This window comes from Poromitra crassiceps (assembly GCF_964638095.1).
Source record: "Poromitra crassiceps genome assembly, chromosome: 9".
NCBI lineage: Eukaryota > Metazoa > Chordata > Actinopteri > Beryciformes > Melamphaidae > Poromitra > Poromitra crassiceps.
The window spans coordinates 36,598,072-36,653,836 of record NC_139630.1 but is presented as its reverse complement, the minus strand read 5'-3'; the positions used below and the strand labels follow the sequence as shown (position 1 = coordinate 36,653,836).

General features: G+C 42.2%; 4 protein-coding genes across 5 annotated transcripts; all 4 read left to right on the top strand.

Moving 5' to 3' along the window:
* The first annotated feature begins 11,588 nt into the window (after positions 1-11,588).
* LOC310781964 (alpha-1,6-mannosyl-glycoprotein 2-beta-N-acetylglucosaminyltransferase) lies at positions 11,589-15,284 on the top strand. The gene is made up of 2 exons (XM_083642615.1): positions 11,589-11,710; positions 11,828-15,284. The coding sequence occupies exon 2, from the start codon at positions 12,084-12,086 to the stop codon at positions 13,332-13,334; it is 1,251 nt and encodes a 416-aa protein (XP_083498741.1). The 5' UTR covers positions 11,589-11,710; positions 11,828-12,083; the 3' UTR covers positions 13,335-15,284.
* A 697-nt stretch (positions 15,285-15,981) lies between these two features.
* On the top strand, positions 15,982-29,668 carry brox (BRO1 domain and CAAX motif containing). Its single transcript, XM_083642780.1, has 13 exons — positions 15,982-16,066; positions 16,536-16,666; positions 16,966-17,072; positions 17,359-17,455; positions 19,338-19,433; positions 19,619-19,691; positions 22,384-22,489; positions 23,361-23,450; positions 23,675-23,760; positions 24,522-24,603; positions 24,867-25,017; positions 26,053-26,212; positions 27,243-29,668. Exons 2-13 carry the CDS (start codon positions 16,566-16,568, stop codon positions 27,327-27,329), a joined length of 1,236 nt encoding a protein of 411 aa, XP_083498906.1. The 5' UTR covers positions 15,982-16,066; positions 16,536-16,565; the 3' UTR covers positions 27,330-29,668.
* Positions 29,669-29,876: 208 nt separating this feature from the next.
* Positions 29,877-32,174, top strand: LOC310782027 (protein FAM177A1). 2 transcript variants are annotated; one of them, XM_083642677.1, is made up of 5 exons: positions 29,877-30,092; positions 30,391-30,564; positions 30,667-30,721; positions 30,822-30,916; positions 31,366-32,174. In XM_083642677.1, exons 1-5 carry the CDS (start codon positions 30,072-30,074, stop codon positions 31,564-31,566), a joined length of 546 nt encoding a protein of 181 aa, XP_083498803.1. In that variant the 5' UTR covers positions 29,877-30,071; the 3' UTR covers positions 31,567-32,174. The 2 variants fall into 2 exon arrangements, with proteins under 2 accessions (XP_083498803.1, XP_083498804.1); XM_083642678.1 differs by lacking the exon at positions 30,822-30,916.
* A 1,850-nt stretch (positions 32,175-34,024) lies between these two features.
* LOC310782989 (meprin A subunit alpha-like) lies at positions 34,025-54,862 on the top strand (the record flags this gene model as incomplete). The annotated part of the gene is made up of 14 exons (XM_083643762.1): positions 34,025-34,076; positions 39,686-39,803; positions 41,844-41,868; positions 41,959-42,003; positions 42,505-42,545; positions 42,829-42,904; positions 43,925-44,042; positions 44,443-44,618; positions 48,832-49,053; positions 50,689-50,835; positions 51,056-51,271; positions 52,069-52,533; positions 53,634-53,807; positions 54,813-54,862. Exons 2-14 carry the CDS (start codon positions 39,768-39,770, stop codon positions 54,860-54,862), a joined length of 1,791 nt encoding a protein of 596 aa, XP_083499888.1. The 5' UTR covers positions 34,025-34,076; positions 39,686-39,767.
* Between the last annotated feature and the right edge of the window lie 903 nt (positions 54,863-55,765).

The window sequence follows — 55,765 nt, the reverse complement described above, 5'->3', positions numbered from 1 at the left end:
ACAAACCTGCTCATAGTCACACCTATGGGCAAACAGTCTCCAGTCCACCTGAGTTTGGTGTGGAGCAAACTGCAGCCCCCAACACCCACACATACATGGGAGAACATGCAAGCTCTACACAGAATGGACCAGGGCCGAGATTCAAACTACAACCTTCTCGCTTTGAGGCAACAGTGCTATGACTCACTGTGCCGCCCTCTCTTAAGCTCAGTTAGGGCTAACTAGGTAAATCAGATTGTTTCCATTTCCACTTTCCAGTTGTTTCTCTGCACAGACAATGGGCCTCAAGCAATATGTTTGGAAAACATTTTCATATGAAATTAACAACATTTTAGCTTGATTATTAGAAAGCTACAAGTCTGTGATTCAGGCCCGGTTTTACAGGGGTGCAAAAGCACGCATTGCACCCTTATTTTAATTGTCTGCATGCTCAGTTGAAAAGTTTTTTATTTTTATTTTTTTTATAAATGCTGCAGCTGCACACTTACTGTTTAAACGTGAATTATAATTGTTGTTTTTCTTTGTTCTTTGATGTGAATTTATGGCTTTTTGGCACCTATATGTAACCTTGGTTGAGATAATTGTATTATCATTCAAATCCAAATATTTCAGTAAAGCACTTGAAACACTTGAAATATTCTTGCTTGGCTGGTATCATTGTACTTGAAATGATGGTAAAATGCATTATTTTTTAGTAAAATAACATGTCAAATTTTTCGGGCGGCCCATGCATGTGCACCCCTTCCTATCTAGGATGCATCCCTAGTCATCTTGTTCTGGAACCGGCCCTGCTGTGATTTCTAGTTATTAATCAATGTTTGGCAGTGTAGTGTCCAAGCCATTTCGACTGGGTGACCCTCAGACCCAGGTGTAGCCTGGGTAAACCCAGCCCCCACGTGACCTGCTCTCAGACCTGCTCTCAGTCACCTTGTGACTCGTGAGCAGGGTTAAGCCTGAGAGCAGGTCACTGGGGGCTGGTTTACCCAGGCTAACCCAGGTGGGGCACAGATTCAAGCAAGGGTACCACTGAGTGCTGCATTTACACTGTAGAAAGGATGTAGACAGGTTTTCCCTCACCAACATTTAGCCTAACTTTGGAGTGTTATTTAGCCCCCTTCCCAACCAGCTAGCATGACTTGGTTGGTAGCAATGGATGCCTTAGGAGGTCTTCTAGTATGATATGCTGGTGCTGCCAGCCTTCACTAGATTTAAAAATGAGCCTGGTACAGCATCTGAAAGACAGTAATGTCACCCCCAGGATTTTGGGGTGGCCAATCAGATTTCAAGAGGGGAGAGTGCCACCCCTGGCCACTCCCTAGAAACACCCCTGATGTATAAGCCCAGTATTTCTGCAACATCATTATGGTGTTTTCTGGTGTCGTATGCTGTGTTCTATCGTTGTGTCTGTTTTTTCTTGTGTTTCTTGTCTTCTGCCATCTCGATATTTTGGCAAGTGTTCTAAATCGAGCTGTAAAACAAAAGGCAGATTGTACAGTGGGGCCGCAGGGACATAAATAAATCCATGACCGCAATCCCGATGAGCATTGGCTGACATGCTGGAGTTTTCAGTGCTCTGTTCAACATTTTGCACATGTGGGAATATTTAAGTATTAGCTACAGTAAGCATAAAAGAGAAGATATTAGAATGCAACAATGCTTCTGCAAGAACTGCATGAGATTTACTTTTGCATGCTTTGTAATGCCCTTGAAAGACATGGAAGACAGTGAACATTTTCTTTCTACCGGCCAGAAAACAGTAGGCTACAGCTACACTGCATTTTTTTTATCCACTTGAACATAAAATAAAATAGCTTAATTGACATGATGCAGAGTTTCACTGTAGATATGGGAAGAGTAAGTAACATGAGTTGTGACCATTTATCACTGTTTGGTTGTGGCCTAAGGGCCTCCAAACTTACAGTATGTGTATTTTAAAATACTAGTGCCCGTTCCCCTTCCTCCCCTTCCCCCCATTCACGCATAATCATCTTCCACTCTTAACCCCCCTGATTGGTTGAATTGCACACAATTTGGCACTGCACTTTCTCGGGTCCCCAGCAGCGCACCAGCTAAGTGGGAACTTGATTGGATGAACGGTTCTTGAGATAAACTGCTTTTTGTGTTGTCAGAAGGTGGCGCTATGACTATACTCATGTCCAAATTGCACGAAATTCAGCACTGCACTCCGTCAGGTCTCCGTAAGCGCCAGGTCCCCCTAAGCGCACTCCCCAAGTTTGAAGTCGATCCGACGAATGGTTCTCGAGATACACGAAGGACAGACACAGACAGTCCTTTATACTATAGTATAGATGTCAAAATCAATCAATCACCTTCAGTTCTTGCCCCCTTATTGTTTATGCATGTGACATTATCAAACATGAGAAGCATATTCCTCGGATCATTTGTTTTGGAAAGGAAGTCTGCTGGTGCCAAAGGAGGAAAAGAAACATTTAGAAATTTGGCCGCACACTCAGTGAGTAAAACAATGTCCTTTGTACCAATGTGCACAGACAGCAACACGATTACATAATCCAGAAATGATTTCCAGACCGATATTGGTTTCTTTAACTTGATTTTGAAGTTGGAAAAAAAAGAGGAAAAAACATACTCCAGCAGAAGGAAGCATGTGCATAATAGTGCTGTGGGTTCATTGTTCTTTTGTGCTTGTGGGCATATATCCAGTAGTCACCAACTGAGTGTTTAATGTGCACTGATGTGTTTTTAACAACGTAGAATGGATTGCCAAATAATGAACCATGGTCTGGATATACTTATGCTGATAATTTGTTGTTTTGTTTTCTCTTCTGATCTTCTGGAAAAACTCCAAACTTTGTATCACTGTGCCATATTGTAAATTAAAGATGCCTTGTATGATGCATATGAGTACGGTATATAAGTACTGTAGATACAGAACATTTGATAATAAACTAGATGGGACATAAACCATCAACTGAATGAATGGAGTCCTGCTGAAGTGTGCTTGAAATAGACTGAACCCATATGCTCTTTTAGTGAAACCTGTCAGCTACATGCTGCACATGTAGAATGTCAAATGTTAGTTTGAGTCAGGGGGGCTGCTTGGTATTCAGGATCCCCAATAAAATGTGACACTGGTGGTCACATGACATGGCCATAAGAAAGACTGTGGGGCCTCGTCCTTACAGAGGAGTGCTGTTTGTACTGAGCAAGTTCTCTCTGTTCAAAGTGTTTAGATACAGCGATGGTACAGTGTAATATGTATATACATACAGCCAAGGCTGTGGAACAACATTTCTAACGTTTCCTAGGAGAAATAAAACAACGTGTCCAAGGAGAGTCTTTTCAGCTGGTTCCTTTTTGAACGGGAATGTTTTTTTGGCCAAACTTTCACACCAAACTGTAAACAGTCGTGAATTTGAATCTAATCCACTACCTCCCAGTATTGTAAAAGATGCATAGGTTGAGATTGCCCACAGAGATACAATGGCTACAGTATATCAGAAACTGTACGAAGATGATGAAACAACTCGACTCAAAAGGTTGGCAGAGGGATCCCGTGTTTAGAGAGGCTATCATGTAACCAAAAGGTCAAAGGTTGAATTCCAGCCATCCATCCTACTGAAGTGTCCTTTAGCAAGACACCGAACCTCTGCCTGCTGACACACTGTAAATCACTCTTGATACAAGCATCATCTAAATGTGCTTAATGTATCCAATGCATTGTTGTATTGAATCATCTTTGAATTTGAAGATTGAAATGGATTTCACTGAAATATTTAAATCCATTTCAAATGTAATTACAGTAGTGATGTCAAATCACTATGTTTAGCTGTCACAAATGTTCAGTCTTAGCATACAATTGTTGATATTGGGGGTGTCCACAGGGAAAATGTCCAACAACCCATTTTGAGCCCCCTGACTAAACCCTATACGTTAAAACCCTCGTGTGGTCTTCGTCTTTTAGTCACACCGAGGGCGTTCGGGTCAATTTGACCCGGCTCATGTTCAACCATTCTAAAGTCGTTATAAACCCCAAAAATCCTACTAATCATAGTTTGTTCTTCATTTTAATAAAGAGCTACTCAAGTTTATTTATTATCTCCGCGAGGAGATTATGAGATTGTCGCTGTCAGTGAGTCTGTCTGTCTGTGCGTCTGTGTGTGCATGTGTTCCTGTGCGTGCGTGTGTTCCTTGTGTGTTCCTCCCGGATCTCGAGAACCGTTGGTCGGATCTACTTCAAACTCTAGGAGTGCACTAAGGAGTACGTGATGGAGAACAGTGACCTGTTTTCGTGCAATTCGGCATAGCGCCACCTACTGGCAACACAACAAGTGGTTTATCTTGAGAACCCCTCGTCCGATCAACTTCAAACTCGGGGAGTGCGCTTAGGGGGACCCAACGGAGTGCAGGGAGCTGAATTCCAGGCAATTCGGCATAGCGCCACCTACTGGCAACAAATAAAACATCTTGCAATTGCTTATCTCAACAACTCTTTCCCGGGGTTTCTCCGAGAAAATTCCGCCCACACAGATGCAAGAGAGGTGACCTGTAGCTAAAAATAGCAAAAAAGTATCAAAACATACTGTCAACTCTGAGTGAACTTTCATTGTGTGTGTGTGGGTGGGTGTGTGTGTGTGTGTGTGTGTGTGTGTGTGTGTGTGTGTGTGTGTGTGTGTGTGTGTGTGTGTGTGTGTGTGTGTGTGTGTCAGAATGCAATGTTTACTAGAAAATACCAATATGTCTAACATTTTCAAAGAAAGAAATTGTCTAAATTTCACTTCTGACCCCTTTTAGCCTCCACTTTCAATGGCCGGGTCAAATTGACCCGAAGACCATGGGTGTTAAAGGTTGATGCAGGGGGGGGGTAGCAAATGCATGAAATGTACCATTTTCATATCACATGTTTAGTACAGTAAATTATACTTTTCCTTGATGTTGAAATTCTAAAACGGGTCAGATTGACCCGAAGACCATGCGAGGGTTAAGGAGTGTAAAAAGTTTATCAGACTCACATTATATCTGTGTGTCTTTTCAAATAGAGTCAAGGCTTGAGGAGAAAAATGGGAAAAACCTCTCTCCCTGACTTTGCCTGAGAGAGTTGATAGCATCCATTGATTGGTTCCACATTCCTTCTGTTTAGAGGATGAGGACATTCTGTACTACTCAACATGCAGCGTGCAGATGGATGTCCGACCCTGTAACGTGGACAACCGACTCAGGGAAAATGATCTCAGAGACCGGGTGTTAAATCTGTCATGAGTGGTGACATTATTGTTTATGTTTGATGATATATATTCATGCTGCTGCTTGTGTCTCTGTACCACTGTATTATCTTATGTAACCAATGTTCTGTGTAGTGTCGGGCAGTAACTTAGTTACAGGAACTTGGTTACTGCAATTTGATTACTTCCCCCAGTGACTAGTAATGTAAGGGATTACAATTTCCAAAAAGTAATTATTAGAGATACTAATCCATACTCATCCAAGTATAACTTCAAGTGATTGCATTACTTTCTCCAGCGCTGGCACAGGGCTAAAACCAAGTGTGGAGATCTGGCTAATGTGAGACTTCTGCGTTGCCAGAACGCAATTCGTTTTTTGTCCTATAGGCAAATAAATAGAAAGTATGCAGTTTGGCTGGTTCTTGACTCCTCCTAGCTGTAATGTTAATTATTGTTCCAATAAAGTGGATTTCGTTCTAGGAGCTCGTTAGGTTGTACGTCAGTTTACGGAAGGGGGGTAGCTAAACTAATAGTAAAGTAACAAGTAACGCAACTAATTATTTTGGATAACAAGTAATAAATAAAGTAATTGTATTACTTTTTCCAGGAGTAATCAGTAATAAGTAACTAATTACACTTCCCGAGTAACTTTCCCAACACTGGCTATAATGAGAAAGCACATCTGGTAAAGTCCACATGCACCTCATATCTAGCTGTCTGAAAGAAATACACAGTGTTGCTTGAAATGCTGCCACGCCAGTTACAATTCACACAGAGCAATGTGTGTAGAGGGGCTGGATGTGATCCAGCCCTGTGAGACTGGGTCATTTCATCTACGCATCCAAACCTTTCAACCGCTGAATGCCCACAGCCTGTCTGATGAGCTCCTGCTCCAACTTTCAGATTGGAAACAGCAGCTTTGTGTCATGTAGCTTGTTACACGTGTACAGGCACTAGGCTTATGAGTCATAAGTGAAACCGCCTTGCCTGTGCACCAGCCTTGAGCTTCACAGTATCCAAACGTGTAGACAGACTATACAACCATAACATTCAATTGCATTTATATGGATTATCCACTTCTCCAATTAAATGCATGCACATTTGATGCATGTGATTTGCAGTCTGTAATGGATTTTCCCTTTTTGTTTGTGATTTCCCTCGGATTTCCGTGAGACCAAGACAGACTTACAACAAGGTGTTGTTTGTGTATAATCAAACTAACACTTTTTAAATGTCAGAGTCAGAGATTATAGCAGAAGACAACAAGAACTCCAGTGTATAAAGTGGGAATTGCCATTCAAACCTATTTGAATGGTAATGATTTATGTTGTCATGATGTCATAGAAATGAGCCCTGGTTATTCTTGTTTACAGCGTTATTGATACTGCCTGAGCTTCTATCTTTGGTGCACTGTATGCATGGCTGAGTGTATCAAGATGCACCACCAGGGGTTCCTACTATTCAATCTATTTCCATGGTCAACTCTTGTGAAGAAGAGCTCATCAAGTCTTTTGTGGTTTACTGCTGCCATCCAGTGACCAAAACAAAAAAGTGCACTATACTGAGCATAGGCCTATGACTCAGAGGTTTGGAGCGTCTGACTCATGTTAAGGCTGTGGAGTTTATCTTGCCTGGCCTCTGCTGACAAGCCAGCGAGATACGAAGATCAACAGTGTTTCCTTTTCAAGACAAATGTATACGCTGTTGGGTGTCACATCCTATGCAATTCCTGTTTCCTGGACAACCCTAAAGAGAATTAGAAATCTGTTGTGTCAGAACATGAGAATACAATAGTACAGTAACGTGAAGTTTGCAGTATGAACTTATAAAGACTTAAACTGTAACTGGAAACTGCAAAAAAAGAAAAGAAATAGCATAAGAGTAACTCTGAATCAAACGGGTTTGCAGAAGAAGAGTTCCTTAACGACTCTAACCCTCTCTCCACCAGCAATTACCACTCGTGTTTCAGTTTTATCTTGTCTCCTCATCTGTGTCAGGACTGACTCCGCCTCCTGTGCCATAAAAGCTTCACTTCCTTTGGCACAAGGCCCGATGCCAACAACAGGCGGTGACACATTTTCCACACTTCAGCTGAGATAGACCTCTCTAAATGCAGCACCTGCTGCTCAGGGCAGGAAAAACAAAGTGTTTTCAGTTATGCTGTTTACAAGGTTTTAGTTATGCATGAACTCAGTGTTTGTCAACACATTTTACAAAGCTTGTCCCTTGACCAACACAGCAGACATTGCACCATCTGAAGCAAAACCAGTATACCTTGTCCAACATTATAATGTCTCTATCATGTCTCGAACTGAGAGAGAATCAAAAAGCAGCAGCACATACCCTTGGATGGTGTGGAGAGTTACTACGTTTCTCAAGAGTCCCTATAAGGACATTTCTGCGACCCATCTGTTTGCCATCGTGAGTTTCAGTGTCTCTCAACTGTGACATAACCTCCACACTGCCCCCGTCACATGGACCACAGACAAGGACTCAAACTCCCTCCTTGCAAGCAGGACAGAAGCAAAGTCTCATTTCAAGCTGTATTTCGTTTCAATTTGAGTTTATGAAGAAAAGCCTCGGAAGGGGAAATTCTATCCACCTTCCTCGTAGCTACATACTACAATTATCTCTGAGAACTGGTTCTTCAGTTTAGTCATGCTGTCTCTCTGACAGCATGGTTGAGAGTTAATATATGTCTTTGCTCAATCTTGGCAGGATTGTGAGTTACTAGATGGCAGATTAGAGACTCTAAATTGATGCTAAACAATGGGCCTGCAAGAGAATAGGAGTAGGACATCCTGTGAGGCTCCCCCCCCCCCACCCCCTCTCTCCATCAGAAACCTTGGCCCAGTCAAACTGCCTCGGGACCGGCCCGCCTGGGGAATGCAGGATGGTGATAAGAACTTTACTGCCTCATTTTAAAAGCCTCGTCCCATTCCTTGAGCCAATATTTCCCCACTTAGATGGGTCACAGAACTGATGATACCGAACGTAATAATTGTTTTTGATCATTTAAAGCGTAACTAGGTCAGATTCGTATGTCCTAATACACCCATCTTATCTGTCTAAATCACAAACTCAAGTGGAGCTGCATGGAACAGGGAAGATTGCCCTTCCCTGGAGATTTGTCCTGTTTACTCAAATGAAATTCTGGTATCGGGTACAGACACCTGACACTCCACCCACAGGATGCGACAAATCCTAAATCAAACACAGGCAAATTTCAATGTTTTTCTTCTTTCATAAAGTGTGTGCATTCATCATGCAGTCAAACCGGTGGCTGCAGCCAAGTCAATAGTCTTCCCATGAGAGAATGATTTAGAATAGCCTATAGTAGGGGTTTTCAAAGTCTGAGACTGTGGGCCCCCATGCAGAAAGGAGCCCCTTCACTCAAATCCTGGATGCCTATTGGATCATGATTGTTATTTGATCCCATATACACTCAACAATTGAGCCCAGATAGCCGGATATTGCTGTTACATACATAAAAAGGTCTGTCTGAAGGCCTTTATTAGTTTCTGGCTCTTGGAAAGTGGGAAAAACTGTCAAATTCCCCCAAACTACTGTATCTCTGAACTATCTCTTTAATCAAATCACACACATTTAGGCTATTCTATGATCTCCTGCAATCACTGAGCCTCCCCTGAAACTGTGTGAAGCCCCCCTGGGGAGGCACGCCTCCCACTTTGAAAACCCTGGCCTATAGAATTGCAGTGAAATTTGCAAACTAACTAAACTGTCATACTTTGACTGTCTTTTATGTAAGCAATACACGCTTGTAACACAGGACAACAACGCCTTACTTTTGTAAGTGTGTTTACGGTTTTGTGCAGTTTACTTACATGGTTTCTGGTTATTGAAGTTAAAACATTCCAACCTTAATTTTTCAAATAACCTCCCACTCATTTTGAGTAGCCACTGTACTACATTAGCCTAGGTAAACCCAGCCCCCACGTGACCTGCTCTCTCAGTTCCCAGTCACTAGCACTACCTTGTGACTGTAAGCAGGGTGAGCCTGAGAGCAGGTCACTGGGGGCTGGGTTTACCCAGGCTAGTACTACATTGCCTAGTAGTGCAACTTTACATTGGGATTATTCTTGAAGACGTTTACCAGAGACGATGGATTAAAGAGACACTGAAACATCCAGTCACTTCCTGTATCTGTTTCTGCCACTGCCACGCCTCCTTAGGAGACTTAGGAGCCAATGAAGTTAACATGGAGAGACAGCCAATCACAAGCTGCCATTTAGGTAGTCTCGTTTCCAGAAGTTTGGTGAGCGGCGCCACCTAACCACCAAAGGTAAGGTAGTGAAACGGATTAAGACTGAAAGCTGAGTCTACCATTTAGGAGACCGGAATAATACTATTTCATACTATTGGTGGAGGCTGGAATGCACTGTCTCTATAATCCATCGTCTCTGGGTTTACTTATAGATGGAAAATAAGCATTTGAAACTTTCTTAACACAACATATAAAAATACATGTCTGTTAAATACTGCAGTACGTGTTTAAAAACACATGCATAGAAATGATTTACACCCATACACATGTAAAATCCCTGTTCAGCTGTCACATATACTGCCACCAGTCCCCAAACTTCTTATGACAAATCCACAAACTAATAGATTTCCAAATGTTTATGTTCAGAATGGCTAATACAGCGCTGTATCCAGAGTCTGTCTGATAAAGTCTCCGAAAACAAAACAGGTTCTGGGAAACGCCACTAGACCACATGATTTAAATGTTAAATTATTCCAGGCAGTGTGACAGCTTCCTTCAATGAGGTCGTCCACCCTGTGATATCTAGAGGAAGCGGGCAAACTGCCTCAGCAACAACCATTAAAATCCCAGCTTGTGTCATTCCCATTGCTCATATGAAGGCAATTATGAATGTAATTAAGTTCAAGACCTGTAATCACACCTGACAGTAGACTCTCTCATAAAAAAATAAAAAATATAAACTCATATAGCACATTTTATACAACAATGTAACCTAAAGTGCTTTACAAACGTGGTTAAAATAGTTTAGGCTGTCAAGAAGTTTCCAACTCCTATTTGTCTAATGTCTACTAATCTAAATCCATTTTGATTTACTCGGTATGCTTAGACATAATAAAATCAATAGGGAAAAAGTGGATGCACAGATACTAGTTGATTTAATTTAAACATAAACCATTCATTTGGGTTCATAGGCCAAAAATTATTGGAACCGTATCATGAATTGGAGACATTGCACACCGATGTCTTATAAATTACATATAAAAAAGAAAAGAAAAGTAGAACCCCAAGGAAATCTGACATTTGACAGACATGTTACCAGTGATGTGTGACGCCCTATTTAGGCCTATTATCAGCCCAATATCTGATAACAGTCTTAGCATGCATCTCCAGTTGCATCTCTTGTTATGACAGCCTCTTGAAGTGTATCAAGTTTTCCAGCTTTGTAGTTTCAGGTCATTCTGTAGACCCTGAATCCCTGCTGCGTGTTTGGGGCGAGACTCTCATAACAACAGAAGTGCAACCAGTCAAACCTGAACTGGTAACCCAAAGTTCAGGAGAAGATTTGGCCCTCAAAGCCTATGTCCTGTAGGCCTACACAAAGTCCAGGCTGATTCTTACAATATATACTGTAGGCCTATTGCATAAGCATGTATGCTAAACAAGTAGGCCTATACCAAACATCTATCCCCAGCATAAATGTGATGTCATAAATCCCACTGTGACATCATCCATGATGTCATAAATGCATAAATCCCACTGTGACATCATCAGTGATGTCATAAATCCCTGATCCCACTGTGACATCATCAGTGATGTCATAAATCCCACTGATGACATAATCATTAATGTCATAAATCTGACATCATCGGTATCATCGGTCTCATTGGCCACACAGCAACCGAGTTGTGGGCAAGGCCGCGCAGCGGACGAGCTGCGAATGCGAGCTGCAGGGCCAGCTTGGCGAGCTGCAGGACGGGGCGAGGCCACGAAGGGGCCGAGCCTAGGAATCGAGCGCACATAGCGTGCGAGATTCCTAGTCTTCTTAAAATTGGCTAAGTGGTGTCTGTCTGTGGCGGCAATGTGTGTCACGATTGTGATGTCATCAGTGATGTCACTTGAGCAATTGTGATGTCATCATCAGTGATGTCACTCGTGGTGGGGGTATACATAGGTCACTATAAACTCACCATTATACCACAGGCACATTCCCTGGAATAATTGGGAAAAGGTCAGCTTGATTAAGTAACACATGGAGTGAGCCTACTATTCACTATTCAAACTCAGCTTGGGCTTCAGGACAAACTAGCACACTGCAATTGATTTACAGCCCCTTCTCATATTACACTATACGTGATTCGTTCAGCAGGAGCCCAGTCTTCCCCCTCGTTGGCTGGATTGTACACGTCAGCAGTCAATAAGTCACTGCCTGTAGTACGCAAGATGGTTCAGAGTCCCATCATCCGCTTCCTGGTATGAGCGTACTGATACATTGCACCTACTTTCGGTAAGTCAGCTTCATTTGACGTTGGTAAATTATCGTATTTTTGACAGAAAATCACCATATCGCGTCTAGCTCGCACACCAACCTTGCGCACTTTGTTCTGCCTTTGTTTCCCTACAGGTGCCAAAAACGATGTTTGAAGCGGGTGTAAGTTGTCGACGCGGAAGACACGGTTTTGAAGTTTAGGAGACAAAAACACAAGAAGAGTTTTGACACTTCATCGGAGACGCGTGTCAACCGACGCTGGAGTTTCACAGCAAGCCATCCAGGAGAAACAATGTTGCGATCAAGTTTACAATGAAGACGCTCGCAACCTTGAGGTGATTCCAAGCCATTGTTGTTGTATCCGAGAGGTTTTGTAGGCTGCTTCGCGAAAATGAGGTTTCGGCTGCTCAAACGGAATCTGCTCGCTCTGTTGGGTGTTTCCTTTGTAGTTGTGACTCTCTTGATTGTATTAATCGTTTCCGATAATGACACCGGCAAGCCTAATAACGTTGTTCAGGAAAACCAAGGCATGCAGTCTGGCGACACATTGAAATTTAACTTTGGTTCAGTGCCAGAATTGACTAAATCAGTTTACAGTGCCAATTACAAGCAATGCATTCTCAACGCGGATAAGTTTCCAGGGGAGCCTCTACTGGTGCTAGTTGTGCAGGTCCACAACAGGCCTGAATACCTCCGATTGCTCATCAAGTCATTGGAGAATGCTGCAGAGGTCCACAGCTTCCTCCTGATCTTCAGCCACGACTACTTTTCAGAGGAAATCAATGCTATTGTGCAAGGGATAACTTTCTGCAAAGTACTGCAAATCTATTTCCCTTTCAGCACTCAGCTGTATCCCAGTGAGTTTCCTGGGCAGGATCCACGGGACTGCCCTCGGGACATATCCAAGGCCGACGCTCTCAAAACAGGATGTGTGAACGCAGAGCACCCTGACTCGTACGGACACTACAGGGAAGCCACCATCACTCAAACCAAACACCACTGGTGGTGGAAAATTCACTTTGTGTGGGAGCGGGTGCAGGTGATGCAGGGCTACAGCGGCTTTGTAATCTTTCTGGAGGAGGACAACTACATCTTGCCTGACTTCTACCATCTCTACAAATCAATGATTGAGTTCAGGAAGAGCAACTGCATGGACTGCGACATGCTGGCTTTGGGAAACCACAATGGGCTGACGGATTTTACCCAACTCTCCAACAAGGTGTTGACCACTGGGTGGATGTCCACTAAGCACAACATAGGCATGGCCATCTCCAAGGAGGTGTACTACAAGCTGATGGGCTGCAGCGACGCCTATTGCACCTATGATGACTACAACTGGGACTGGACCCTGCAGCGCCTGTCGGGCACCTGCATATCGAAGGCCATCAAGGTGCTGGTGGCACAGGGCTCCAGGGTTCTCCATACCGGAGACTGTGGTCTTCACCAGAAGGTGAACTGCAGGCCAGAATGGGCCTCGCAGAAGGTTGACGAATCCCTCAAAATGGCCAAGGATGGCCTGTTCCCTCCATCTCTCGTCCTTAACGGTGCCGAGTCAGTGGAGCACAAGGCACACATGAAGAACGGGGGATGGGGAGACGTACGAGACCATATTCTATGCAAAAACTATTCCAAACGTCTTTGAGCTATGCATTTTCTCAAAGAAATATCATGGGTAAACTCCTTCAGTGATGTGCTGCAGAATATGTGCCATTCATACACAGCTTTTCAGGGTTTCAGAGGCCACAGCGGGCTGAATTATCACTTATGTTTATGTTTTCTTTCAGTGAGGTCTTCCAAGGTTTAGAACCACAATTGAGGTCCAAGGATGTTGCATGTGTGTTTATGCAGCTAGATATCAACTTACTTTTACTCTTCATCACCAAAGCTGCACATTTGCCAAAGACTTCCTTAATGTGTGTTATGAATAATGCATGCAAGCACAATAGTTTTGTTCAGTTTCATGTCATCAGGTTTGTTCTTCTCTGGATGTCTTATACATTAAGACAAATTAATTGTGACAGTGATGGAAAGTGAGAGAAAGTATATCATAGTTGGCATATTCACATAATTTGCATTTTGAATTGCAATGTTAAAATGAAATGGGAGAGAATTCAGTTGCATTTTTCTTTTTCTTTTTTTACATGTGCTTTTTACGGTACTGTTTTTTTTTGTGCAACTACAAAAATGCACATGCAATGTACAAACCTACATGTAGGTTATTAAAGATATGACAATCTTCAATATAATGCAAAAGTTTTACATTTAGTTTGCTATTGAGCCAGCGCTGCCTTTGAAGTTGACTGACGTTACTTTCAAAATGCACATCATGGAAATTTTGTTGGCGAGTGTAAGTTAGTGAGTATAACCATTCTTTCTGTTATAACCAGGGCTTGTTTGAGGTGTATAAGGGATTGACACAAATTACTAAATGCATCGTCTCCCACCTACTTGTTAAATTTGTACACATTATACTCTCTGGTTGCAACAACAAGAACTGGCTTATTGATTCATGGTTGTCTGTATTTGCTTTCTGATAGGTGGGAGTTGACCTTTTGGAGTCTTGTTCAAGATTTGGGGTTTTGCAAACGTCATCAGGGTGATCTGTGACTCCGCTTTCTATATTTGCACGTTCAATGATAAAAGGTGTATTGCTGGGATATAACATGAGAACAGAATAAATTACATTGTTTAAATGCGTGGGAAAGAGTGATTGTGAGCTTTGCCAGGCACTCATTCAGTTTAGATACTGTATGTCCCAATTTGACATCATATTCCTGAAGTTGCCTTTTGTTTTTGGGAAAATACTTTTAACATGAACATTGTGACGTAATCTTTACCTGAAAACTGACCAAATGTGCCTTTTGATTGTTCATTCATATGTGCCTAAACCTGTTTTTAATAGACATTTTTAGATATGCCCTAGATGCATTTCTGTTGACCAAGTACTTAAGACTACTTGCCAATATTGAGAATGTCATTATACTAAATGCCATTGTCTTTATTCGTTTGTAAATTGTGGAGGGGAAATTGAGTTTGTGCAAAATGAATGTGTGTCAATCTCACAAAAAAGTTTCATCCCACCTAATTTGTTAATGTATGTGTTTAATAGGTAAATGTCATGGCATTGTGCTAATAACCTATTGTGTTCTCGGTGGGCCCCAATAATAAGTAGTTTAACCTGGTATAAGTGCACCACTTCAGAGTTTGTGTGTTCCTATAATGGTCAACATGACATGCCTTATGGAGATTGCTGGTCAAGACTGATACAAGTGAATGTGAAAATTGAACAAATTGTATTTTTTAGTGCAAAGCACAATCTATTTCTTAGGAGCATTATTTGGTTATATTTCTCCTGATATGCAGATCTTTGTATAAATGACTTTCTGTGATATGTTTGTGTGTTTGGGAGAGGTTCCTGACTCAGTTGATTTAGTTGGCGAGATGTACATAGTTGTTCATAGCAAGACCAACATTTATTTTTGCCTGCAATTTTTTGTTTCTTTGTCCTTTGATCATCACTTGAAATAGCTGTTTGTTGCTGTGTTCACTCAATGTTTGCCAAAATGGGAAAATAAAAGAGGTTGAATTTTGATTTTGTCTCATTATTAATAAAATAAGGTAGAATGCGAGCTCAGTCTGACTGCTTTGACAGCCTGTTAAAGACCTTGGACACTGTAGGCAAGGCCTTTTGGACTCACATTTGGGCATAAGCTATTTTTTTCTTTTTTCACCTTTATTTATTCAGGGGAGTCTCACTGAGAGCAGTGCTCTCTTTTTCAGGATCACCCTGTTCACATTCACACATACATACCTGGAAGCTGACCAGACTAATCTGCTGGCCACGAGTAGCTCCACTGAAGCGGTTGGGGTGGTTAAGGGCCTTGCTCAGGGGCACCTCGGTGGTGGTAATGAGGGCGGGGCAAGCGCTGCCTTTTCACTTTCTCCACCCAGATCTATCCTGCCGGTCCCGGGGATTGAAAGGACAACCTTTCAGGTAAACAAGCTCACTCTTCTAACCATTGGGCCAACACTGCCCATGTTTAAAATGGGTTATACAGTACTTTACAATAAGGGTACAGTATGGGTTAGTTCATGCTTATTAAGAATTATTAAGCATCAACAAGCCGTTCATTAATATACTCTCTTGTAAGTGTTACTATTACCAAAAGAAAACGCTCATCCCATCCCAGATGCAAGGTATTTCAATTGACTATAAAAATAGGCAGAGGTCATGTGACTGAATCCAGTGCTCCCATTGGTCAGAGTCTACCCCCTGTTTATTTCCGGAAGTGAATTGTTGTCAGTGTCAGACCTGTCAGACTTTCCTAAAGGGCTTTCTTTCACATCCCAAACCCACAGCGCCGCAAGGACACGGTGAGCAGCACGGCTTGTTTTCTGTTCAACTGTTTACAGGCAGAACGTAAGAAGTCAGATGTCAATGGCTTCAGTGTATCTTGTTGTTTACGTTTCTAGATAAGGCCAGGGTTAGCTCTCCAGAGCTAATCGTTACGTAACGATAATGGACTTTTACGTCTACATAAGGCAGATAAATAAAGCATTATCATTGCTCTACCAAGCGACAGTGGAAGATTTGCATCGATTAGTCAACAATATAACACTAGAAAGGGAGCCAAACAGCTGCTTATACGTGTGCTAGGCTAGCTAGCACGCTAGTAGCGAGCTACAGCGACCGTATCGGTTAGCTGAAGCTGCCTACTGAGTGTAAACTTATCAATAAAATGCAGTATTCGTGAGATTGCCTACTCTATTATGTCAAATATGTGTTCATAGCAGTCATTTCGAGTGACTTCGTTGATTCACTGCTCCATCTGTCCTCCAACAGATTTAGGTGTGTCCTCATCCAAGCCACAGGATGGCACATTGGTTTCACAGAAACCCACTGAAGGCAACAGCGCCTGTTTCCTTTAATTTCTATGGAGTAGCCGGGAGTCCTGCTGCCAACAAGATATGCAAGTATGTCTTATCTCACTTTACACAGGCTGGGCAGGGTAATGTTATCAGAATGGACTGTGATTATGATATGATTGCAGACAGGCATGGTGTGTGTAGTATTTTCATCTTTATAAAGAATCAGCTATTCTAGTTTCTCATGATGCTGTAATGGTGCCTGCCTCGGTGACTGTCACCTGATCATGGTCATCTGTCAATATGAACATGTATGGATGTAATCAATGAATGAATAATGTAGCAGTCAACGTGATTGTGAATATCAACTGTCTGATTACTGTTTTCATTTATTTCAACACATTCAGTGACCTGAGGACAACCAGAGCGAGACTCCTGGAGATGTTCACCGATCTCACCTGCAACCCTGAGATCATGAAAAATGCCACAGATGCTTACTTCTCCCTCCTACAAGGTCAGTTTAATACCGCAGCAAACGTGTGGCAGTTTAGATTTCTTCTATGTCTCGCAGGGTTATAAAAAAAGAAAGCCAAGTTGCAGTTATTTTATATGCTAATTTGCATTCATACAGTAAATAACTTGATGTTGTGAGTGTTTTCCAACAAAGACAACTCACTCAATTAAATCCTCTATAATGTAAACTACCTGTCCCTTCTAACATTTCCTTCTATTTTGATCATTTTTTGTTGCCACTAACAAGCTGCTGCTGGTTTTTTCATTGGTTTATAATACATTAATAGGCTTCATCACATCCTTGGATGGAACCACACAGGAGAACAAGATGAGGTTCATCCAGAACTTCAAGTGGATCGACACCTTACAAGGAAACACACCAAGGTAAACACACACACACACACACACACTCCCTTTCCACCTCCGTTCGGTTTCTTTTCACACAGAGAACAATCCAAGCGAGCCAAAATGCATTACTACTACAAACCATGTGAGAACGTTCAGTCTGCTTAGTTATTATTACTCAGATGTGTTCCTGACTAGTGCACATTGTTATGCAAGTTAACATGGAGCAATAGCAGGATTGACATTTAGAGAGCCCCTAAAGTCACGAAAGGTGATGTTTTTTTACCTTGTGCGCAGAAGATAAGTACAGGTTATTATCTTGTGATATATTATTATTACAGTGGAATCTGCTTATAGTGATCACGGTTGTAGTGATCAACCGCTTATATTGATCCAAAAGCTTTTTCCTGAATCATTCCTATACACGTGCTGTTTAAATAATTTGCTTTTAGTGATCAGTACTCCGTTTACAGTGATCATTTTGCGCCTTGTCCCACCTGAGAACGATGGATTTTTTTTAAGCCACAGTCATTTTATTATTATTTTACTTACAAACTGCCAAAAATGAGATACAGCCGTGATACTCGCCGCATGTCTGTCTATCTGTGGAGAGGTGGTGGCATCTCTGTCTACGCAAGACCGCTGTGTTTGAAACAGCTGGAGGCCTAACTTACTGTATGGATTTTTAAAGTCAATAACATTCCTTTACTTTATATGTACTGTATTCATGTAATACATAATACAAATATCAATCAGATGGCAATCTGCATGAGAAATAAAGAAAAAGAAAAACATCTGTTTTAATGATCATCTGCTTTAGTGATCAATTTGACATGTCCCAAGGTGATCACTATAAGGAGTGCACAGTATAAAAATATCACCTTTGAGGACTTTAGGGGCTCTGTAGGCATTTGCTCATAACCTTCATGATTCGGCAAAACTGTACCAGCAGAATGCCGAATGCACTTTGAGGAAACGTCTTGAAAATACTATACTCCTATAGTTGTAATTCTATAGTAGTACAGTGATACTATACTGCGGTAGTTGGGACGGATCAAGGTCGGATCACGTTCCCACCACAAACTAACCTCTCCAGGGGTCGTTTAGGACCGGACCGAGACCACCTCCTCTAAAGGGTCTCTGTGCGGTTGTTTTGTTCCGCACCTGAGTGTGATTAGTGTGCTCACACACCTGCCCAAATAAATCACACCAAGGGGCAAAACGAACCAGAGTTTGATTTGACCAGACTAAAAGCACAAATGTGCAAATGCCCTAACGCACTACTTTACTCCAGTATTTCAGTATATTTTGCAATTTATCGTTCTAGTCTCTTCTACCACCATACCGTGCATAGGCACAAGAAGCATTCACTGTCGATCTTGGCACTACGTTGCAACCACAAAAGCTGAATATACTGATCCATTGCTTGAAATGTATCCATCACAGTGGATGAGGCGAGAGAATTCTACGTTTTGGCCAAATTTTGAATAACATCAGGGCTAAAAGAACACGGATGCTATAATTTACATTCCATCTGCTTTGGCACTTGTCTTTTACAAATAAAATGCCACCATTGCTCTTTAGGTCCTCGAGGGGTATGCATGACTAGAATGGCAACAGTAGATGTACACATACTGTACTTGCACATCCAACAACAAACCATCGGGGACTGATGAACACATGGAACCGCAACTCTTCAGGTGCTTCATCCAGCACCACAAATTAGTTTAAGATTGTATATTTTAACCTGCCGATCATTGTTTTTAACATGCAAAAGTGGTTTGTAGATTGTAGGGGAGACAAAATTGTCAGTCACAGCCAAAATGAACCAGGTGCAAATTTTCCATCCTGGTATTGTTGAGCAATGTGCTTGTACCAATGTTTATTATCTCTCTGCCTCTCTCTCCTGCTTTCCTTCCAGTGCCCAGCAGGATGCAGTGTTTGAACTGGTCTCCATGGCCTTCAACGTGGCCGTCTGGTACACCAAGTTTGCCTCAAGGCTAGCAGGGAAGGAAAAGTACGTTTCTCTTATGTGCTTTAGTTGTGTATATTTGCATTCATTCATGCTAATCAATTACAGGTTTTGGCATTTGTGGTATAGATTCTTGCTAGGTCATAATAATTGTATACTGCATTTTTACTGTAAACAATTTGTGCTGTACTGTTACTGATGATCTAATCCTACGTTGACCTATTTCATAGCGTAACAGAGCCGGAGGCGAAAGAAGTTCACCGGAGCCTGAAGGTTGCTGCTGGGTTATTCAAAAACCTCAAGGTGAGGAAGCTCTGCAGTACAGATGTGTTCCCCCTAAGAATTCACTCCCAGTATCAGTATTGGTGTCCTGTACATGGATATTTTCTATCTGTATCTGTTATGGGATCTCATTTCACAGTGATTGTCCTATATCTATTTCGGCTGAGTAATCAGGCCAGTCATTTTTATTACAACTGCTGACGGAATTCAAGGAAACCAGTGGTGGCAGTTCCTTAACATTAACACTTGGACCTTTACTATTATCTGTATATTCTACATGGCTCTCTTAATGTATGGTTTTACTGAGCTGTGGAACAATATTTAACATTTACATTGTGTTTCCTTTCTTAAAATAAATTAAGGGCAGTGAATTGAACTGTCCTCCAAGTAGCGACCTCATCAGCAATGTGCCATTTAAAAATAATAATGTTTTTCCAAATGACCCTGGAACAAGAGCCCATTCTGTTCTCTTATTTCACCTCTTGCACACTTGAACCTTGGCCTAACTGTAGTTGTGACTCATGAATCTCATCACAACTTGAATAGTTTTGCTGAGGACTACCCAATAGTCATGATGAGGTCATAGATAATGATGCTCTCCTCTAATGTTTAGGGAACTACGGCACAGCGCCCACGGGATCGCCACACCCCTGAGCACACCTTAACATCTACTTGTTTAAATGGAAGCTGAGTCTCTGCTGTGTTTCCTACAGGAGGTCCACACCCCTGAGCACACCTTAACATCTACTTGTTTAAATGGAAGCTGAGTCTCTGCTGTGTTTCCTACAGGAGGTCCACACCCCTGAGCACACCTTAACATCTACTTGTTTAAATGGAAGCTGAGTCTCTGCTGTGTTTCCTACAGGAGGTCCACACCCCTGAGCACACCTTAACATCTACTTGTTTAAATGGAAGCTGAGTCTCTGCTGTGTTTCCTACAGGAGGTCCACACCCCTGAGCACACCTTAACATCTACTTGTTTAAATGGAAGCTGAGTCTCTGCTGTGTTTCCTACAGGAGGTCCACACCCCTGAGCACACCTTAACATCTACTTGTTTAAATGGAAGCTGAGTCTCTGCTGTGTTTCCTACAGGAGGTCCACACCCCTGAGCACACCTTAACATCTACTTGTTTAAATGGAAGCTGAGTCTCTGCTGTGTTTCCTACAGGAGGTCCACACCCCTGAGCACACCTTAACATCTACTTGTTTAAATGGAAGCTGAGTCTCTGCTGTGTTTCCTACAGGAGGTCCACACCCCTGAGCACACCTTAACATCTACTTGTTTAAATGGAAGCTGAGTCTCTGCTGTGTTTCCTACAGGAGGTCCACACCCCTGAGCACACCTTAACATCTACTTGTTTAAATGGAAGCTGAGTCTCTGCTGTGTTTCCTACAGGAGGTCCACACCCCTGAGCACACCTTAACATCTACTTGTTTAAATGGAAGCTGAGTCTCTGCTGTGTTTCCTACAGGAGGTCCACACCCCTGAGCACACCTTAACATCTACTTGTTTAAATGGAAGCTGAGTCTCTGCTGTGTTTCCTACAGGAGGTCCACACCCCTGAGCACACCTTAACATCTACTTGTTTAAATGGAAGCTGAGTCTCTGCTGTGTTTCCTACAGGAGGTCCACACCCCTGAGCACACCTTAACATCTACTTGTTTAAATGGAAGCTGAGTCTCTGCTGTGTTTCCTACAGGAGGTCCACACCCCTGAGCACACCTTAACATCTACTTGTTTAAATGTGTCGAAATGGGTACGGTGCGCCCACGGAAAGGATTGACAGATTGATAGCTCTTTCTCGATTCTGTGGGTGGTGGTGCATGGCCGTTCTTAGTTGGTGGAGCGATTTGTCTGGTTAATTCCGATAACGAACGAGAGTCCGGCATGCTAACTAGTTACGCGGCCCCGTGCGGTCGGCGTCCAACTTCTTAGAGGGACAAGTGGCGTTCAGCCACACGAGATTGAGCAATAACAGGTCTGTGATGCCCTTATCTTTCCATGGGGACATTTCCACACATCTTCAGACAACCACTGTAGCATGCATGGATGCGTGCCGGATGCGTGCACATTGCCACACACAGCATGGTTACCCATGGCCCTGTGTTGTGAAACTCATGTTTTAATTCTACTGTACTGTAACCTTAGTTTCAAACGTATCCACCAGACACATTTAGAACACATCGATTACCACTTGTACTCTATTAAACACATAAACAAAACCTGATCATAAACCTTATAATTACTGAATTATAACATCATAATGCAATAACCTCTAACTTCTTCTTTTCTTCATGCCATTCGGCTACTGCTCTCTGAGCAACACCAAGCCATGGTGTCCCAGATGACATCACTCCTCCGCTGAATGTGCACGTTGGCTTGTAGGATATATGACCCAAAGTCACTGTGGGGTTCGAGGGGATGTGGGCGCACCGTACCCATTTCGACAAATGGAAGCTGAGTCTCTGCTGTGTTTCCTACAGGAGGTCCACACCCCTGAGCACACCTTAACATCTACTTGTTTAAATGGAAGCTGAGTCTCTGCTGTGTTTCCTACAGGAGGTCCACACCCCTGAGCACACCTTAACATCTGCTTGTTTAAATGGAAGCTGAGTCTCTGCTGTGTTTCCTACAGGAGGTCCACACCCCTGAGCACACCTTAACATCTACTTGTTTAAATGGAAGCTGAGTCTCTGCTGTGTTTCCTACAGGAGGTCCACATCCCTCGCCTCATCACCCCAGCTGAGAAGGGCCGAGACCTGGAGCCCAGAGTGATTGATGCATATATCATCCAGTGCCAAGCAGAGGCACAAGAAGGTAGCTGCACTTTGAGACTTGAACATTCCACTAGCCATTTAGCATTAGAAATTTGGAGCAAATTCTTAGCCGAAGCCAGCGTATGGCTGACCTACGCATTGTATTTAAGGCACAAACATGAGTAGCTGTGGTAAAAGTGAGCCTTGACTTGGATCATTTTGTAGGTAACCATAATATTGAGTCTGGCTTTCATTCTGACCCAATGGTGGCTAAGCCGCAGGCCTTAAATGCCCATAGTAATACGGAAAAGAGGCTTTGGATAAAATCCAAAAGTACTGTAGCACACGGATCAAGTGTAAATAGAAACTTTTATTGAACTAACGTTTCGACACAGGATGCGTCTTCATCAGAGTCTTCATGCCCATAGTAATACCTTACTGTGGATGACTGGCTGCACATTGTACTGTCTGTATATTTTACACTGATGTTATTAGTTTGTTGTCTTATATTGTAACATTTCTCTGTTTCTTAAAGCCTGTTTTGATGTTTCCTTTAACAGCAGCAGTACTGAGGGCAAGACAAATTCCCGCTTGAGGGACAATACATTTGAACTTTTATATGATCCTAATTTGAAATAATATGATCAAAATTGTAATTGTAATTTTGCAGTATGTAGTAATACATTTACTCATGCATTATTCTTTTCTGTAACAAAATGTGTTTAACTTGGGGATTAAGGTGGGCAGAATAGGAGAGTTAGCCTAAGAGCAGTTTTCCCTTCAAGCATAGTTAATTAAGTTCAGATTGACATGTGACCATACTGGTGCACACCAGGTGCTCAGATGTGAATGATACATATCCTATCAGTGGTAATGCATTATTATATCCATATTTTAGGTGTCCTGGCTTTCTCTCTTTCTCCTTTTTACAGTGACAATTGCCAGAGCGATTGAACTGAAGCATAATGCCACACTCATCGCAGCTTTGGCCTTTGAGACGGCAAACTTCTATCAAAAAGCTGGTCAGTGTTTTTGCACTTTGAAAAGTTCTACTAAACAACTGATTAGTTTACAACAGTTACAGTGCCTGTTACCTGTAGGAAATCATTTGTCCTTCTTGTTTTCTCGTGTAAAACATGAATCGCATACAGTGTAACAGATCAGGCACCAAGACAGCGTAATGATGAGGAAGTTTCCATTACATTGTCATAATAGGCCATTGAAGGTGAATATTTGTGTCTTCCAGACCATACGCTGAACACTTTGGAGCCAGAGTGCAGTAGCAAGTGGAGGAAGTATCTTCAGCTGAAGCAGCACTTTTACATGGCCTATGTAAGTCCTTGCATATCGATGTAGTTCACAGTCTTCCTTGTGGACCAGAGCTTTTTCAGCAGCACCCTCGGTCACAGATCCACACACTCACAAATGGGAACATTTGAGATGTACTGTAAGTGCCTTGCTTAAGATCAACTTGACTGTAGTTGAGAGTAGCCGTCAAGGGAGGGAAGAGTATTTCACATTCACTTCCCCTGCTTCGATTTTCCCAACCTTCCAGTCACAAGGCTGCATCTCCTACCTGCAACAAGACAACATCAAACTGCTTGATATCGCTGTGTGGAGTTTGACTCTCCCTCACAAGAGAGACGAGTCAGGCTTACGGCTGTGGTTCTTCAGCAAACCACTAGGGCTGGGTATCAATACTCGATAACTTTAAGGTGTTGACCGAAATAACCCTGTCCCAAGTAGTATTGAAACATCTCTAGTCAAACAACGATACCTGGATTCGATCCTTTTTGTACACGGATCTAGATGTTTTGCTCTCAGCCAATCACCGCAAGCATTATAATAACCTATACAGTCTCCCGATGTTGGCACTTCAGCATGCCAAGATGCCACCAAGACATTCAAATTCACATAATGGATATCGATTGAAGTGGGGGGGGGGGGGGGGATTATCGAATGAAGCACTCTATTGGAATTGGTATCGCTTTAGGGGTACTCGTACAGTATTGGTACTGGTATAATCTTTTAAACGATACCCAGCCCGAGCAAACACTAAATCTCCTGATCACACTCTGTAATTCTGCTTGAAGGCATACTGCTATCATGGACAGACGCTGCTGGCGAGTGACAAGTGCGGCGAGGCTATAAGATCTCTCCAGGAAGCGGAAAAGTGTACGTATTTCTTGAACTTGACAGTTGTTTTTATTCCCAGTTGCAAGAAAAATAAAATAAACTACAGGTCCAAGTTGTTGTACCTTACTTTTTTTTGCTGTTGCTTGTCCTCACCATAGCTTTCTGGCTTGAGGATTTTGTATTAATCTGATAGCATCTGTGTTAAGGTTACTATTAATCTGATAGCATCTGTGTTAAGGTTACTATTAATCTGATAGCATCTGTGTTTAGGTTACTATTCATCTGATAGCATCTGTGTTTAGGTTACTCGCGCGCCGAGGCCCTGTGTAAAGAGTATCGTCAGACAAAAGGGCCGGGCAGCACAGCCAAACCTTCAGAGCAGCTGTTCTTCCTCAAGCTGGGCGGCCTCATCAAAAACACCCTGGAGAAGTGCCAGAGAGAGAACGGCTTCATGTGAGTCATACAGACACAGACACACACACACACACACACACCCACAGTCACACATAGTGACACACGCACAGTGACACACGCACGCACACAAACACACTTGGGTACATACATCCCTAAGCATGCACAAACAATTGTCCATACGTGGACACACTCATCTTTTGTTACACACAAACACACACAGTCATATGTTAGTGGAAACACACATACCGGTGTATTATACTTGCACAGATGCAGATATGCAAGTAAATCCATATACAGTCACATTCATTTAGATTAGAAGCATGTATTTGTGCCTAATTGGGGAGAAAAGACATATAATGTAGAATGTCTATAGTGGCTTTCAGATGACATATTGTGCCCTCTGGTGGCCATATTGGAGGTGCTCACCTTGTGACAAAATGTCTGCCCAAAGCTGGGTGCATTTCTAAACTTATCATGTAGCCAGACGTATGGAATGGTTATTTCTGTGCTGTTTTTGACTGGGATCTGATCTTTCCAACATGGTTACATCTGATCAGGTTTTGTGTTTTAAGTAATGTCACCTTGTTAGATGGAAAATCATAGTGTCGGATGGGCTGTCTTGTTAGTAGCACATCTGATTTGCACTATGGATAATGTTATGTATCTAGTGCTAATAGTGTCGGGTTTTGTGCCAACATTTACAACAGTTGCTTTAATAAATTATCTTGCTGGCTTGCCAGGTGACAATGCTCTAAAACCAACTACAGTACTTGTTCAGACTAACTGAGCTGACACATCTCATGCTGGGGACAAATCTATTGTACCTGACAGTCCACTTACTTTTACTTAAAATGCTATTTTTTCCCACATATCTCCTCCAGTTGTAATATATTTGCCATTATTTGTAGTTGCTAGGAGATTTGGACGCAACTGCAAAACCTCAACATTTGCATGAAAATGCCCCCAGAAGCACAGATTGGCATGATCAGAACTCACACATACAAATGTTTTTTTTTTTTTTTTTTTTTTTTTTATGTTTCTCACTTTAATTGCAATTTGGGGCATATCCTGCAGATACTTTCACAAGGTCCCAGCGGAGCCGCCCCAGCTGGAGCTGAAGGCAAGCTATGGTCTGGCTGAGCCAGTATCCTTTGAGCTGCCGGCCCTGAGTGAGCAGTGCACGCCTGAAGTCTATGCCACCTTTGACCTGACCAAGGGGGCCAAAAATGACAAGGTACTGCAACTCACCTGAACGTTTCACCTGAAGCCATGCTGAATGATGAGATGTATACAGGTGGAACAGAACCTTTATGCCAAACAAAAGTGACTTTGTCAGTTGGTATTGTCTATATAAGTTCAGCCTACTTCACTTTACTTAAAGGAGAATTTCGTTTTTTTACACCACGGTCCTCATTTCCAGTTTAGAATATGATGTTTTACTCACCGAAATAGTTCCGCGTCATTCGGATGCCCAGGGAAGATTTTGAGCTCCGAGTACACTCTTCAAACAGGCTAGAACCGCTAGAACGGGAGCCCACGGGGCATTCTGCACGGCAGTGCACGCGCTCTCTAAATGACACTTTTTCTGTCAGATCACGGTTCATTATGGTTGTAAATATAATTATTTAGGTAACAGCTAGAAGCTAGGCTAACAACAACACCGGAGTCAGCGTTGATCTGACCCGGATGGGGTTACAGTGCGTATCGTCCCCCTTCTGTGGTTTCTCTGAAGAAGTGGTTTCACAGAGGGGGGAGATGGGCACTGTAACCCCATCCGGGTCAGATCAACGCTGACTCCGGTGTTGTTGTTAGCCTAGCTTCTAGCTGTTACCTAAATAATTATATTTACAACCATAATGAACCGTGATCTGACAGAAAAAGTGTCATTTAGAGAGCGCGTGCACTGCCGTGCAGAATGCCCCGTGGACTCCCGTTCTAGCGGTTCTAGCCTGTTTGAAGAGTGTACTCGGAGCTCAAAATCTTCCCTGGGCATCCGAATGACGCAAAACTATTTCGGTGAGTAAAACATCATATTCTAAACTGGAAATGAGGACCGTGGTGTAAAAAACCGAAATTCTCCTTTAAGTTTATTTTATTTCCCCCCCCTGAAAGCACATGGATATAAAAGTCTTCAGCAATGCTACAAAAAAAAAGTTTCCATTTGAGTTGTTATGATTGATTAATAGTTTTCATGTGATTCTGAGGTTGATTTGCAAGTTGCTAAATATTTGTTTAATTCCCTTCTTGTGGTGGTTTGATTGCAGGCCAAACCCAAACATGAGGAGGAAGTGAAACCAGTGAAGGAGCCAGATTTGAAGCCTCAAAAGGACACAGGCTGTGTCATCTCCTAAACTTTCAGTGGATGACATTTTCCCATCTCATGCTTCAGTACGGCCTATTATAGTGATGGCATCCATTCCCTTTCAAAAGAACCCCTCCATAGGAAAACATGTATTTTTTTTTTGTATTGTTAATTCATGGTGTCTTACATTTATGCTGAAAAAAGAAAGAACGAAAAGAAAAAGTGTATTTGGGTATGACAATATCATATCGCCTGTCAGCTGTCAATTATACAATACAAAGCTGTCAATTATATAATACATTACATCTAAGCCGGCACCAATTTATGATCTTAGAAAGTAAGAAAGATGTGACAAATTAATCTAAAACAGCTCGCATTGATGACATTGGTGGCGTTTACTCGGAAACTGATCTGTCTAAAAACTTAAGTTAGTGAGTTAAGTAATGCAAAAGATTTTAAAGTTTCGTTTAGAGCATTGTTGGTCATTTGAAGTCAATCAGAGGGGTTATTATACAGTAGGTAGCTCAGTTAGGTCTTTATATGAGGTAATTTAAATGAGAATAATGATAAATATAGCTCATAAAGGTAAATTAGTCATATCAATGGTGCCTTTGGCTGCAGGTAAACCTCCTTACTGTGGGCCCTTACAGGATGCGATGACTGAGTCTCAGGATTTCCAACCTCTGGCACTGGAGTGCTCTGGCCTGCATTTAGATGCCCCCAAAGAATGGAAACTGGTCCAGTGAACATACTGGAAAATAGCCTCAGAATACAGTCCTGGACGAAAGATCAATGCAATTATTTTAGATGCACAAGATTTGACTTTTCAGGTGCTTGAGTCACATCGGAAGTGAAGGGAAAACATTCTTAAATTAAGTATTTACCAATACACAGGACTTGAGCTATCCATAGACAGAGAGCTTATAGAAAACCGATTTAAGTGGGTGGTAATTACCGGTGCCGTCATGGTGTTCATCAAAGTCGGCAACTCCCGTTATAGCTTGGCAGTAAATCCCCTGAATCACCCTTTATATTTGCTTTTGACAAACCTTAACCTTTGATTGATTTGAAACCATTTCAGAGTGAAGTTTTGTTGAGGACTGCGTCAGAAAAGAAGCTGTTCATGAAGTTATATTAACATTAGAACTGTAAATCAACAGGCAGCAGAAAATGAACAAGACTGCATGGGTTATTATTACTGATGCATTGGGTTTGTTTTTATCAGTAGCATTTTATGATCAATGTTTTTGTTTTTTTAAGACTGCATGACGCATCCATTGTAGTTCTTTTTGTACATGAGGTAGCTGTTTTCTACTTTTACTATTTTAGGAAAACTATAGCCTATTATTGAATCATACTTTCACATGATGGTGGCTATCTGGGGATTTTGTAAAACATCCCTGTTAATATTAGATCTTAATTTATTTTGTTTTAATGATATTTTAGTTGAGAACTTTTAACACCCGTTACCATACAAACCTATGTGAAACATAACAATTCAATGTTTTCGATAATGCTGAAGTGCTTTTTCCTCCATTGTCTTCTTGAAATGGGATACATACATGACGCTCTCTCTTGTAAGCTTTCCAGCTGCCAAGTGTTAGTGGATGAGATTAGATGTCTGTTGAGTGTGTTATCCTCTTGATTTAAGACTGGGCGGGGGAGGCATTACCAGATCACATGGGCACAGAAACAGAACAACGCCTGTATTGAGGTGGGGAAAGCACATGAATTGTCTATTTCTCAAATGAGGTCCGTGTTGACCAAGAGCTGCTCCAGATGTTGTCAGAGAGGATGCAGTAGTTACTCAAATTGTCAAACCTCTTCCACTTCAAAAATGAAGTAATCTCAGAAGCGTAACTGTCAATCGGTCAGAGCTATGTGTAACCTGTAATGTAGCCTACTCGCCACATGCATTCGTGTATTCGCTTTGAAGCAGCATTTAGCCTCTACAACTGAGACAGTAGCCTACAATTCTGAAAAAGCAGACCAACTAATTTTCTCACTTGTTACTGTATAATTTCTACATAGCACATCGCAATGCCTTTGCACTTTATATTCAGTTGTGCAGGTTCTCCAGTGCATGGGGATCCATCCATGGGGTGGAAGCAGCACGTCAAAAGTACTGGTTAAAGACACTTATCTCCTTCTTGTCAAGTTTGATTTTGACTAACATGTTGGTTCAATATACTGTACTTGGAACTGTGGGTTTAATTGACAAATATTCCACAATTCGGACCAATGCTATATATATATATTTTTTCCTTTTCAAGGCACCGGTTTATCAGTAGGGTGTGCCAAATCATAATTACAATGTACACTCCTGTAGCTCATTCATCTAATGTCCTTCATGTAAAATGTATTTCGAATGGTATTAAAACTATCCATGGAACCAGAGTATTCTAAGTTGTGTGTTTCTAAGGTGCATGTTTTATACTTATGAGCACCATGCTGGCATCCATAATATTACATTAGAATAGAGTGCAGTCTGCATAAAAGTTGGCAATACACCTTGACATTCCACACGCTGCAACAAACCCAACCCCTCAAGCCCGAGAATGAAACTGACTGCATTGCAATGACAGCGCTCCAACCCCTGCTTGTGTTAAGGTTGACTCTGACGTCTCAGGTTTCACCACTATTGCAGGATAAAGACTGATCCTATATCCTGTATTTAGGTTGTTTTGTTCCGTCAAAGAAGAGTGAACGTGGTTGGACATCTCTCTCTCTCTCTGAAATGAAACAGAATCAATTGTCTTGTTGTGCTGGAGTGGGAAAGAAGCACTGAAGAATGGGCGACAGTCACCAGGAAGTAAGTGTTGTAAATACTTCGAAGGTTAAGCAAGACATAGCTTACTGATACAACTGTATGCAACTGTATTTTGTGACTCTCCCTTGGTAAATAATTGTTCTGCCATGCTCTCACTATCCTGAAGTAGTGCTACTACTTAACTGACTTGACACACATGCATACTTCACATATGTATACACTAGCCTATGACATGTTGAATAATGAGAATGTGCTATTAACCCAAGGGGTCGGGTCAGATAACAAACAAAATAGAAGCTAAAGTAAAGATTATGTAAAGCCATGTTGTCTCTGTTGTCAGGGTGAAGACATCAAGGAAACAGCGTTTGGGGGTGCTTCCCTGTCCAGACAGAGGAGGGTCATCCACTTCTCCAGTGGTGAAACTCTGGAGGAGGAAGAGAAGGATGAGGAGGATAGCGAAGAGGAAGAAGTAGATTCATCAAATGGACAAGCCTTCAGGGAACCAGCAGCGAAGGTGTGAAACCGTTTAAGGGAGAGATTCGTTTTTTCAACATGACCTCATAGCAGTCACATTTCTCTGTGTTGTCTCTGTCTCTCTGTCTCTCAATCTTCTCAGGCCAGATTCTCATTCAAGAATGTGGCTGTTCTAGTCGGGAGGATGGCACTGCATAGTAAGTATTGTCACGTGTGCCATTATCATTTAAAAATATATCCAAGCTATGCAGGAAACTCTCACTGTCTGAGTCACCAAATCTTGGTTTCCACATTCAGCTTGCGATTTCCTTGGAGAAAAACTGGCTGGTCTGCTTGGACTGAATGCTGCTAAATACCAATACGCCATAGATCAGCATCACCATGATCACAAGGTAAAGTAGCCTAAAGCAGCCCTGTACTTACAGGGTAAATTCACATCCTGTACCCTGTACTTACTGTGTAAGTACCCCGTACTTACCCTGTACGTACCCTGTATTTACCCTGTAAGTACCCCGTACTTACCCTGTAAGTACCCGTACTTACCCTGTATGTACCCTGTATTTACCCTGTAAGTACCCTGTACCCCGTACTTACCCTGTATTTACAAGGTAATTTGCGGGCTGTATTCTAAAGCGTTACCCTCATTTTGAATCCACATTATTGAATTAATCCATTCTGTTCACAAGAGCATATACTTTAGGTACAGGGCTGTACAAGCCCAGAATCCCTGGTGTTTCAACACATAATTCCCCACAATTAACTCAGTATGCAGAAGAGACCTCAGCACTAACAAGCCTTTTTCACCCAATGGATAAAATATCTCTCTCCACCTCACTGATAGACAACAGGCAGTCAAGGCACTGGAGAGGGCCTCTTCGAAGGTGGCCCAGAGAGAACCCACCTCTCTCCCAGACTGGAGAGGCGTCAGTATGGAGCTACAGAGGCACTAAGAAGCCCTCCGCATTCTCATAGGACACGTGACGACAGAAATGCAGGATCTCACAACAGAGCCTATCAAGAAGATGACGACCACTTGAAATAAAGAAGCAAGAGGCTGGGATTTCATTTGCAAGACTTAAATCTCATTCATTATACTGAATGTCTTCATTGTAGGCCTACAGTACCATTTCTGACACAGCAACAAGTGGGCAAGTAGCCACTACACTGTGTACAAGAAATAATGCAGGATGGTAGGACTGATTGTCGTGGCTATGGGATGCTATAGCCTACATCAGTGGTAGTCAACTTGCGGCCCGGGGGCCAGATGCGGCCCGCGATAGGTTGCAGAGTGGCCCCCCGACCATTTTCTAATTCCCAATGAAAACTAACATGAAATAAAGTTTGACTGAGCTCCAGCTAAATTGTCAAATGCCGCTGTCTGCTCACCAAACAGGCACTACTGTATGTACTTAACTAACTTAACCTAACTAACTTAAACTAACTGTGTGCACAAAATTGTCAGACTAAACTACAATCCGCTACAGAAAAATGTACATTAATTGTTTATTACCTGGCCCCTGGCCTAGTGGCCTCCTATAATTTTACGAAAGTGGCCCCCGGGCAAAGCAAGTTGAGTATCCCTGGCCTACATGTATGCAGTTTGATTTTAAGGCAAATCTTACTTAGCTATGCCATTTCACTGTGAGGGCAAGCAATAAAGAATGTCATCTGATTTGTGTGTATCTTTAGTATCAAATTGAGATGATTCACCGTTTGCTGACACGTCTGTGAAGAGGAACGCTATAGGCAAATAAACAGCAAGACGAACAGCTCCACACACAACTAACGACTTATACTATTACTAAGAATTTGTAGTCTAACTTTGTCATATTATGTGACAAGTAATAGTGATAAAAACCTTTTTCGATGAGGATGGGATTTGAACCCAGGAGTGCAAGACCACAATGGACTGCTAATCCATTTGCACGCGTGGGTTCGAATCCCAATCACCAAGAACAAGATTCACACATCTTTCATTCATTATACAGAATGCCTTCATTGTAGGTGTCAAAAAGGCCCTCCCTAGGGTAGCAGTGACACTCTCACCGTCCCCCTCACTCTCTCTCCCCACCTGAAATCTAAATCACCAATTACACGGACTTTTGGCCAATCAGAACAGAGCTAGGTTTGCCCACGGTTACTCCCTCAAACGTAGTCTGAAGTCTGCCACGCGTCAGAGGCTTCCCTGGATTATTAAGGACTTTAGTGTGTCTGTTTAACTGTCATCGGTCTCCAGTGCGTCTAGAGCAAGTGAGTAACGTGTTTGAGGAAGTTTTATGATATTTGCAATTGAATTCGCCAATGAAGAGTAGGCCTATGTGTTTTAGGCGATTTCGGGGAGCTCATGTTTATGGTTTCTGCCACTAATTGTTTACAACGTTAACAATAGTAACATTACTATCAGCTGTAAAATAGGCATCGTGTCTTGGGCGTACTGTTACAACTGTTACAATATTATGTTTGGTTCAATGGTTTATGCTGGTTTGCCGACAGAAAAGCGAACAGCAGCAGCTAGTTCAGCCATAGATGATGCTGTCCATGTATCCTGCTGGCTACTAGAGGGCGATGTTGCACCGCGGATGGACATTAATTCCATCTACTGTATGTTGTTTCAGCCTCAGATATGCCTACAGTAGACGCATTATTTATCTGCTGTTTGCAAGTTGTATTACCCTGTACAGTGTAAATGCATATTTGAGAAAGCAATGCAGTCTATATTTTCTACATGTGTTATATTTCATACAGATATTTGACATGTTTATTCTGGTTTATTATTATTTCCTTTACACACAACATAAGTTACACAACATGACCACTTAATCATCAGATTGGTCGTGGTGGTATTTACAGAAATTGAATTAACGCAGATGTCTTCAATTTCTGTGTAAAAGGATATTTAAAAACATAAGTGTGTGTATCAAATTGAGATGCTTCACACATTTGTGAAGAGGAATGCTGGGCAAATTAGCAGCAACACAACAACTAAATGCACAAATGAGTATTTATCCCAACGGTGTATTTTATGTCATAATAAGGTAAATTTGTGTCAAAAGAAAAATAATTCGACGAGGATGGGATTCGAACCCACGCGTGCAGAGCACAATGGATTAGCAGTCCATCGCCTTAACCACTCGGCCACCTCGTCGTGCTGCACATGCGTGCAAAGGGCCTATATCAACGTTCCACCTGAAGTCTTCATTTTCATTTGTACAAAACGAATCCTACAAATAGTTATGGAAAATAGTTAGTTATGAAAAGCTAGATATCTCTTCGAATTTCAAGAATATGCTGCTAAGCTACCTTAGCTAGCTGACGTTTGAGTTGCTAGCGTAGCCGTAGCTAGCTAGCTAACGTTAGACATGAAGCTCTGCTGGAAGCAACCCGGCTCAAACCTACCTCACCCGACGAGTTCACTGCTGCTGCCCTCTTCTCCCCTTATTTCGTCTTCAACCACAACTGCAGCATACGAAGGGCCTGACAGAAGAGAAAAAGCAGATGGGCTGTGATGATGACAATGAATGGTGACAACGATGAAGTATTGGCACAGGGCAGGTGAGATGTTTTTTCGTAGTTTGCTCCCTTATTCAAACAGACGAGAAGAGGAGAATTCAGAAAATACAGATATTCCAGCTGATCTGTAAAGCTATATTATCCTTCCTTATTATAAAATAATGGGCATGTGGGCAATGTTTCTCTGTTCTCTCTCTGTTTCCATTTTTGTCCCACTAATCAGTGATGTCACTTGAGCAATTGTGCATTGTGACATCACTGATGTCATCAGTGATGTCATAAGTCACTGATGATGTCATACGACAATGCTGATGTCATCAGTGATGTCATAAGACTGATGGATGTAAACGCACACGCGCTCGATGCCTAGTGTTCCATTGTTTCTAGTAGGCTACTGACCACCCTCTTTCCAATGTGTCTGGATTGTTTAAAAAAAATCTATTTTGGTATCGGTGTTCATCTGTCCATAATTGAGAATTCACAAAAACTTGATACTAGGCTTATGCCAGTTGACCACAAGTATTTATATTTCAAATAAAAACATCTGAATATTTTTAAAGACTGATTAAAGCTTTCTTTTTCTTTTTTGGTTCACGCCAATGCTACATAGACCAGATTCATGACAGTATATGTGATACATATCGGTTGCATCTTCTAAAATCTTTTGGACGTTCGCTCCCAATGGACCTGTAGGCTATGTATCCTGATCAGTTTTTTATCCAGTAGGCTATATTTCTTTCTTTGGGACAGATATTCACAACAGTGGAAGCATCTCAGTCAATCTGTTGGAAATCTAGAAGTATTTTTCCACCTTTTCATCCTTTTGGCCTTGCTATACCAATGTTGGTAAGAGTAGAAGTAGTACTGAGTCTAGGGAATCTGTGAGAAAAAATGACCCAACCTTAAACAAATTGCAACACAAATTATTTGTGTTGTATTCAGCTCTTGAAACCTTCCAATTTAACATACTGAAAATCCCAGAAAATCCCAGTAGTGGAACATTCTCAAAATTGGCATTGTCTCCACAAAGGAGGTGATGTTTTCGGTGCTGTTTGTCTGACCGTTTGTCTGTTAGCAGGAGGATTACGGCAAAACTACTGGGCCGATTTTCATGAAACTTGGTGGACGGGTGTAGCATGGGCCAAGGAAGAACCCATTACATTTTGGAGCGGATCTGATCCAGGTCGGCTCAATGGAGGGGGTGGGGCTAGGGAAAAGAGTCCGTTGCTAGGGATAGGAAGGTCGTAGAGAGTCTGGATTCGAGAGGTGGGTAGGGGGCATGGACAGGTGTATCGGGGGGGAGTGTATGTGGGAGGTGGGAGGGGGTGTGGTCAGGAAAGGGGTGGGGCTAGGGAAAAGCTCTACCAAACATACTGTAACATAACAAAACAAAACATAAAAAATGTAAGTGTGGCTAATATGTTCTAATAGTTAGTGGAAAAGGGTGAGTTTTCATGCACATCTTGTTCCCTCAGACAGCCATCGCAAACCATAACTTCATAGTCATGTCATTCACGAGTCTCGCATTGGAGGCAATTTGATTTCGGCAAGGCACAGCGCAAGTTGTAGCTCAAACATGCAGACGAGTGGACAGGTAGGCTAAGTCTCCATATCCGAAGGTTATGGGTAAGTTGACCGCCATTTATTGTCTGTTACCAATGACAGTCATTGTCTGTTACCATTCAAAGTAGGCTAGCTTATTAAGCACTTACTAGTTAGCTATAATAGGTATAGCTTAATAATAGCTTATTAAGATACTTGTACTATCTGTTATTCATTTTCTTTGTGCAAATAAACAATAAACAAACATAAATAAACAATAAACACTTACTCTGGAGATGATGTAGCATACCACTTGTGCTCTTCTCCCTACTTATACTCCAACCACTTATAAAGCCTCAGCCAGGCGGTAATGCAACATAAAGGATGCCAACTGCCATAAAACACCACAGAAGGATTTATTACATCACTGATGACATCACAATTGCTCGAGTGACATCACTGATGACATCACAATTGCTCGAGTGACATCACTGATGACATCACAATTGCTCAAGTGACATCACTGATGACATCACAATTGCTCAAGTGACATCACTGATGACATCACAATTACTCAAGTGACATCACTGATGACATCACAATTGCTCGAGTGACATCACTGATGACATCACAATTACTCAAGTGACATCACTGATGACATCACAATTGCTCAAGTGACATCACTGATGACATCACTGATACATGACAATCGTGACATCACAATCATGGCACACACACCGCCCGCCCACTTATTGGACCATAACATCAGAACCATTGATGGCCACAACACATTCCATGTTATGGGCATTATAGCTGGAGTTACACCAGAGAGCCAAACCAGTACCTCTGATAGCTGTGACATAGCAGCAGTTGGACACATCAATATCCGAAATCAGAGACCCCCTGGCCTTTCATCCATGTCCTATGGGAGGATTGAGAATGCCACAGGTGTGTGATTCTCATGAACATGGTACAACTCATAGCAAAACTCAAAGATATCAAGTAGGATCTAATTTCACCATTCAAATTGAAATTATAATCCACTAGGCATCTTGCACCCTATGCGAGTTCGCCTGCCTTGCAGCTCGCTGAGCTAGCCCTGCAGCTCGCATAAGCAGCTGCTTCGCATTGGAGGCAATTTGATTTTGGCAAGGCACAGCGCAAGTTGTAGCTCAAACATGCAGACGAGTGGACAGGTAGGCTAAGTCTCCATATCCGAAGGTTATGGGTAAGTTGACCGCCATTTATTGTCTGTTACCAATGACAGTCATTGTCTGTTACCATTCAAAGTAGGCTAGCTTATTAAGCACTTACTAGTTAGCTATAATAGGTATAGCTTAATAATAGCTTATTAAGATACTTGTACTATCTGTTATTCATTTTCTTTGTGCAAATAAACAATAAACAAACATAAATAAACAATAAACACTTACTCTGGAGATGATGTAGCATACCACTTGTGCTCTTCTCCCTACTTATACTCCAACCACTTATAAAGCCTCAGCCAGGCGGTAATGCAACATAAAGGATGCCAACTGCCATAAAACACCACAGAAGGATTTATTACATCACTGATGACATCACAATTGCTCGAGTGACATCACTGATGACATCACAATTGCTCGAGTGACATCACTGATGACATCACAATTGCTCAAGTGACATCACTGATGACATCACAATTGCTCAAGTGACATCACTGATGACATCACAATTACTCAAGTGACATCACTGATGACATCACAATTGCTCGATTGACATCACTGATGACATCACAATTACTCAAGTGACATCACTGATGACATCACAATTGCTCAAGTGACATCACTGATGACATCACTGATACATGACAATCGTGACATCACAATCATGGCACACACACCGCCCGCCCACTTATTGGACCATAACATCAGAACCATTGATGGCCACAACACATTCCATGTTATGGGCATTATAGCTGGAGTTACACCAGAGAGCCAAACCAGTACCTCTGATAGCTGTGACATAGCAGCAGTTGGACACATCAATATCCGAAATCAGAGACCCCCTGGCCTTTCATCCATGTCCTATGGGAGGATTGAGAATGCCACAGGTGTGTGATTCTCATGAACATGGTACAACTCATAGCAAAACTCAAAGATATCAAGTAGGATCTAATTTCACCATTCAAATTGAAATTATAATCCACTAGGCATCTTGCACCCTATGCGAGTTCGCCTGCCTTGCAGCTCGCTGAGCTAGCCCTGCAGCTCGCATAAGCAGCTGCTTCGCATTGGAGGCAATTTGATTTTGGCAAGGCACAGCGCAAGTTGTAGCTCAAACATGCAGACGCGTGGACAGGTAGGCTAAGTATTCTCCATATCCGAAGGTTATGGATAAGTTGACCGCCATTTATCGTCTGTTACCAATGACAGTCTTTGTGTGTTACCATTCAAAGTAGGCTAGCTTAATAAGCACTTACTAGTTAGCTAATAGCTTACTAATAGGTATAGCTTAATAATAGCTAATTAAGATACTTTCTAAGGTACTATCTGTTGTTATTAATTTTCTTTGTGCAAATAAACAATAAACAAACATAAATAAACAATTATAACTGCTGCGCAGCAATGGGTCGTGGCCGGGCAAGTCTCAAGGCTTTGAGCTAGAGTCCCCAAGTCAAGGCTGAAGTCTTTTAGCTATACTCCAAGTCAAGTCTCACGTCTTTGGTCACAAGTCCAAGTCAAGTCTCAAGTCTCTTATGGATGAGCGTTCTATCATCTGCTTCTGCTGCATGCCATCCAGTCTGCTTAGAACATTGCATAGCTAAAACTAAGGGATTCAAAGCAGGTTCAGATTTCTTTGCAGCATGTAGCTTTTTCATCATCTGATTCCGTTTTTTGTTGCGAGGCATCTCACAACAATACAAGTAGGAATCAGTATATTCACAAACAAAAGTAGTACCGGTAGTTACTTGCCTGTTGCCTCACTGTTGTAGAGTGGATGAGGTACTGATGGAGTTGATGTTAGATGGAGAGGGAGGCTGAGCGATTAATAGCCACCTGGGGAGTTTGTATCTCTTCGGTCCTACGCTGCAGGTCTGTGGGGTCACACAACTGATGTACCAGCAGGAGCTGCTTTTTCGTCTTATGGACAGACTGGATGCTTGCTGGTGGTGTTTTATGGGACTGGATGCTTGCGGACACACTGCTTCCACTTATATACAGTAGGGTGAGCCAGGAAGGATTTATGACATCACTGATGACATCACAATTGCTCGACTGACATCACTGATGGCATCACAATTGCTCGAGATGATGTCATCAGTGGGACGGACAGACAAACAGACAAACAGAGCCCTAGCTCCCTTAGATAGATAGATGTGCTCATTTTTTATGTATTTCCAGACACTTTTAGAGACACTGTGAGGGAATAAATTCATTACCGTAACACATTTTTAATTGGAAATATGAAACAACAAACTTTTTTTTTCAATGGCAAGCACTTCAATATGCTCAAGGGTAATGGGTATCACCCAAAATGTGTATGATTAACAAATACGAAGTTGTAGCTAACATTGTGAGAAATGACATGTTGTATGACATGTTGACCTGTCTACATACTTACATGAGAAAATAAAAATCTGTTCTACTTAGAGACTCAACAACCATTTCTGTGGATTCCTTGCCCCCAAAAATGTGGAAATAGACACCAAATTTGTAATTCTAGGTCTAGTTGGAGTCAAGATATGGCCAACATTTTAATAATGGCAGCCATTTTGAAAAAATGTAATTTTAACATATTTCCACCAATGGGATTTTCTGGGATTTTTAATATAGTGTTTCGGTCATCAATATAAACATAAAAATATGAAAATAAATTCTGTTGCAATTAGTTTAAGGTCAAACCTTATTTTCCCTAGACTATAGAGCTTGTATTGCATTTAGCTAGGACTTGCTCACCTCTCACCAGAAGGTGGCAGTAAAAGTACAGCAGTTGTTTGTATTAGTTCACAAATATTCACTGGAAAGACCTATCACTGCTATATTCTCGTGATGTGATAGTGTTGCTTAATCAATACAGACCTTTTTTTTGCTGCTTGTTTTGAGTATCGCCCTGCCTCTCATTTACAGATGTGCCCAGTATAGCCACAGTCCTCTACAACTGGCCAGTGAGCAGTGCTAATGGACCAGTTGAGGACGATGTGCCTTGCTCATGGACACCTTGACAGTAGCTGTTGTTGAGGGAGAGGTGAGTCTCTCTTATTCACATCCCCTGCCCAGAATTTCCCAGCTGGTCTACTGTTCAAACCGACCACTTTCTAGAGGAGTGATTGCTCCCTTTTTAGGGCGTGGCCACAAGCCGACCCGTCTAGAACAGGGTCTGTCTGTCTGTCTGTCCCCACAAATGTAGACCAATCACAGCTCATGCTGCTATGTGCATGATGTCACGTGCCCGATGCACCACCGGGTATCAAACAGCACTCGATTCTAAGCCCACCAGGAATGTTACGTGCAATTAACCATGCAAAAAAAAAGTATCTTAGTTTAATGTAGATGCAAAGGAATGTGCAATTGGCTCGCACACAACAAGCATCCCAGAAAAATCGGCACCCACGATGTCGCTACCCTCCACAGCCCCTGGCCGGGAAGCAGCGAGATCGGCTGGGCAAAGGGTGCTCTGTCCTCCCCGGTGAGAGCGCCGATCCCCTGGCTACTGCGGCTCTACTGACAACGTGAACAGCAATTCCTCCAACACGCGCAAACAACGAGCCACAACCACATTCCCCTGCATCCACATTGCATCCAAGAACAGCGTGGAAGCCACACTGTTATTAGACTCTCTGTGTCTTGTGTCTCTCCTTTATGGCAGGACTCTTCTCAAATTTGGTGTATTATTGCTCATAAACACTTAACCTGGTCCACATGTACAAACTCTCCTCATAAACCAGCTCACCTATCAGTAACATTGTCATGTCAAGGTCCCTCAGTTACACTTTATAGCTGGCATAAACTTTATCAAGGGCTAAAGTTCCCATCTTGTCTATGTGCACACTTAAACCAAAGAAGGAACATTTTCGTGGCAACGTTCAACAGGTTGATGATGCAGAGGCTACTGTTATGGTCTGGACTAGTGGCTCTGGCCACTTCATACACTGTGAGTATTTAATTTCTGCAGTAAATTAAATTTGGCACCATAGGTGGAGTTTGACTTTTATCCTTGGGGGGGCCACCAGACAGGGCAACTTTGGCTAGAAAAATTCTGTCTGTTTTTTTTAAACCAGATTTAGAGGAATTATTATTGTACAATAATTACAACAATTAGTCTCTGAATAATAAAGTATTAATAATAATAATAATAAGCTGCTGCTGCTGCTACTACTACTACTACTACTAATAATAATAAAAGCATTATTATTGTTATATTATTATTATTGTTAGTGTTATTAATCAGAGAGGAGTAATTATTGTAATTATTGTTTAATTAAAGTATAAGAATGGAAATATAAGAAATATCAGAATATGAGTAGAATTACAGAACATTAATACTCATTATTGTATGTTTAGTAATGTAATGATGTACACTACATTTACATGTAACGTACATTTATATTATATAGCGCTTCACTGTTCACTGTTGCTTTTGACCGTGCTCAAAGACACTTTACAAACACAGCATAAAGCAACTTTAATAAAGAGAGAAAATATTAAAATAGATGAGAGAGAGAAAAAGATTATAGGTCAAAATCAACAGTGAAAAGGTGGGTTTTGAAGGCGTTTTTTTTGTTGCAAAGATGATATATGAGTAGTTTTTTTACTGGGGCGCCTTGCACCCCCACTCACCCATTAACTCTGCCCAGGGGCGGCTGTGGCTCAGGAGGTAGAGCGGGTCGTCCACTAATCAGAAGGTCGGTGGTTCGATCCCCGGCTCCTCCAGTCCGCATGTCGAAGTATCCTTGGGCAAGACACTGAAGCCCGAATTGCTCCCGATGGCTGTGCCAGCACCCTGCGTGGCAGCTGGCCGCCTTCGGTGTGTGAATGGGTGAATGTAGGCACATTGTAAAGCGCTTTGGATAAAAGCGCTATATAAATGCAGTCCATTTACCATTTACCATTTACCCATGTTTGGCACTAGTTTATTCATTAATTTGATACATTATATAAGTGATACATTATCAGATACATTAGATTAGCACACCTCCTATTCCTATGTAGGCTGTTTGTTAATTGTACCCATGGAAGTTCTGTAGAAAAATTCTATAAGTTAGCACTGTTTTTTTGTTTTATCCAGATACCTGTGTCCCATGAAGTACATGGTATGTCAAATAATTGTCGTTCCAAAAATAAATAACAGTTGTTGGTCTGCTGTAAAATGAAGCTGAGCCATGTGTGTTTTTTCATTGCAGAGATATATGAGAATCGGGAGGATGAGAACCCCCTGCAAAACCTGGGTGAGCTACAATATTTTAGTGTTTTAATGCTTTAATAATGTTGTATTTACTGTATGCCAGGCGTTTTCAAAGTCTGAGACTGTGTGTCTCCCCCTAGACAAAGCTTGGAGAAAGGTACACCTTCCCCCCCCCCACCCCCCTGCTCAATTCCTGGATGCCGATGGGATCATGATTATGTTATTTGATCCCATACACACTCAACAATTGTGCCAAGATAGCCTGATATTGCTGTTTGACATACTACAGACTACCCCAAATACATAAAAAAGGTTCCTCAAAACTACAACTATCCCTTTAACCAAATCACACACATTTAGGCTATTCTATGTGACCCCTCACTAATGTAATATTTTTTCACTTTCATTCACTGAGCCTCCCCTGAAACTGCTTGGAGCCCCCCTGGGGAGGCCCGCCTCCCACTTTGAAAACCCCTGTACTAGGACCTGATAAGACATTCAGTTATTCTTCAAATAACAGTTAGAATTTGTTCTTTGCAAACAGGTTCAGATGCCAACCTGATTGAAGGAGACATTTTACTCCCAGTGAGTTGCACTATGATGGAGATTATGTTTGCTGCTTGTTTTCAGAGAAATGCTATCTTCATGCTCTCTTTTAATCTTCATAGATTGTTCCTTCATTGTCTTCATGGCAACTTTGTTTCATTGCCATAGTTTACGACATGTCTAGGTTCATTTGGCTGTTGCCTATCTACAATCCCATATGGATTTCAGATAACTGACAATTTGTCTTGTAACAAGATTATCAGCTTTTGATTGTGGGTCATATTAGCCTCCATCAAGATCATTTCCCCTTACTGCATTACAGGAAGGACGCAATGCCCTGGTCGACAAAGTCTACAGATGGAAGTTTCCCATTCCCTACATTCTGGGTGATGACCTGGGTGAGTCTCCCCCCCCCCCCCAATTGGGTAGTGACTACACTCTGAATAACATGCTGTATTTACTGTAGAAACTCACCATCATATGTGTTACAGAATGGAATTACCACTCCTCATCCGCTAATGTAATATACGTAACAGCTAATATAAACCAAATAAACTGAAGCCAGGAGCCAGAAAGATGTCTTATAAAAGTATATTTATTACCATACATTCTCCTATACACTGTGTTATAGAAGAGACTGAATCTCAACGTATACATCTGATATGTCATACAGAGTCCCAATATTCAGTGATGACTGACAGTTTGCTTTATACTCAGAGAGGCTGAGGAAAGAGGGGGGAGAGGAATGGGATGATCTCTTGGAAATGTGTGTGCGTCTCAGTCTGACAGCGAGTTATCAGTTGTTATTGGACACGATGCACTGCCCAAGGTCTCAGCAAAAGAGAGTAGTCCTCAATGCCACGGGTGAATCTATATGTGTGAGATGTCATGTCATGTTAGCTTATAGCATTAATTATGCGTATGCAACTATTAGCTTATTGATTAGGAAATGCCCATGGAACTTATATTTTTCTCCAACAATATGTACATAAAACACTGGCCCAGGGTTACGATACAGTGTGCCTTAGATGTTTGTATTAAGCCATTTGATAGTTTACATTTACATGATCAACATTTTATAGATGCTTATATATCCAGAGCAGCTTACATTGAGTAAGCAAGTGGAGATCAGTTGTCTCTATGGCACCCTAACCCCCAGTTAGGGCCCATTCACATGAAGCTCTCAGAAACAGAAAACAGTGCTAACGCTCACGAGGGGTGCTTGCGGCATTCCAAAAAGTTGAGATGTTTTTATTTCAGTGCGCCTTATTGGTCGCAGTCGAAAAAAGACTGCGTCGACCTCGCGTTTGCGCGCATCTGCCGCACGCCTCTATTGCCGTGAATGGATTCGAGCGCGCAACATAAGCGGCATGTGTACCGGCCCTTATACTGTTGTGGTTGTTTGTCTCGCTCCTCAGATCTGAATGCCAAGGGCTGCGTCCACCAGGCGTTTGAGATGTACCGACTGAAGTCCTGCATTGACTTCAAGCCTTATGAGGGAGAGAAGACCTACATCAAATTTGAAAAGAGAGGGGGGTATGGCACTGGTCTTGACACTTGCTTTTATTGTGTTTTGTGCTGAGAAGGACTAATCTGTTGCTATGCAAATTACTTTATGTGATATGTCTACGTATCACTGTGCACAACATTACATATTTTAGCCAAATCATCCAAAAACATTAATTAATCATCTCAATATGAATCAACAACATAGTTTCAAACTATGCCTTTAGTTGGATTTCACACTTTATCTACAATGACTCTTGTATCTATTGTGTATCTAAGAATGTTTATTTTCCAGTTTACTTAATTTTTTCTGGACATTCGTTTTTGAAAAATATTTTTGAAGACAGCTCTTTTACTGACCCCCGTACCCCTTTGTTTACATTGTTCTGATCACATCTTTAATCAACTGCTTCCATCGGGTCCGTCTCAGGTGCTATTCCAGGGTCGGTGACCAGCAGACGGGTCAGATTCTGTCTTTGGGGTCAGGCTGTGACCACAAGGCTGTGATTGAGCATGAGCTACTTCACGCACTGGGCTTTTACCACGAACAGTCCCGCACTGACAGGGACGACTACGTAAACATCCACCTGGATCAGGTTACACCAGGTATGTGACTACGTAAACATCCACCTGGATCAGGTTACACCAGGTATGTGACTACGTAAACATCCACCTGGATCAGGTTACACCAGGTATGTGACTACGTAAACATCCACCTGGATCAGGTTACACCAGGTATGTGACTACGTAAACATCCACCTGGATCAGGTTACACCAGGTATGTGACTACGTAAACATCCACCTGGATCAGGTTACACCAGTACCCTGTACTACGAAGCTGTCTTAACAGACCCGCGATCTGTCACTTTGATCTGGTTTGACTGAACAGGATCAAAGCTATCTAGTTTAAGGATACTACGACGCTGGTTTTCTAGTCGATAACTGAAGCTGGGATCTGCCTGTGCACGCGCACGTTTTTCGCTCGTGCACAGGCGCGCGTCCACGCGAAAGAGGTGCGCTAGCCAATCACATTATGAACAGCTGAGTTGATCCACGGCACGCCCACACCCATTTCCACACCCATTTCCTCGTTCAATGAAAGCGCAGTGCATGATCAGAGTTTTAGCGGATATTTAATGTATCCGCGATTTAATGTCAGAATGAAAATCCGCGTTGGATAGTCTGCTGAAGGGCTGTCTAAAGCAGCAGCTTGTATTCACATCAGTCATTTGATTTACTTTGATCAGCGATTTCTGTCTGATACAGCTGCATTGATACAGCAGCAACAAATGTAAATGTGTAATCTCAGTCTATACATTTCCACAATCTGTAAGCCTATTTAGACCATAGATTTAGAAACGCATGCTCAATGAATAATGATCTCTATCACTCATGTGTGTGGTTGCACTGATCGAATAATTCATATATAAAATAGCCTAGTATAAAGCCTAATAGCCTACTATAAAAGAGAAAACTGCTGAACTGAATTGAGACGATGCGGGCATAGTTATCATTGATAAAAACTAGCCTATTTTTGCTCATATATTGGCATACAGCCTACAGGACACAGTTCCAGCTGAAAGATGCAAGAATAGCCTGCATATTTAGTATTGGGGCTATCCCATATTTATCCCATATCTACAGTATATTATATGTATAGGCTTTTCTGGCATGTAGGAGAATATCACCCTCACTCCATTTGAGGGTCCGTTCATGATATGCGCCGCGGTGATTAATAGTGATTTCTCCACGCATCGTTGAGCTGTTAAGACATAAAGTGGTAAGTAGGCTTAATTTAATTATGTACTGTAGCCTACAGAGCCACAAATGTTTTGCTTGTTCTATTCTCAGTTGACTGCAATCTATTTTTCATATGGCGATCTTATGAATGGTGAGTGACTCCAGAGAGCCGATTATATGGGTCTCTCATGGATTTTGATCTTATCCTCTGAAGCTAACCTGGTCGCGACCAGGTTAGCTTTGCAGCGTCAGTTGCCATGGTGATTGAAAGTTAACTTGCTTTGTAGTACGGCTAAACCAGGTTTAAACTCAAACTTACTCGGATAAGGCATTAAACTAGCTTCGTAGTACAGGCTACTGGTATGTGACTACGTAAACATCCACCTGGATCAGGTTACACCAGGGGCCTGTACTAAGAATGTTGTATAAGAAGATCCAGGATCTGTCCCTTGATCTGGTTTGTCTAAACCAGATCAGCTCGATTGTAGTTAACTTGTACTACGAACCTCGTTTGCCACTAGTTTAGTGGAACCAGGTTTTTCTAATCGAGCCTCCAGCTCGTGCACATGAAAATGCCCGTGCACACAAGCTCGTGCACATAAAAAGGGCGTTCTCTCCGACGTCTGACCAATCACAACATGGAGACGCCAAACACGTCATCGGCTGCGTCTGACTGGCAGCAGCAGCAGCAGCAGCAGAGCCACATATTTCTCGCTTGAGGAGCAAACACTCATATTCACGAAATATGAGGTTTTTAAACATCTAATAAAAACAAAGGGCAACACTGTTGCACATAATAAGCGGCGAAAGGAGGGCTGGCAAACAATTGCAGATTGTCTAAATGCATAAGTTATTCAGCTTGCTTGATTTCGCCACCAAAGCGCCAGACACGCCGATTTCCTCATTGAATGAATCCGCAAATAAAAATCTGCGTTGGATATTATTAGTCTGTTCCCGAAATGACTGTCTAAAGTGACCACTTTTATCCACACCAGTAATTTCTTTGAAGAGCGGTTTCGTAGGCTATCGACAGCTCTCTATCTACAGTCTTTTGTGGAAGCAATGTGTAATCTATCTCAGTCCAAAATCCGTATGTAGGCTATAGACCATTTAGGCTCAATGAATAAATGATCTCATGATGTGTTTAGTCGCACTCATTGAATAATTCCTATAGGCTAATCAATAAAAAAAAGAATGATAATAAAATAAAATAAATGCTTCTGAACTGAATTGACACGGTATACGTGCGGGCATAGATTTCATTTATAAAAAATAGCCTATTTCGTGGTCACATATAGGCTATAGGCTATTGTCAGCAGAGTCGCATATCTCCATATTTCATATAATGATGCTGGAAATATGAAGTTCAATCACATCATACAGGCCAAAAGCAACACGCAGCTGCAAAATGCAGGAGTAGCCTAGATATGAATCATCTTAATATGGGATCGCCTGTGTGCAGGTGATCCCATATTAAATTGCTTAGATGTAGTAGGCTATTCTAGCATGTAGGCTATGACCATTTCAATTCCAACCCAACGTCAGTCTCAGCTCCGTTGTGCACACGGCACCGTGCGATTTGGAGACGTTTATGTAACCTTTTTATGCCGGTTTAGTGATATTTCTCCACTCACTATTCAGCTGCAATCGATCAGCGGGGTCAAACAACATATCTAGGCTACTTGAGAGCACAAAAATTAATATATAAAAACATATTCCAAAGTGGTAAGTAGGGCTTAATTAAAATGTAGCCTGCAACAAGTGCAAGGCTTTAGTCCTTGATTAATTCAAAATTACAATTCGTGCTCCTTCCTTGATGGGAAACTAGTCCAGAAAGGGGTTGGCCATTTTTCCAAACTGCTGATTCGATTGGTTCGTGGGCGGTGTATCTAAGGTCTAATCTTATCCTTGCAACTTAACCTGCTGTGGACCAGGTTAAGTGTGAAGCATAAGTTGCTATGGAAATATATGTCGGTAAGAAGTGAACTTGCTTTGTAGTACGGCTAAACCAGGTTTAAACCTGAAGTTACCTCGCTAAACCACTAATCTTGCTTTGTAGTACAGGCCCCAGGTATGTGAGTACGTAAACATCCACCTGGATCAGGTTACACCAGGTATGTGCAGTAACTCAATGATCCATCATTTTTATGCCTCCGCTTGGCGACAGAGGTGGCCGGAGCCATTATGCTTCCAGGTTGCCGAATGTACGCACATCCGTCCGATGTTCGCTAACGCGATATCTCAGGAACGCCTTGACGGAATTTCTTCAAATTTGGCTCAAACGTCCACTTGGATTCAAGGATGAACTGATTACATTTTGGTGTTCAGAGGTCAAAGGTCAAGGTCATTGTGACCTCACGACCGCCCATTTCATGCTCGTTAACGTGATATCTCAGGAACGCCTTGAGGGAATTTCTTAGATCCACTTAGACTCAAGGATGAACTGATTAGATTTTGGTAGTGAAAGGTAAAACTTCACTGTGACCGCATGTCTGTCCGTTCCATCAAGGAAGGGTGGCAGGGCTTGGTAAAAGGGGCCATAGGAAGGTCGTAGAGAGTCGTGGGTTCGAGGGGTCGGTAGAGGGAATGGCTAGGGGGATGTAGGTGGTGGGAGGGGGTGTGATCAGTAAGGGGTGGGGCTAGGAGAAATGGTCCGTAGCTAGGGATACGAAGGTATTAGAGAGTCAGGGTTCGAGGGGTGGGTAGGGGAGTGGCTGGTGGGTGGTTTATGGGTAGGGGTAGGATCATTTTCCATGTTGAAAATGATTAGCCGTGTTGTTGAGGTACCCCCAAACATTGATTAAAGTGCCATAAGGCTGAATGGCCACATCACTATGCCGTGGCCTTCAAGGTACTTGTGCTTGTATGAGTTTGGACAGACATGGATGTAGACTGCGACTTGTTGGCAGAGGCATACAACCGCGAGCTGGTATTTCTAGTCTTTATACAAATATATAAAATAATTTGGCTTTTTTTTTTTTTTTTTTTTTTTAAATGCTATGAAACAATACTGTAACTAAAAATGAATGTTATTGAGACAGAATAACCATGAGCACTCTGTCTTGAACATTTTCCTCAGGACTTGAGCATAACTTCAACAAATACAACGACGACTTCATCACAGATCAAAACACAGCATACGACTATGAGTCTGTCATGCATTACCGGCCCTTCGCCTTCAACAAGAATGAATCCATCCCCACCATCACCACCAAAATCCCTGAGTTCTACAACATCATTGGCCAGTATCTCGACTTCAGTAAGATGGACACCCTCAGGCTTAACCGGATGTACAACTGCTGTAAGTATAGGTTGTGATGGCACATTTCCTGTTTTACCCATGCTTCACATCAAATACCATTGGGCTGGTTTCCTGGCCAGAGATCACGTCTGAAGGACTCGGAGCATGAGCTTCATACCGATTTAGAAATCTGTCCCCAGAATAGACCACTTCTGAGTTTTATTATAATCTCAGAATGTGATAACACTGTGAAAACCACTTAAAGAGCATGGTGCAGGTAAAAAAAATATGAATTTACATTTTGGGCTCATGATTACAGTGATATAATCATGATATAATCATCACAATACTCCCCCCCCCCCCACAGGCCCCCAGGGTATAAATATGGAGGAAAAGGTGGTCGTGTGACATAACAACTGGAGTGACATCACAAGAGGAGAATGTTCTGCTGGGGCTGACACAGGGATGCAAAGTCACAGAGAGTGAAAAAAGGTGACAGTCACCTAAAAGTGACTAGTTTGCATCCCTGTGACATCCCAAGTGTTAGTTCCATGAAATGGACCAGTGCCCCCTGCTGGTTACAAAAACTAGTCGAAACACAGGTTGAATGGGGGGTGGGGGGGGGGGGGTGGTCTCCAACCTGCACCATGCTCTTTAACTCCAGTGATATTCACGTTTTCTCTCAAATTGAACAGGGTTCGAGAAATGCTCTGACCTCTTGGCCTTTTGAAATTGGATAATATCACAAATGCATTGGCATCAAGCTAAGGCTACTTTTCTTAAGATCCTGAAAGGCTGACATTTTTTTAGGTTAAAGTTTTTCACCCAACAGTGATGATGTGCAGAAAGTAATATTATGTCAACTGTGACATACTCTATATCACACCTGGGCATTATGCGGCTCAGGGGCCAGAACCGGCCCTCATGATGGTTCTGCCGGCCCTCATGATGGTTCTGCCTGGCCCGGGAGGTCTACCTCATGATGGTTCTGCCTGGCCCGGGCCCTCATGATGGTTCTGCCTGGCCCGGGAGGTCTAAGACAAACCACACCGCTTTAATTATGAAGCTCAAAAATTCTAATGAGATGCTAAAATGACTGTTTGAAGTGATCTTCAATACAAAGTGCTGAAGAATAAGTGCACAGTATGTTTTCTATTATTTAATCTAGTGATAAAATTAGAGGTTACGGCATATTTGTTTTGGCCCCCAGCAACAATTTGGGTTTCTCATGTGGCCCCCCAGGATATATATTTTTGTTTCAATATTTTATTTTGATTTTTTATACAACAATATACAAACAAGACAAACAAGCTCAGACACAAGAAAAGAAAGAAAGAACAAGAAAGAAAAAACATACATCGGGGAAAAAAAAAAAAACGCAGGAAAAATAATTGCCCCCCCAGCCCCACCCCCGCCACTCTATATGCATGAATTAGCATAAAATGTTGAGATTTAGTTTCTAGGAAGTAGGATTCAACACACACATAGAAGAAAATCATCATATAAAAATAGTTCACACTTCTTTGTTTTTATTTTTTTTATTTTACAATTAAGAAAGAATTTCAATATCAAATTTGAATATGGCCCAGGAACCTTGTTGCATGTCGTTCTTCTCTCTCTCTCTCCCATCTTTCCTGTCTCTCTGTCAACGGTGCCAACTGTGCATCATGCTCATCATCCTCCTCCTCCTCGCAGCCGGCCCTCTCACCCTGCTGGACCAGTGTTCCTTTGAGTACGCCAGCATCTGCGGCATGATCCAGAGCTCCACCGACGATGCTGACTGGATCCACACCAAGAGCACCGTGGGGGAAGAGGATCACACACTCCTGGGACAATGTAGAGGTCTGAGTTGCATTAAGATTACAGTATGTTTAGGTCATCCACAATGTGCCAGAAGAATACACAGCTGACACATCTGACCATGCATTTATTTTATTTGTCTTCAAATATGGGGTATGCTGTGATATTTTGTCATCAGTGCATATTATCATATTATTGGCCAGCCCTGCATATAGACATATAGACATATAGACATAAAAAGGTTTGGTTTGTGCATTTTCAGATGCTGGTTACTTCATGTACTTCAACACCGGTATTGGGAATGCTCAGGAGTCAGCTCTGCTGGAGTCGCGGACCCTCTACCCCAAGAGGAAGCTCCAGTGTCTGCAGTTCTTCTACAAGATGACTGGAGGGCCCAAGGACAGGCTAGTCATCTGGGTTAAGGTGGATGATGGCACAGGCACCGTTCGCCAAATGAGGAAAATGCACACCTTTTATGGTATTTATTAACTGGGCAAGTTGACAAAGAACACCTTATTTACAGCAACCTCCTGGGAAAGGCGCCTTACGGCAACTTGCCTAAATATACATGTTCTATTCTTGGCAAATACGGATTTGTACATTTGTTTACAATTACATACATTTAAAAAATGTATGTGCAAATCAAACTATAAAAAACAACAACAGAGAAGTCAAATAGCTAAAACAGCTAGAAACTTTATAGTAACTTTACCTCACTGTCCCAATACTTTAACTTCACTATACCATCAATCAAATGTATTTACCATCAATCAAATGTATTTACCATCAATCAAATGTATTTAGATGATTTATTGACAGAAAAGGGGGTAAAAAGCAATGAGGGATGAAAGGATCACGGGTGGAAGGATGTTAGGGGTCGAGGGTAGTGGGATGCTAAGGGTGATTGAGGAGGAGGGATGAATCGGTGTTAGAGACTAGGGGATCATCGAGGGGGGTCGAATGAGTCTGGGACGATGGTTGTCCCTGGGGACCAGGGAATGGAGACTCAGGGTGGGGGTGCTGTCTCGCTGACTCTTCTTGACTCCATCACAACCCCCTGGTTCCTGTACTGAAGGAGAAGAGCAAGGGGTTGGGAGGGTGGGATGAGATAACTGAGACATGTTGGAGAGGAGAGGTGTATGTATATGAGTAGGGTGGAGCAGGAAATTGAATGTGTGCTTTGAGGCGTGTGGTCTTGTTCCCGGATTTGAGATATACATACACACATTTAAGACCCGTCAAATGTTACTTTGTTCTTTTCCCTTTGTTCCCCAGCGGATTCTGACCACACATGGAAGATCGCTCATGTCCCTATAGAGGTGGGGGTGAAATTCCGCTACGCTTTCCAGGGCGTGCGCGGTGACCCCTCTGCATCCTCCGGCGCCATCTTATTCGACGACATCAGCCTGACAGAGACGCGCTGCCCCAACGCCGTGTGGAGGATCCAGAACTTCTCTAAGATCATGGACACTGCAACCACCAGTACGATCATCGACAGCCCCCGTTTCTACAGCCCCGAAGGCTACGCCTACGGCGTCCGCATCGCGCCCGTCTCGGGTTGGCGCGACTACACAGGGCAGTACACCGGGCTGTACTTCCACTTGCTCAGTGGACAGAATGATGTGATGATGCAGTGGCCAGCAGTAAACAGACAGGCCACCATGGTGGTAATGGACCAAGACCCAGACATTAAGCTGAGGATGTCCTCCGCCCGCAGCCTCACAACTGATATGCAGACCAGTAAGTGCTCTCGTGTGCCCAGTGCAGTCTTACACAATATGATGCAATAGAATAATACAGTGTATGGTTATTACTTACTATATGGCGGCCCGGTTTTGCTTGAGTGACATCACTGATAATATCACAATTGCTTGAGTGGAATCACGATGACATCACTGGTGACATCACAATTGCTCACATACAGAGTGAGATCACTGGCTCGAGCCCGACACTTGAGTTGGCATGGGATTGGTCACAAAACGTCCGCCCCTGGCACATCCTCTCCAGAGAGAGAAATGTAGATTTCTAGTATGCAGTACATGCGAGGCACGTTATTTCTCACTTCTATAATACGGTTGGATAACACGCGTGGCGCACATTTGCTCAACTGCGCATGCGCTTCGTAGTTGAGCAGCCCAAGTGCGGTAGAAATGAGCTCGCGATATTTCTAGTATATATAATCTTGTTACGGCGCGGCTTTGAAAGTGTTTATTATCATAATATTTTGGCTACGTTCTAGTCAAGGGGTACATTAATTTACCGTACCACACTCAAAGATCACTCACCGCAATCTGACATGTAGGTTTTGGTTTGGACTGGAGTTAGCATTGATATGTGGCCATATAGGTTGGATATTCAACAGACATTCTGTCAGTTGAATATCCAATAAAATCCAAAATATCCAATAAAATCCAAAATAAAATTTGTTTCAGTTGCTGTTCTTAATCGGGCTATATTTTGCTATATTTTTCATTGCAGTGGCTAATTACCCGCTGTACATTTAAACCACTTCTGCAAGAACTCGTCGCTCTCTCCTCTTAGCAACTTTCTTACTAATCCCACAGGGGTTTACCTGCTTTTGACACCTGCACTTAGTTTGCTTTGCTCTCCCTCTACAATACAAAAGCTTAATGCCCCCCTTCTCAAAATAAAATAGCCTACCTTGCCCTCCCCAATAGCTACTCAAAATAACATCTAAATTCCCTCCCCCATTTTTCACCCCCACCTAGATATCGGACAGTCCCTTAATAATAACAAGTCTGTGGTGGATGTTATGAATATGCTATCTCTCAAACAGTAGGGTCACTTCTCACATCACCTCTCTTGTTTGTGTCTTGTAGCAGCAGATGGAAAGTTGGTGTGGGACAACCCTGCCAAGGTGGGGACATTCGACCCTTCTTGTAACTGTTACAGAGGGGAATCATGGGGCAGGGACAGCTTCATCAAGCACTTCGACCTCAGGCGACGTAATTACCTTAAAAACGATGACCTCATTATCTTCGTCGACTTTGAAGGTTAGTGACCGTGTGTGTGTGTGGGTGTGTGTGTGTGTGTGTGTGTGTGTGTGTGTGTGTGTGTGTGAGAGAGAGAGATAGACAGACAGCAACTCCTAACTTGTTACCAAAACACCCATGAATTTTGCTGTGATATCTGCTTTTCCAGCTCTCATATATAATGATTAGATCCCACTACATCTATTAGCTAATAACACAATTATTATATACCGGTATATATTTTTTATTTTTAGACCATGTGGCTCATATATGCCTTTTTGTTGTGTTTAATTGTGACACAATACACCTGTTTGTAGAGAGCACTTACTGTAATTGATACACGATAACAAGGAAAATGTACTCTGCATTTTAATTATTACAGTAGATCAGGGAAATATATTTTACATTACATGATACTGTACACTAAAGAATAGGTCACAGCATTGGTACACTGCAAACAAAACTTTCGACTGCTCACTGAACAGGGGAAATTAATTATATTATTGCTCAGTTTTTAGAAATAGTATTGTCAGACCATCTGGCCCATACATGCATTGTGTGTAATTGGGGCAGTGGCAATATACCTGCATGGGGGTATTCCATCAACGCAGCTAAGTAAAGACAGGCTGACTAGAAAATCTGAATGAAAATCAGCCCAAGTGAAATCAGCCGTGTCATAAGTTACCATGATTACTGAGTAGGGATTCATATAAGCCAGGATGATGGGACAGAAAATGAGCCAGGCTTATTGAGATAAGCCAGGCTAGTTCGGCAGCATTACGTTACCATGGTTACTGAGCTGGAATTCAGAATTTCATGTAAGCCAGACGACGTTGATGGAACTTAAATGAGCCAGGCATAGCCAGCTTGATGGAATACCCCCCTGGTTGTAGAGAAATGTTGAGGAATATGTTTGAGTATGTTTTTGAGCAAGATGACGATGCTAAACCCAAGACCTGTTCATCTCTTCTCGAATCCATGCCAGCAAGCAGACATGATGAGCGAATATGTTTGTTTTGTTTATAGATATAACATCCCTGATCAAAACAGAGGTTCCTATTCAACCAAATGAGTAAGGCCACCCAGGCTTTGTAGCACGATAAAGCAGAGGTAAGATATAGTTATTTTTGCATGGTAAACTTTACAACAGACTTGTATTTGTGCTCATGATCTGTTCTTTTTTCTTTTGCAGAATAATTTCTTGTGCTTGTCTTTTCCATTTGAATTAATCAGACACAAGATGCTTGACTGTGATGAGAAGAGCAAACACTGGAGAATGGATCGGTGATATCTGCTGTGCTATGATGATAAAACTGTATTATGTAATGTTCTAAAATATAGAGACAGTATATTTGATATCTGTTTATGAATGAGATGTATAAATAATTCTAAAATGCTCAAATGACTAAGACTCAATGTGCTTGATCATTTAGGACAAAATCAAAATGTATTTCTTAATTAAAGCTATAAATTGACACAAACCTGAGAAGTATTTTGTCATTTTGAAATGCATCGGAAGTGCTTGCATGATAATAATAATAATAAAAAATCACACCCAGGTGTTGAAGTAAGCGGTGCAGGTTTGCGCAGGTCAAGCCCTTCTCTCCACCTCCCTCACTCCTCTCTGGCACTGTGCTGGCGTGCGCAATCGCATGTGTGTGCAGTGCACGCGCGCGCGCGTGTGTGTGTGTGTGTGTGTGCAGGGATGCGTGCATGTGTTTGAGCCGTGTGTGTGTGTGTGTGTGTGTGTGTGTGGCGGGGGGGGGGGGGGGGGGGGTCTAGGCTAAATCTTGTGCGCACATCTCATGCTCAAACAGGTGGACACACAGTCACTTATAGAATCGACTGCACCACTTAAAAAATGTCATGTGACTGGTTTTAAATTGCTTGCCCAGTAGTAGGGCCTTCACAGGTCTGGACCAATGCCAAAAACTCCCCAACATAAATCAATGTCCATAACCTTTCCAAACATAATTTTA

Excerpts from the sequence above, each read along its gene's own strand:
- brox (XM_083642780.1), top strand. The coding sequence starts at position 16,566 with ATGGCACATTGGTTTCACAGAAACCCACTGAAGGCAACAGCGCCTGTT. Across the intron at positions 19,692-22,383 it reads GGTTATTCAAAAACCTCAAG|GAGGTCCACATCCCTCGCCT; the intron begins GTGAGGAAGCTC and ends TGTTTCCTACAG. Across the intron at positions 24,604-24,866 it reads TCTCCAGGAAGCGGAAAAGT|GTTACTCGCGCGCCGAGGCC; the intron begins GTACGTATTTCT and ends ATCTGTGTTTAG.
- LOC310782027 (XM_083642677.1), top strand. The coding sequence starts at position 30,072 with ATGGGCGACAGTCACCAGGAA. Across the intron at positions 30,093-30,390 it reads TGGGCGACAGTCACCAGGAA|GGTGAAGACATCAAGGAAAC; the intron begins GTAAGTGTTGTA and ends CTCTGTTGTCAG. Across the intron at positions 30,722-30,821 it reads CGGGAGGATGGCACTGCATA|CTTGCGATTTCCTTGGAGAA; the intron begins GTAAGTATTGTC and ends TTCCACATTCAG.
- LOC310781964 (XM_083642615.1), top strand. The coding sequence starts at position 12,084 with ATGAGGTTTCGGCTGCTCAAACGGAATCTGCTCGCTCTGTTGGGTGTT.